Genomic DNA, 72,089 nt, shown 5'->3' on the forward strand with positions numbered 1-72,089 from the left:
AGGGGGAGGTTCGGTGTACATTTCTCCCAATGATCGTAATCCAATCTAGGCGCACTAAATTCTTCAGCGCATTCCAAGCATACGTATATTATGCCCGAGCATTTTTTCTGATGGCTAGAAATGTGTCTGACTCTAGCAAATGGCAAAAAACATTTATTGCAATACAGATGACCATCATCATGCTCTTCAAAAACGTGTGTGTTTATTTTGGAGGCTCTCATGTTTGTATTGCAAGTATTGCAGTGATACCTGCCCCTGCCGATGTTGACGATTATCTGTTCCCGCTAAATGGCAGAAAAATTGGCCCTATCGAAGACTTGATAGTACCCTCTTTTGACCTTAAAAGCGGGAACTAACAATCCTTGAATACCCAACGCGGTATTACTAGGATCTGCAAATTCTGCCTTCCAATCATGGTTCTTCAGATAACCTTCGACACCGGCAGCATCACCACCATCGTTACCATTGCCTTCATCAGACCCACTAGTGGTTCTACGATCATTGTCCCCAGCGTCGTGAACGTTACCCGCGCGTGCATCGTCGGCGTTGTCGTCTTCTTCTTCGTCACCCCCATCACTTCCAGGTACGTTTGTAGCCGCGGTACTATCACGACTAGCCCTGTCATGGTCACTGTCAATGTTGTCATCAGCGTCAGTTTGTTCGTTCGGGTCATTTTGTAGGTCAGGATTTTGTTCATCGCTAGCCCCATCACTACTGTGTGGTCCGTCGCTTTTTAAGTCGTCTTTTGAGTAACCGTCTACGTTTAGTGCCATGCTGTCTTCAGTCCCCGGCATGTCGATGATAGTAACACGGTTTTCGTAGTTTGATTCATCGAACTGAAAAAAAAACAAATAAGGAATATTGATTGAAAAAGTCTGACCAAAGATGAGCTCTTAATTTTCATTTCAAGTACTCACTCAATAAATTTGAAATTTTCCCATTTAATAAACACGTACATTTTAAAGGTTTTTTTTTTTTTCAATTATCTATAATTTCGCAGCATTTCATGATATTTAATTGGCAATAGGTAAAACTTACAGATAAATCTTCTCTCTTCAAAAGTGTATACAACTAATTTATGGTTTGTAACCGGTCTCACCAGTAAAAAATCTTAAAGCCAACTTTTTCTCGAATTTCATGGAATTTGTTATGTTATTCGTATATCTCAAACTTTACAACAAAATCGTACGGAAATTTTTTTATAAGGAATTTCATTTTCTAAAAAAAAAAGTTATGCGAGCAATTCGGTAAAGTACTTAAATTTCAGATAAAACAGCGATTTTTCAAATTTTGAGATATTTAATTGGATTTATCTTGAAAACTACTAGTCCTATAGTGGCCGTGGTCTGAATAACTTTTTTTTTTGTAGGAAATCAAATTCCCTATAAAAAAAAAATATCCGCGTGCGAGTACACAATTCAATCAATTTTCGTGCTATGAAAAGAGTGTAGAAAGGTTTTTGCACAAATGAAATTGTCAACGAGGAAAAACCGTCAGTAAAGCACCCTCAGCGCTCTCGGGCTTGAGGTGTGCAAAAAAACCCCGTACAATTTTGTTGTATAATTCGTGGTTTGCATGTAAAATAAAAAAAAAAACATAAAATTCGAGAAAAATTTAGCTTTAAAATTCTTTACCGCTGAGGCCGATTACAAAACGTAAATTAGCTACAAACACTTTTAAACAGGAAAAATTCCTCTGTAATTTCAACCTAATAAGGATTAATCATCATAAAATGATGCAAAGATATACACGGAGAAAAGCTCATTATACTATCTACGATACTAAATTTTAAATTTCAACTATTTGATATAGTAGCAAAATTGTTCAGTGGTAATAATAATTAGTGTTACCATTGGAAATTATAACAGTGACGATTAATGTCTAAGATGCTAATTGTAACTATTAAAGTAATTGTAATTAAAATTAGAGCAATCGATGATGCTAATTATTATCATTCTAGGTTGTAAAAATTCTGGCACAAAAAATAGGATAAATTTACATAAATGTAGATCCATATTATAGCTATGAACACTGGTCACAAAAATTAAGGGATATAAAAAAAATATAAACCTGAAATTCCCAACAATGCTATCCAACGAAAAAAAAATTTTTCTAAAATGACAAAATAAATTTCCCCTCCTAGAAATAAATATAATTCGATATAATTCTGAAATTTTTCACCAGGGTAGGACAGTCACTAAAACATCCCCATAACCACCATAAACTCATGGTTTCGCGTGATTATCGGGGAAAAAATTCTAACTTATCATTTCGAGCTCCGTGTACCCTCTGTAATTTTCACAGACTTCTAAAATTACTATAGAAAATGTGAAAATAAATCAGTTATTCACATTCTCGAAAAAATTAATTACCAGATAGCACGAGTTTATGGTGGTTATGGGGTCGTTTCGGCGAACGGATTGTCATGGTGATATTTTTCACACTTTCTATAGTAATTTCGAGAGCCTGTGAAAATTACAGAGGGCACACGAAGTCGAAGTGATCAGTTAAAATATTTTTCCACAATAATCACCAGATAGCACGAGTTTATGGTGATTATGGGGTCGTTTTGGCAGACGGATTCTTATGGTGATTTTTTTACATTTCTATAGTGCCCTTAAGATTCTGTGAAAATTACGGAGGGCAGACCGAACTCAAAATGATCAGTTAGAATTTTTATCTCTGAAAATCACGCGAAACCATGAGTTTATAGTGGTTATTGGGGTGTTTTAGTGACTGGGCTACCCTGTTGATGAATTTTAAACCAATTATATGAAAGTATTTTATTCTAGGAGAATATATTTTTGGAGTTTACCCTTTAAGAATCGATTTTCATATAAGGAGCCCGGTATGGAAAAAATATGAGGTGTAAAATCTACTTAACGAATGACCTCGTTACGACTTTCACTTTTCAGGGGTATTATAGAGTGTATATAGAGTGTATAGGGTATCCTACGGGGCACCGTACGAATGAATTGTATGTATACAATTTAACTATATATACATATATAATATATATAGGTATATAATACATACTTTACGGCGTGAGTGTAAAGGGTATCCGTATTCTACGGGGCAGCGTATGAATGCATTGTATATATATATATATATATATATATATATATATATATATATATATATTTGGATGAGCTAAAAAAACCAACCTATCGAATTTACGTCTTAAAAAGGATCTATATACCTCATATTTTTTCCATACCAGGCTCCTTATATGAAAATCGATTCTTAAGGTTTTAAATATTGTTTTCTATTAGTACATTACTTTGTCAGTAATCTATTTCTAGTAATTTCTTCTAGATTAACTTATTTTAAGTTTATGTAATACTAACTTTTTAATTTTTAAATAGATATGGAATGAATAAAGTAGATTTATCAACTAAAACCTCACTTAGTATATAGAACAGATTTTTAACTTCCCGCTAATACAATTACAGATTTTCGGGAAACACAAACTAATGGCTTTGGTTTGGTCTTCCAAAACCGAGTTTTCGAAAGATCTTGACGTTTTGATGTTCGAGAAAACTGTTTCGAACACGATGATATACGAGTGTATGTGTGTATGCGTACGTACGTAAGCCTGTATGTAAATATTCTATCACTTTTCAACAGATTAACCAATTCAGATCTTGAGTGCGGCATTCAAAGCAATTTATTGATGCCTAAAATCTGTGCAGAATTTAACTTAATTTGTACAGTATTGTAATGGGTGTACTTATTACATGAATTTATTCGTGGTCTCAATGCAATAAGTATCCCACTCATGTACAAAACTTCAGGTGTTTTGTAAACCTGTCTAACTATGCTCAGGATCTCCAGGTGAGGGTAAACCCCGACTGGACCACGCAGTGAATTAAAAATTAAGAGAGAGAAGATTTGCTGTAACTTATACTTATAAGGGAAATGTTTTAAATAATTAATAAGAAATTTACAGAAGAAAATGAGTCTGGTATATATTGAAGACGGGTCATCTTACAACAATTTATGATGACGGTGAACAATAATTAAAATGGATGGTGAATATGACTCGACAAATTTTGACCTTGAAAATATTTTATAGTGACTCTACTCTATGATATTTCTCGACGACTCTATTTTATAATATTACTCAATGACTCTATTAACAATACCAAATGGCTCTATTACAATACTAAATGACTCTATTACAATACTAAATGACTCTATTACAATTCTAAATGACTCTATTAACAATTTTTCACAAGAAAGACTCCACTCACTTCACACTATCCTCCAGCACAGTCCCAAAGCCGCCAGAACTCCAATAGTGGTGTTGATCCTCGCCTCTCAGAACCAAGTCCTCCGTCCTCGATATCCACTTCCAAGATAAATACTCCAAAAGTCCACAGTAATTTATAATTTTCCAGAATAAGCTTCCACTTACCAGTGGGCTTATATGCTCTTGGCAAATGGCGTGTGTACGAATAACTTGTAATGGGTGTTAAGTATAAAAATTTTATATGAATTGTATAGTTGCGGGTAATGCGTCCGTCTTCGGTGAATGCCAAAAACCAAGAGAACGTCTCTCGACAATCGCCGAGCCTCATACCCCTCACTCGCAGGTTGGCCAACATCGACTAAAACAAAACTGTCCCCAAAACTCGACAGCAGTGACCCCAGCGATAAGTAGACTGTTCATTTATCGGCTGTTGTTGTGGGAGGAGGTCGCTCTCGTTTCGGCGCGAGTCGAATTTGAATTTGAATTTGAATTGTTTTAAAAACATAAATTTCACCCCGTTACAGTATGTTTGGAGTAATTTAAAGAATAAAATTTCTAACTTATTTCATGGATTGATTCCAAAATCTATCCAGCTTTAAGGCTCTTTATGCCGCGTCAAATGCCACCTTAAGCATCAAAACTGGATGATTTGTTCAAAATATATCGTTGTCGAAAGAATTTTAAAAAGTGTTTTTTTTTTTTACATGTTTAAAATTGTTTAACTGATTATTCCTAAGATTTTTTTAAATGTTAAACGGCAAAATCGGTCTTGTAGTTCAAAAGATATTGGCGACCAAGTATTGAAAAAATAACCATTCACGTCATTTTTCCTACGTAACTTACGATATGATATACGAAATGTATCAAAAATTGATCCGTGTCTACTATTTTGCAGTCTTTTTTCATTGCCACATAATCTATAGCAATCGGTTCGTTAGTTTGGATAATATTATCGCCTAAAAATCGGAAACACCACTTTTTTTTGCACTTGTTTTTTTGATGTTCAAGATTTAAACGCTCTGATCTAATATGAAGCTCATTTAATGATTTAGTTTAATCGAATTTTTTTATTTTTGTCGAAAGTTATCGATTTTATTAAGTAAAATCGTAAAAAAAATTAAAAGTCCGCTTGTTCATTAATTATTTGTAATTTGTCGAATTTTTAAAGCTTAATTTTTTGCCTTTAAGATTTAATAGCTATTGAATAACATATGGATCATTCCATGTCAAATCAACCGATAGTTGAAATCGACGTCTTCCGATTTGAATGAAATTTCGTCAGAAGTATACCTTTATGCTATAATGAAGTTTTACTAACCGAAAAAAATTAAAAAAATTTTCATTTAAAGTAATGCAAAACTCAAAAGCTTATTATTTTTCGAATCTTTCAAGTTTACTTTTTGAATATCTCGAAAACTATTATAGTTACAATAACCGACTTTGGTTCATTATAAAGAGGATACTTGGGCTACCAAAAAAAATGTATTTAAAAAAAAATTTTGGAAAAAATTTCAAAAATTTCAATATTTAGAAACGTTCAAAATTTAATAATTCAAAATCTAATTTTTTCTTTGGCTCAAATTTTTTCGCAGACTACCTATACATGTCCTTAGAAGACCCTGAAATTTTCAGAGAGGTGTTTATTTTTGTTTCGAAAACATGCATCTTTGAAATTAGAAATTTTTTTTTTTCGCACACGGAGAAAGATTCCGCTCAAAATTAAATTGTAATCACAACCATAACTAAAAATTTGTTATCTTAAATAAATAAGCACAATGCATAAAAAACAAAAAGGCCATTCGGCAGCCGAAATGGAAGTAGATTTTTCATTAATTAATTTTTTTCACTGTTCAAATAAAAGTTGATAATGAAATAAAATTTTTTTTGACATTTTCTTGAAAATTCTCGAGATGATAAAACAAAAAAATCAAAAAATTATAAGTATAATGCCAAAAATTGAAGCTAACTAAATGAGCTTCAGAAGAATTTTTGATGATAATGGACTATATGTTTTGATTTGACGTTATTTAAAGATACCTATGCTTATATTCAAACTATCGGACCAATGGTATTCCGGACCCTATTCGAAAAATTATGATAGATTATGGTTTTAATGCTCGAAAATTCTAGCATAAGGACAAAGGCGATAATTTGCTTTCAATAAAATCTACTAATAAAATATTCTAAGATTAAAATTTGATTGTGATATATCACAGTGTCATGCTTGAAATTAGTACTAATATTTGAAATAAAAAGCCTATTACAATATCAAACGACGAGTAGATATAGAAAATATTATCATCATAACTAATGTTAATCTTGTTATTGATATATCATATCATTTATACACTGTCGGTAAAACAAAATTGTATATACCCATTGAATTGAGATGTTTGGATTTTATAAGTGTCACACTGCGATAATATGAATTTAAGTAGCTCCATGAATTTACTAAGAAGTTGGAGAACTAATGCAATAGCAAAATTTCATTAAATGAATGGTAAAATAAGTAATTTCAGTAATCCAGGCATATGTATAGGCATGAAAATTAAAGCTTATTTGAAGAGCTTTCAGATGAATTTAATATAAAGTCGATAAGTTATCACATTCAAAAGATATTGAAGGAAGAATAAGTAAAAATATGAATTTTTGACATTTTGAAAATTTTGAAATGCTATAACTTCTAAACAAATCGACCGATTGAGCTCATTTTCAAACTCGAACATGGTAGTCACGCACAAAATACGTAGACTAAGTTTTAAGGTGATCGGTTCGAAATTGTGGCTATAATCAAAGTGAAAACCTGCATAAAATTAGCTTTTATAATATTTTGTAAATGTTCAAAACCATTTATCTATTATGAAAAATGGTCCAATCAATGAGCTGTATAGTCAAAATTGTAGGCAATCGAACGAGCTTTTACATAGAACAAACGAAAATAAGCTATTTCTTTCCGTTTAGAAGTTACATCCAGTTAAAGCGGCAAACAAATTTTTTTTGAAAATTTTACAAAATTTCAATTGACCATAACTTCTAAACTTATTGGCCGAATCAGCTCATCTTCGAACTCATCCAAGGTAATCGTCCATAGAATAAGTTTACTCAGTTTCATTAAGATCGGTGTAGAATTGCGGACGCTATCGTTGGAGAACGGCGCGTTATATTGTATATATATATATATATATATATATGTATATATATATATATAAATACATATATAAACTTTTGAAGTGAATGTATTTCCTGACTCAGCTCGCCGAGCTGAGTTTAGGGTGTTATGTCCGCCGCTTAGATTTAAATTATTTATCCGGGATTTATCCCTTTGGTAGCGATAGAAGAATTTAACGAGCGATTTGGAGGATGCGGACAACAGTAAAGAATACGAGGAAGGTTTTCACTTCCTATATTTATTATTTATTGTGGGTTTTTCGAAGAGTACGAACCCAAACGCCTTCGAGCTTGATCACGTTGCATTTATAAATCGATCAATAGAGAGAAAATGTTTTAAATGTCTCTCACTTACCTTCAGATGATTCTTTCTTCTAACACGGCAGGTTTTTATCCCTCCAGAACTTTGCAGCTCACTCGGCCTCCTCCTGAGTGGATTTGGTTGAATAGGCGCGGCTAGGGTTGTAGGATAAAATCTTATGTGCTACTTTCGAATGAAACTCTGAAGATTGAAGTTATGATCTCTAGTCTTTTTATTAAACGTTTCAATTACAATATTTTTAATTGAACTTCACTTATACACTATACTTTTCACAATGGTTTGCACTTAAAAAGATATAAAACCATTTAATTTGATTATTATTAATTTTAGTTATTTTTAATATATTTCTTAATTTATGCGTCCTTATGTAGCCTTATGGCTTTTTATGCGCAGATTATCTCGACCCGAGATCGGACTTCAATACACTTGATTTTTGTGTCACTATTCGATCGAGTCGGAGTGATTTTGATAATAATTGTAAATAACAAAAAAATACCGCTACACAATATGAAAATATCGGCCTAGTACCTTAATCAACTTACAATTTAACTGAATCTAAATATAAGATAAACCGCTGTTAATAAAATAATACCGCTACACGATAGGAACTATCGGCCTAGTACCTTTTATTAAGGACGGTTACTTATTGCCTTGTCTAGGACAGATTTTTGCAATAAGATTACGGGCTATCGACGCCGTTTACGCGGACCGTAGGACTCGAAATTTAAAGATCTGATCAACAACCACGACACCGTTTACACGATACCGTAGGACTCGAGATCTGAAAATTTGATCAACAACTAAGGCCCTGAGCCATGGTGCTCAGGCTATTTAAAACTTTTTGATTGATGTTTGATGGGAGTAATTAAATTGTTGTCATTGGTGGAAAATGACGACAGGTTTTTATTTATTCGTCAATCGTTATTGCAAAAATCGTCGCGCTACTTTTATACGCATAAGTGATGGTAGAACTGACGCTGCGTTTTCGCGTGCTTTTGTAAAGAGAAGTTTCGTAAATTTATTTATGAAATAAAATAAATTAAATAAAAAAAAATTTATTGGACATAACATATCCCCCGGAAAGTAAGAGGGTTGCAAAACTCTCTTGCTTTCCTAAACAAAATGTCCTCTCTTTATCAAAAGGTCGCGATAACGCTTACAAATGTTATTAATTGATATATATATATATATAATTAGTTTAATTATATCCTTACTCAGATAAAAGATGATTGTTCACCCATGATTAGTTATTTAGTATTAAGAGTATGTAAAACATCTTAAGTATAAATCTACCCATACCTGTATATTAAGAGTAATATGGCTAATATAAGTAAATCTTTGGATATTTAAACACGATAGGCTGTTATGGTTACGTAATGATATAACTTGGGAAGTAAGGTAGGGTCCTGCCTTGTTTCCTGCGTGTTGCATTTATTTAAATCTGCATCACGCCGACACCTAGCGATGTATGGTTTATTAATTAATTTTGCTGATTCCGTACCGGGGAATATGATCCTAGATCAAATGACGCCGTCGGTGTCCATTCTTTCTTTCTAAAAAAAAGAAAAGAAAAAAAAACTCCAGTATGCGAATTACTGCAGTGCAAAACGGGAACACAGAGGAAGAACGTGAAAAAAAATTTTGTGAATCCGTGAACATGTATATGACTGGGCGTAATTTCCGGGGTTACAGCACGTGGTTCCAGATGGTTCTGAATCGTCGTACCCCAGAAGTAAGTGCAGGGTTATAAAGTTATAAAGTATGTTAACAAGAAAAAAAATTTATAATAATCTATTTCTCTTTTTCATTTCTAGGAACTCTTGATGTTAGCATCATTGATAACAGCTCTGACCCGGCCTCTAAATCCGGTGGTGGCCCTGGAGCTAATAACGTTCGTCTGGCGAGTCGCTCGCGCTCACCCGCCCGAATTGGAGGTCCTTCGGGCGTTTTACGAGCCGAGGGAGCCCACGGCGCCGGCTTTCGAATTGTACGTGCCTCCAAACCTTGATGAGGTCGAGGTTTTGGCCACCGCCTTAAGGGAGACGGCAGAAAATCAGTTCAGGTAGATTTCTCGTTATTGTTTTTCAAAAGAAGGAAAAAAAAAAAAATTTTATTTAAATCCTTTCCTTTCAAAAAAAAAAAAAAAAATTTTTTATGTATTTTTTTTCTAGAACGCGACCCATCGTTACCGCCTTAAGTGAGGAGGAGTGAGGGTAACGCTGTTCGAGGGAGAGGCGTCAAATTTAACACAAAAAAAACAAAAATTAACTAAATAAACATTAACTAAAATAAACTTAAAACAAAATTCTAAGCTCATGGAGAATTTATATAAAAATGAAATCTATGTGTATATATAATAAAAAAAAAAATTTTCTTATCCACCCGAGTAAATTTTATTAATTAAATCCTTTTCCCTTTATGATAAAATTATTTTTTTTCTAAGTATTAGCCATACGTGTGCATCTGAGGGAGAGAGTCGTGGTTAATATGTGAGAGAGTGGGATCGGTAGTGCCCAATCGGTCTCCTCTTTGTGCGACGTTCGTCGCTCTCGCGGACGCTCTATAACAACGAGATGCTAGGTATCGACCGCTGCATTGATTCTTTGGATAAATGAACATTTAACCGGCAAGTGGTGCTATCTTACAGATTTCTGGGGGAACTGATTCCCAACGACGGCTTACTTCCCACGGAATTATTTCCATCTTTGTTACTCTTATTGAAATTTTTCGTTTAACGCAATTAGCGGGTAATATCGTTCATCATGCTTGAAATATCCAAAGATTACATTTGGTTATACTATTTATCTTAATGATTAATATATATATATATATATATATATATATATATATATATATGTTGTATTTATTTTTATATATTAATATATGATAGAGTAATAAAATAATATTATAATATTGTTTTTGCTCAAACGAAACTTAAGCGTATTTGCGGGTGAAGGTGCGAAATGCTTAATCGTAGAATATTGGTCGATTTTTGCCGATATCAGCAAGGTCAAGGATCTTTTACTTTTATTTTCATTATTTTCAGAATTATTTTGTTCACATCGTTCATAATATTTTTCGTTTATTGTTGTTACTGCTTCTATTTAGTAACTGTGAACTGTTTAAACTGGGGTAAGTAGGTTTTAATAAAATTTTTTTTTTTTTCGCAATTTTTTTTTTTCGAGCAAAAGGAAAATTATAATAGCACTGCTCCCGTCCCCTCAGGAAGCAACAGAATTTATTCTTTGCTTTCTGATTTTAAATATTCTTTCAGGCTGGAAAGAAAAAAAAATGTGCAACGGATTAATTCGTAGTTCACGGGATTCATTAGAAGGATGCCCTTTTCCAACGGTTGAGGCATTAGGTGTTCCCGAAGTTCAACCCCTATGGTATGATTACTTCGATCCCGTATTTTTGTTTGTAACCCATCAATATGAGGTCGATTGGTTGCATTCTATTGCCCCTTTCGTCCCCCCTACTGATTCACAGGGTGTGGTTACAACGTTGTTGGATGTAATTATTATTATTATAAATATTTTCCTAATTTGTTCTTTTCATTGCAAGTAAAAAAAAAAATTTTCTTTTCAGTATGCTGTGACTAACTTGCATTTGCACTATACGGACGATCGTTTGCTCAATTGTGGAACTTTATTGGAAAGTTTAAGAGATATTAGAGACATCAGAGAATACCGAAAAAATCTTCGGTTTTTAAATTTTCGTTTAAAGGAATTTCCTTTAATTTGGTTATTTAGATGTTAATCTCAAAAAAAAACTTTATTAAACAGCTGAATTAAATAAAAAAAATTTATAATAAATTTTTGACTTACTCATTTCAAACCTTTTCTAATGCATTCCCCTTTTCGAGGAAAAAAAAAAAATTTTGTTTTTGTACTAACTCTTCAGATCTAAATAATTTATTTTAACGTTCGTTAAATATCGTTGTATTGAACGTTTATGTCGCTCAGCTTCTCATATTTCAGCTGATCGCAACATTCTTACCTCCAGACTGTCATTCCAGTGTTTAACTTTGCACAATTAACATGTCTCTATCATTCGGACAAAAATATCACCTTGACGATCCGATCTTCTATTTCGTTAGGTCGGATTTAGAGTTTGCCTATATTAGGCGAATTCTCTCAATTTGGAACCCGGAGGTCCAAATTTGTGATTGTTATTATTCTTGTGGTGTGAGAAATAATTTATTACATGTAAGTTGCACAAAGTTAATTAGAATTAGTGAGAAACACTAATTTATATGTGGTTGGTGTTCCTAATGGACTTTGTTTATTTAGTATTATTTGAATACTACGCATTCCCTGCCTTGCTGTCCTAGACGGTTGAAGCGGGAGTTATTTTTGGCTTGGAGTAAGCACGTTTGGAGGACTAAGGAAAAGGAAGATGACGATGACGAGGACGACGATTGGTTACTCGATATGGAACCAATCGATTGGTTGTTCGATGGGACCATTAGAATTGAGGAGGATATCGAACTCGAGGCATTGGAGGAACTTGGGGATTCCGAGGATGAAGGTTCAGTGGATCTTGATGGAGAGGTAGATCCCTTCGATCCAGCCGTTGCTGGATAAATGAACATTTTTCACAACCACTTATTTTTTGTGACGTCATCTTACTTAATAAAGATTGACGACTGGAAATTCTTTGTGTTTTTTTTTTGTTTATTTGGTTTCTTTTTTTTTTTTTTTATATCTTTCCCAAAAAAAAACGAATTTCTGTTTTTTTATTTTTTTTTTGTACTTTTATTTATTAGCGATATTTTTTTTTTTTTTTTTTTTTTTTCGTTGGTCGCCTGGTAAGTGAGATTGTTTACTTTATTTGAGGTAAGTTATTACTTTTTGTTAATTATTCATTTTATCCGGCTGGGTTCTAAAAGAGATTTCTTTTTTGATTTAGGTTGGTGAAATAAAGGAGTTGGCGGGTAATAGGAGAAATGGGGAATAGAAGGGATTGTTTGAAAGCGGGTGTATCCGGTTAGAATTTGGAGGAATTTTTAAGAAGTCCAGTGGGAACATAAATTGAAGTTGTTCTGACGAGTAATTATAAGGTAAGAATGTCCGATTCAATTTTTGTAGATAAAGACCTTAATTTTAATAATTCGTTCCAACTTAGGAAATTCCAGTCAACGCTCTCTGCTATATCTTATTGTTAGTTTCCATAATTGAGTCTCCCTTTCTTTTTTTTTTTTTTTTTTTTTTTTTTTTTTTTTTTTTTTTAGTTTACTGTTTCTAACCGGAGGTGTATGCCGGTCAAGTAGGATTCCTTTTCAAAAAATTTCTAGGAAGTAAAGATATGATTAATAAAATGAAATCTAAAGAGGGAATTTATTCCTGCAACTTATTCTACTCCTTTTTTTTTTTTTTTTTTGAAAAGGATTCTTACTTAGCGGTTTTAATATAACAAGTTTTATATCTGACTTTAAACTAACTAGGTTGGCTACTGTTTAAATTGGAGGCGCGTAATCGCTGATTCTGAAGAGTCTCTCTCTTCTTGGAGGTGCTGCCGATTTGGTGATGAAAGACGTGCTGGTTGAACGTGACTTGCTTGGAGGTGGATGCTGTAACGTATCTTGAAGTTCTATTACTTCAATTTTGTTTTGGCCAGGTAACGCTTCTGGTTGCTTCCCGCAGGTAAGTTTGGTTTCTTTATTAAGATTTGGGGAATTCTTTGCTGACTTTCTGTTTTTCTTGCAGGTGAACGAATATTTCCATCTACAGCAGTAGCAGCATTTGATGAATATTGGGATAAGGAGGATGATCCCCAACACACCTACGGCGGACATATTTCCTGCCGTCATTTTCCGGTGTATTTCGTCTTCTTGGTGGTGAAGAGAAATTTCACTCATTCGATTTTCTGTTTCTTCTAGCCCTGCTCCCCAGGGTTTGAATTTGTCGATGCTATAAAGGGGGTCAGTATTACCCTTAGAGAAAAATCCGGGTACGTTTGGTTGAGCTGATAAATTGGATGACAGAGATACCAGAGTCAGATTCAATGTTGGCAGAGTTATTTTAAGTTGAGTTGTTTCTTCGTCTACGCTCTTGAGTAGGTATTTTCCGTTTCTGATTTCGCATCCATTTTTAAGTTGGATCATTCCCGTCCCGTTGATGTAATAATCTTTCTCAATACGATTCGAACATTTAAGGCTTAACTTTTCTTCTGTACATGTCGAATATGCCCAAGCGTTTGGTTGGTAAAGTTTAGTCCAAGTGGTCTTGCACTTGGGAATAATTCGAACATTGCAAGTTCGCATAACTTCCTCGGTTGATTTCATCAATAATCTCATTTCGCAGTCGACTTCTTCAGGGTTCTCCGTGGATTGCAGCGGAATGTCCGGACGACAGGACAAATCATCTCCGATATTCTTGCAATTATTGATGTAGTCGGCATCTGCTAGATAATATTGTTGCAGATCCGGATCCGTGATTAAAAATTTTCCGGATGGTAATATCGCCAATGTTTGTACCTTACCATTCAGTTTTTCTGGCTTTGGCAGTGGTTTCAACCCATATGACAATAATGGCGTCTTATGGAATAAGGGGAGGGTTATTATGATAAGTAGGTATCCTTTCGCTCTTGCTACCCTAACGGTTGATACTGATGACAGGGTTGATATGTCCATTCTGTCAATTGGCTGTGGCGGGTTTAAATTTGGATGCTTTTCCATGATATCCCTGGTTGCTTGATAGAGTTGTCTCGGTGAAATGGCTTGTGGCGAGAGCCTTCCGGCTTTAGCTTCTTCGATGATAGTTTCGGCTTCTCTTAGCGCTCTGAGGTGGCTACTGGCAACCTCCAGGCGCTCATCTCCCAGCATTAGGACCTTCGTCACATACACGACTTTTTCCAAGGAGCTCAGCGTTGCGTTTATGAACGCGTGTGTAGCGTTTGAAAGTTTGTTTAGATTGGATTGTATTTGGGCCTCGCTCTGGAGGATGGTATTGATTTCACTCTTGACAATGTGAGTTGCATTCTGTACCAGGTGTACCATTTCTCTGTTATCTTGATACAATTTGTTGATTTCTTTGGTTATATGTTCTTTGTCATCGTAGTCCATGGTTCCGAATAATTCCCTGGAAATCGTACCCACAAATCCGAACCATGGGGCTCGTTGTTTACGGTCATGTGGAGGGGTTTTGAATTCTGTATCCTTGAGTAGTTGTTTCAGGCGAGTTTTAGTTTGGTCTATCCTGGTTTGTACCTCGGTTATCGTGTCAATTCTCAAGTAGTGCATGCACGACCCTGCGTCGACAATCTTAGCACAACCTTGCATGGTTGAGTGTAAGTGGTCCCACTCAAAGGAATACATATTCACTAAACCCTGGACATTTATAGAAGTGATGATGCGCCAGTTTTCTTCTATCAAATGAATCTTCTTGTAGGGGTCATACAGCAGACCTGGGTTGTGTATCAATGGTTGGATGGTGAGGTTATCTTCGGATTGACCGTACCCCATGGTGATGATCAGGAGCCACAGTATTCCTTTCATGGTTGTACACAGTTCGTGGATCTGAAACAGAAAACTTGATAAAGTTTAATTTTTTGGGTCCACGGCTAGTTTTGCTTTATTGGGGTTGATTAGTTTACGCTTTCCTTTTTCGTTTTCGTAAATCAGGCTATTAAACTCGTTAATTTCTACGATTTGGTAAGGGCCTATGTAATAAGCGTCTAATTTATTTTTACGAGGTTCTTTTAGGACGTAAATGAAATCATTTACTTGGAATTTCTTCGAATTGATACGTCTATCAAATCGAATTTTTGATTCTTCTTTAGATTTGATCAGACAATCAGACGCGATTTGTCTGACGTCAGCTAGTCTTTCCATAAGATCAGCTAGATATTCTGGATAGGTTTCGATTTTTGTGTAATCTGGGAATTGGGTGGGCAATCGTGCCTTCCGCCCAAACATTACCTCAAATGGGGTGAATTTGGTGGAAGTATGCACGCTGGTATTATAATTCATCATGGCCATGCTCAAATACCTGTCCCAATTCGGATATCTGTCTGTAATAACTCGTAAAAAGTCTATTAAAGGTTGATGGCTCCTTTCTAGGGATCCATTAGACTGTGGGTAGTAACCTGAAGTGGTTAACCTCTGTATTTTTAGTACTTTTGATAATTGTTGGATTATTTTACTGGTAAAGGAGGTTCCTTTATCCGAAAGGATTACTCTTGGGCAGCCATAATAGCAGATGTAACGGTCGATCAGTGCCTCTGCTACTGTGGTTGATCGTATGTCAGGTATAGGGACAACCGTTACAGCTTTCGAGAAATTGTCCTGAATGGTCAAAATATGGACATTACCGTTTCTAGTCATAGGGAGCGGACCGACTGTGTCGATGGAAATTTTCTCGAACGGCTCGAGTGGCGTATCTGTTATTATCATAGGTTGTTTTGTCTTAATTCGTGTTAGTTTATTTTTTTGGCAGATTTCACAGCTCTGTATGAATCGATAAATTTTCTCCTTCATTCCCGGCCAGTAAAATCTTTCACGAATACGCCAGTAAGTTTTCACTACTCCTTTGTGTCCCGCGATTGCACTACAATGGTTTTCCTCGATAATTTTAATTCTTAGTTCTTCAGGAGGTACTTCGACACGGCCTTCACAGAGGGTTACTTCAACTGGACAGTCACCCAGTTCTTGTGAAAGGTAGGACTTGATGTTCAAATCGTCGAGGTCGTCCCCCTGTTTCGCGATTCGGAACGTGTGAATTTCATGTTTAAACAAGGAAGTTCGGAGGTTTCGCAGTCCCTCTACCAAATTTTTCGAATCGATCTTTTCGAAATGGTTTTTCTTGACAAAGACTGTGAATATAAGGCAACGTCCTAATTTTGTGACTGACACGTCACCCATTTTTGGATTTGTAGCCTTTAAATCTTCTTTGTTGATAAAGGTGAGGTCTCTTAAGAGTCGTGAAACCGGTTTCATCATTTCGCAGTCGAGAGAAAGGAAATGTACCATGTGATCACGAGCGTACGTGATTCCATCTCGGCTGTCTAGAAATTTTATTTGTTTTAGTGGAAACTTTGGGGGTCGATCAGAGTCGGAGTTCGATGAAGATGAAACCTCAGCTGATGACCTACTTTGGCCTTGTATGTAATCTGCAAGTTCAAACGATGGAGGGTCGGTTGAATACCAAGGGGGTGGAATTTGGTTTTGTGGGTGAGGATTATTTTTAGCTGGTTCGTCCACCCGTTGCCCGGTTGGGACCGAGGCAGTTTGTTGTTCCTCGCGGTTATTTTCTACGATGTGTGCCGAGTTTTCCGCCTGTGGATTTTCAACCGTAATTATTGTAGTTTGTTCGATCTCATCAATTTCCGATGTAGTCGTTATTGAAGGGTGTTCTTCAGGAACTTCAACCGTGGTATCTTGGGGAAGATTTTGTGGTGTTAACGTGCATTCGTTATCGTTATTTTCCTTTGCAGAGTCGTTGCTCATGGCTCGTGCTGGTGATTCACCAATTTTTGCCATACTTGACGATGCTGCAGGAATATCTTCCATATTCAAAGTTTGGCATGTTGAAGGTCTTGGTATAATGGTGGAATGATGTCTGTCGCCTTCAACTCCTTTTTTCCAATAAAAGGTTCTCGATGGGTCATCATGTTCGAAGTCTTCGTAAACGTCTTGAACGGGTCTTAGTAGAGTCCTTTTCCAGATAGGAGTTGCTGGATCTACTCCTATCGTTAAATATTTATCTTTTAGGTTTGTAATTTGATTCTCATTTTCCGGGCTCGCCGGGGTAATCTCTACGTGTACCTCTGAATCAGGTATGCTGGCCTCACTAGTGTCGTCGTCGTCGACGTCTGTATCGGAGTTTTCTCGAAGAAATTCTTCTTCTTGTTCTTCATCCTCTTCTTCTGACTCAGTTGACTCTTCTTCTTCCTCATATTCGTGTGGAAGTTTGGTGGTGTGGAGAAATTTCTGGACTTCTTCTATTACCTTAGGACTAGGTGCAGGGAGTAGATTAATATAGTCTTCCGGTCGCACTGGAGGGGGTTTTTCAACCTTTTTAACTGTTTCGGGTTTGTTAGCTAGGAATTCTTCGAATTGTTCAGTTGCTCTCCGTAGTTCTTCGCGAAATCTTTGCCTATCGATGGCTTCTGGGGTATCTTCACTGTCATCAGCTGAACTCTTTTCAGCTTCTAATAGTAGATACTCAGCATTCATCAAGCGGACTGCTTCTTCCTCATCAGAATCGTCTACAACAGCTGTTTCTTTTCCTGGAAGTTCTTTTTCTTTTTCTTTTTCTTGGCTTGCAACAGGAGGATCTGGAGGGTCGTTGGAAAATACATCATCATCCCCCATAACTTCCTCCACTTGATTATTCTCTGTGACTTCGGGTTCAGTAGTGCTTAGTTCACAGTAATTTACGCGTTTACGTATAGTGACGTTGTCGGTAGCTTTTCTCTGTCGTAACCGGGAAGCTATTGTATCTCTTGGTTGGGGTGCGCTGTTAACCCTTGGCTTATTCTTGGTTCCAGGTTTCCTGCCTCTTTTTACCGCGTTGATAGCTTCTTCGTTCGGCAGAGATGATTTTCTTAGAGGCAACATTACTGCTTCGGTGGTTTTTGGATTTTCTATTTCCGTGGTTAACGGCTCTTCATGTCGTCCCTCGGGATTATAAGATAATCCTTCCGCGTACTGTTCGGAGATCTTGTGTCGAACAATGACTGAAAATTTGTATTCACTCAATTGGGATCTCCATTTGATCTGTCGTTCGGTTACAGTTTGACTATCCCTTAACCAAGCCATACAGGGGCTGCTGGTGTATAGGGTAAAAGGTTTACCATAGAGGTATGGTCTAAACTGTTGAACAGCATATAGAACAGCCAAACATTCTTTTTCATTGTTCGTATATCTTGTTTCTGTATCATGCAAGACGCGGGACGTACAGGAAACAATTTTCTCGATTTTATCATTATTTTCAGTACTTGGGTCGTTGTCCTCGGATTCAACTTCTTGACTTAAAATGCCCGATATTCCGACCTCTGAGGAACTTGTGGCCAAAATAAATGGTTTGTTAAAATCGGGGTAAGCAAGGAAAGAGTTTTCACATAATGCATTCTTGATGTCATTGAAAGCGTTCTGAGCTTCTTCTGACCAAATGAACGGTTTTGTCTTTCTGGTAAGGTCAGTGATGGGCTTAGCTCTTTCAGCGAAATTTTCAATAAAACGGCGGTAATAATTCGCCAAACCCATGAACTTTCGAGCTTCAGTGTGATTACGTGGTTTAGAAGCGTTCTGAAGCGAAGAGATCTTTTTAGGGTCGGGTTTTACCCCATCTTTTGTTATAATGTGACCCAAATATTCGACTTCTGGACACAGAAATTTACATTTCTCGGGCTGAAGAGTTAGCCCGGCTTCTCTAAGGCGATTGAAGAGTCTTTGAACTCTTACCTCGTGATCTTCAAGTGAAGACGCGTAACTCACAAAGTCATCGAGATATATGAATAGCTCTGTGCCTTTGAGACCACTTAAAGTGGAATCCATCATACGTTGGAAGATTGCAGGGGCACATTCTAATCCGAATGGCATGCAACAGTATTCCCAATGGCCATCGGGAGTTGAAAATGCAGTCTTTTCTGCGTCTTTTGGGTTCATTGGAACTTGATGAAATCCACTCGCTAGATCAAATACGCTGAAGTATTTGGCTCCACCAAGTTGATCTAAAATATCGATTATCAGAGGTAGAGGGTAAGCGTCCCCCACTGTAACTTTATTTAGATTTCGAAAATCAATAACCATGCGCCATTTTTTGTTACCGTGCGCATCAGGCTTCTTTGGAACTATCCATAGAGGCGAATTATAAGGTGAATTCGATTTACGAATTATTCCTTGTTTTAAAAGATTATCGACTTGTTTTTGGATTTCTTCTCGATGCTCTTGTGGGAATCGATATTGTCGCATCCGGATTGGCTGGTCGGTGGTAGTTTCAATTTTGCATGTGAATTTCTTAGATCGTCCGAGACGATCGCCAGGCAAATGAAAGACGTCGTGATTTCTTTTAATGAGGTCAAATACCTGTTTTCGCTCTCGTCTGTTTAAGTGATCTGTGGGAATTTTGTCGAAGATCAAATTTATTCTTTCTTTCTTGGATAGTTTACTGTTGGACTTCGATAGTGGCTCGATATTATCAGGAAAGTAATCCGTGGAATCAGTTTGGTCAAAATCGAACTCCTCTAACATTTGGGGTTCGATGTTGATATCAACTGGATCTGAGGTGGTATTGATGACCATACACATTGCTTGATCTTCTTCCACGGTGACTGCGGCTTCACCCATAAGAATCCCGTCTTTAAGGGTGACCTTCGGCAAGTAACCCTGCTTAATTTCAGGATTAATAATCGGTACCGCAACTGTCATTCTCATACGAGGTGGGATCGTATATGATCGCGATGGTTTGACCTCCAAACTGAAATATAGAGGTCGAGAAGGTCTGGAAAGCAAGTTTATCGACTGATGATGGTAAGAAATTTCGGCTTGTTCTTTCCGTAGAAAATTGTTGCCAAGGATCCCGACTCCATTAAATGGTAGATTTTCATCTACCACGTGAAAGAGAATTTTGGATCCTAAGACCTTTAATTCCACAGTACCGATTGTCTTAACTCGGCACCCATTGAGGCCTCTCAACGACATGACCTCATTTTGATTTATTATGATTTGAGGTTTGAGGGCAGAGACGTTGATCAAACATACGTCCCCCCCTGTATCGATGAGAAAGCATTGTAATTCGCCGAGCAATGAGTTACATGCGTCGAAAATTTTCGGTCCCGTACCGAGAGTTAAAATTGAATTCTCTTGAGAATCCTCATCCATTGTGAATGGAATGGGACGAGTGGGTCTTTCTCTGAGGACAAGAGTATTCCAATAGAAGGAAATAGCTGCTCTTTCCTTTGTGAAAAACTCATTACCCAGGATTCCTGAATAGCCTCCGGGAGCTTGGGGTAATATCTCAAAACGAACTTCAACTCCAAAAATTTTCAATGTAATATTTCCAATGATGGGCATGCTACTTGTCGCAATACCTCCCACCATACCTCCTTCTTCAGTTGTAAAGACGGCATCGTCTGCTAGAGCGTCGATGCAAAGGAGATTAAGATCTGAACCAGAGTCGAGAAGAACTTCACAACCTGAATTGGAAAGTTCCTTTGATTTCATCCAGATCTTAGGCCCTTTTCCGATCACTAATGTGATGGATTTGGTCGCTGGAGGAGTTTGTACTCTCTCGCTGTTGTTTGCGAGTTGCGTGCGAGTCGGGGCGGTGATCTTCGAGACTCTCGGGCTCCACTCGTCATCGTCTCGCCTTGACGAGCGCCCCGCGCATTTAAAGACGGTTCTGAAATTTTCCTAGCAGCTCGTCTTTTCGCTTGATGATGGGGACAAAATGGACAATTACAACATGCGGAATCGTCTTCTGCATGTTTTAATTTCTCAGAATCGAGCTCAGGGTCGAATACAACCTTTTTCTTTGGACTTACAGGGGATCTACCACTCTCAATTTCTTGTTGTTGGGACGTTGATCTGGGAGATGGTTTACGACTAGGCCGATAAGGTTCGCGTCCCCCTTTACTCGATGAGTAAGTGTAAGTTTCATATTTGGGTGGTATCGATTCTTCGTCTGAATATTCCGATTCTAGGTCTTCTTCTGAATCGTAGTTTTTCGTCTCCTTTGATGAATAAGAGAACGTTTGACCTCGAGTTTCCTGACGATTATCTTCATCCTCGTAATAGCGTCGAGGCCTAGAGTAATCGTCTCTGGTTTTACCATAGTTATCCCGATCGTGATAGCGATCTCGATCGTGATAACGCTCTCGATCGTGATAACGGTCGCGGTCGTGATAACGGTCGCGATCGTGATAGCGCTCTCGGTCATGATAACGATCTCGACGGGGGTATTGAGGATTTTCTGGTCGATCGGATTGACCAGGGCGCCATACTGTTATGCTGAAACCCTCTTCTGATACAGCCTCCCAGAGTTCTTCCAATGTTTTTGGTTTGCTAATTTTTGCTAGACACCTTGGAAGGTCTGGCAGGCTGGCGTAAAAACAGTCAAAAGCTACCTTGTTTTGTTGTTTCATTATAATATCAACTTCATCTGCGGGTAGAGCTGCTTTTAGACCGGTTACCATACGACTTATTCTGTAGTAAAAATCTTCGACTGATTCGCCGTTCTTGGGTTTAGCAGAAGCGAGTCGACGATGCCAAATAAGGGTGGGATCGCCCTGTCGGAATCTTTTTCCCAAGACGTCTAGGACGTCTTCAACGGTTCGAATTTGGGCTTTAGAAACAATGCTTTTAGCTCGGCCCGCTAATTTTTGGACGATTCTTGCAACCCAAACCGCATGATGACCAGGGGCGATTGAAGGTAAATAGCCACGGATTACGTCGTCAAATTCGACGAATTCTCTCTCGGCGTTAGGACCTTCGCCATCGAAACGCTTTAAGGTATGGAAAAGCTCCGTAGACAACTTGAGCTGACTCGGGGCGATGTTGGCGTCATCCAGAGTGGTATCCAAGCGAATGACTCGATTTTGGGGACCATATTCGGGATGTTCATCGTCGGTGCCAGACATAGCTGGAGGTGAACGTAATCGTTCTCTGCGTTTTCTGTGATGGCGCGTAATGTTGGAGATTGACCTCAAAGGTGCTCTAGTGACACAGTTTTGATTTATGCAAGAGTGTAATAACAATTGTGTCACTAGTCAGCAAAAAAAATTGGAGGATTGACCCAGAAAAAAGTCAATCGGGAAATAAAAATTTTTTTGAGGTGTTGTAACAATAAGTTTCGATAACGAGAAGTAGGTTACCGATTCAGCAAAATTTTAGATTTCGAAACGAATAGGGTGTGGTCCAGTTATATACTGGCACAAATAATTTGGATATTAAAATATTTAATTTTCAAAAAAAAACCACAAAAAAAAAGGAAATTTTAATGAAATAATATTAAAATTTAAGAGAAAAATTTTTCTTTTGAAGAAAACCCGATTTGGGAAAAGAAAACGAGAATTTATGATAGATTTTAAGGTAAATGCAATTTCTCAAAGAGAAGGATTAACACCTTCGAATCCCACCGCTGCCACCAGTTTTTTTTATGTTATGTCCGCCGCTTAGATTTAAATTATTTATCCGGGATTTATCCCTTTGGTAGCGATAGAAGAATTTAACGAGCGATTTGGAGGATGCGGACAACAGTAAAGAATACGAGGAAGGTTTTCACTTCCTATATTTATTATTTATTGTGGGTTTTTCGAAGAGTACGAACCCAAACGCCTTCGAGCTTGATCACGTTGCATTTATAAATCGATCAATAGAGAGAAAATGTTTTAAATGTCTCTCACTTACCTTCAGATGATTCTTTCTTCTAACACGGCAGGTTTTTATCCCTCCAGAACTTTGCAGCTCACTCGGCCTCCTCCTGAGTGGATTTGGTTGAATAGGCGCGGCTAGGGTTGTAGGATAAAATCTTATGTGCTACTTTCGAATGAAACTCTGAAGATTGAAGTTATGATCTCTAGTCTTTTTATTAAACGTTTCAATTACAATATTTTTAATTGAACTTCACTTATACACTATACTTTTCACAATGGTTTGCACTTAAAAAGATATAAAACCATTTAATTTGATTATTATTAATTTTAGTTATTTTTAATATATTTCTTAATTTATGCGTCCTTATGTAGCCTTATGGCTTTTTATGCGCAGATTATCTCGACCCGAGATCGGACTTCAATACACTTGATTTTTGTGTCACTATTCGATCGAGTCGGAGTGATTTTGATAATAATTGTAAATAACAAAAAAATACCGCTACACAATATGAAAATATCGGCCTAGTACCTTAATCAACTTACAATTTAACTGAATCTAAATATAAGATAAACCGCTGTTAATAAAATAATACCGCTACACGATAGGAACTATCGGCCTAGTACCTTTTATTAAGGACGGTTACTTATTGCCTTGTCTAGGACAGATTTTTGCAATAAGATTACGGGCTATCGACGCCGTTTACGCGGACCGTAGGACTCGAAATTTAAAGATCTGATCAACAACCACGACACCGTTTACACGATACCGTAGGACTCGAGATCTGAAAATTTGATCAACAACTAAGGCCCTGAGCCATGGTGCTCAGGCTATTTAAAACTTTTTGATTGATGTTTGATGGGAGTAATTAAATTGTTGTCATTGGTGGAAAATGACGACAGGTTTTTATTTATTCGTCAATCGTTATTGCAAAAATCGTCGCGCTACTTTTATACGCATAAGTGATGGTAGAACTGACGCTGCGTTTTCGCGTGCTTTTGTAAAGAGAAGTTTCGTAAATTTATTTATGAAATAAAATAAATTAAATAAAAAAAAATTTATTGGACATAACAAGGGGTAGCAAAATTTTTCGAAAATTCCATCATGAGGACAAATACAATAGTTAGATTTTTATGAAATCTACTAAAAATTACGATGATTAGCAGAAAATTAATTTTTTATTTCAATTATTACTACCTAAAGTGTAATTCTTATTTATCATAATAATTACAATTCTGTTAAGATAATTACTTAAAAACTTCAAAGATCACTCACGACTTTAATAATTTCTATTTAAAAATTGTAATGTTCATTTTCTTTAAAACTAAAACGGTTTTCTCACACAAAATGAAGGGTAAAATTATATCAACGAAAAATTCATTTTAAATTCTATAATAATTATCATTCGATATTAAAAAATTTTATCTAAAATTAAAATTACAATATATATTTAAAATTGCTATCATTTGTACAAAATTCAAGTAGACTGTAAAAATTACATTGAAGCTTCGTTAAATGTTCGCTTGGAAGAAATCAAAACTTATACTTATTCATATTGAAATAGTTTAATTTTACAAAAAGTAGAAATTGATATTAGAATAATCAAAAGTTAGTACATTAGTCGTAATTTTTGTTGTGTAGTTGATAAATATTACATCTTCAATATAATTCTACGTAGGTAGTGTACATTTATAATGTCGGTAAGACAAATTGCTACTCCGAGAGATAAAATTACTATATGAGATTATAATTTTTAGTTCAGGGAATACGATGCCATTTACGTTGTATCCTACCCATATACTTGCTATAAATTCAGAACTTCAAATCGTCATTGTGGCTGAACTATTAACGTACTTGGTCAGCGTTTGAAGAAACAGAGAGGACCGGATTCGATCCCAACATCAAGCAAATAATTTTATTTTCAAGCTTCCATAATAAATTATTCCGCACAAAACAAATTAAACAAAACTAAAAAAAATATTACAATTTTTTGATACTCTAAAATTTTTTTTTCAAATATTTTTTTTTGTAGCCCTAAATATTCTCTTTAAAATGAACCAAGGCAAATTTTTGTAACTATAATAGTTTTCAAGACATTCAAAAAATTAACTTGAAAGATTCGAAAAATGATAAGTTTTTGAGTTTTGCATAACTTTGTTACATCCTGGAGTCGTGTCGGCTTGTGAGTTGCCGGCGCGAATTATTTGAATTGGACTTAACTTGTATTATACTTTTAATTTTCCATCTAGAACCTAATGTAAATGTCTTTATGTTTTGTTTGTTTTTTTTTTTTTTTTTTGAACGACCGCTGGAGATTTACATCTCGTGGTCGAATAAAAAATGTTATCTATCTATCTATATTTTTCTTTTGAATGCTTACATAAAAAAAACTGAAATTAAGATGATTGTGTTCATGAACAATCTTACATTTGTGAGGTGTGTAAACATCGATTATAATAATTGAGTTATTGCTTTCATTACAGTTTTTTTTGTATTTCTACTATTTGATGTTTTGCATGAAATATTCGAATTAATTTTAGAAAAAAAAATTATTAAATATTTGAAATTAGTTTTAATTATTTATCTTTCTACATCGATTTTAACGTGTTTTTTATCTTCTCTTTTTTTTTTTTTAATGACCGTACATTAAAATCTCGTTTTCTTTAATCCGATTATTTTTTAATGTTAGTAAACACTTTTGTAATTATTTTTGTTTTATTTTAATCCCCTCATTATATCGGGTGACGAACTCATACGTCACAAGTTTCTCTTTTCTTTTATATAGAAAAATTATTATTATTTTTTTTTAATTTTATTTTTATGATTTCATTTTATATTGTTAGTTAAATTTATTGTTCTTATTTATTAGAATTTTATTTTCGATTCCATCTTTTCGTCTGTCTTTCTATTGTTTGCGGAAAGACAAATTTCATTTATTATTATTGGGAAAAAAATTTTTTTTTTATATATGTATATTATTATTAACTTCTTTTTTTTTTTTTTTTTATTATACGACAAAAAAAAAGAGGGGAGAAAGAAATTTTATATATAACTTTTTTTTCTCTATTTCGTGGGTAATTAAGGTCTGCATGTTAACATTTAATATTGATTTCGTTATATATCTATATTATTATTTTTTTATAATTTTAGTATTGAAAGAATGTTGCACATTCTTGCTAAGAAAAAAAAATGTTGAAATTTGTAGGCTAAAAATTTATTATTATTTTTTTTCTTTTAAAACAGGATTTCTCCTCTTTTTTTTTTCATATAATTTTCCATAATTTCTTTTCTCATATGTAATACTATAAGTGTTTCTCTTAATGAAAAAAAAGCATTAATTTTCCATCATTCTAAAAAAAAATGGTAATTCCGAATATTTATTCGTTAATATTTTCAATCGGTTTCTATTCTATAAGTTTATTTTTTATTATTATTTTTTTTGTCTCTATATATTGCTGATAAAATTCACTTCCTCTGCCTCGCTTTTCTTTTAATAAAAAAAAACAATATATATCTTTCTTAAAGAAACTTAAAAATATACGTAGATACATAAAATGTCAAATGTTTGTCCATGAGTGAACAAAAGTTAAGGAGAGAAAAAAAAATTTTACGATTTTTGCAGCATTATAACGTTCCAACAATTAATAGCATATTCTCTATTTTATTATTATTATTATTATTTTCATTATTATTATTATAATTATTATTATTATTATTATTTTATTAATAATAATAATTTTAATGATAAATGTAATTATTATAGTATGAAAATCAATCAAATTACATCATATCATGAAAGACCTTTTTCCCCACCGTCCATCTTACGGTTTATTAAATAAATTTAATTATTATTATTATTATTATATTTTCCCTATTAATAAAAAAATTTGGAAGAAATTGTATATATTAAAAAAAAATTTGATGTAAAATTCGTTCGTGTCAGCCGCCGGAGGGGTGCGCGTGGGCGTTAGTTAAGTTTGGAGCGGGGGTTTCTTGGGTTTGAGGCCCTTTTGCCGATATTTCATTTGTCTATTTCGAAATGGGTGTGATCTATTGTCTCTGAGTGGGGTTTAGTAAGTAGTTCGGGGAGATCTGTTATAAAAGTTAGTGTTTTATTTGTGTGATCGTCTATTTCCAAGAAAGTTATTATAACTAGTAACTAACAACTGGTTCTACGATGCCGCAGCTCGAAATCAACTACTATTTTCAGGAGTCTTTGGTGAGTGTTTTTTTTTTTTTTTATTTTTTTTTTTTTGCTACTGTTTATTATTATTATTTTTTTCATTAAATTTTAGGAAAGGAAAAAAAAATTATGATTGAATATATTTTTTTTCTTTTCCTTACTCTACTCGTATATTTAAATTCACATATATTTATACATTTGTTTCTTTTTTTTCTCTAGTTGACATTAACCGGGATGTGGTTTTGTCTCCTGCGGGTCCTTTTGTGGGTCGGGCAGGCGTCCCGGTGCGGACGGCGCGTTTCCGTCAGTCGGCGGACTTCTAAAAGGGTGGTGTCCGCCTTCCAGAAATTGTTCGACTTGTTCAATTTTATTTGTTTAGTGAAAAATGTAAGTTTTACCTTTTTTTTTTATATTGTTTAATTTATACTTTTATTGTCGAAAATTTATTTGTTATTTTATTTTTTTTTATTTACGTTTGTGTTTTTTTTTTTCTAGCCTGAGTGTCGTGTTGATATCAAGGGCATGGTCTCCGTCGATTTAATGGCGCGAAGGCGAATGCAGCGGAAAGCTGATCGGAACGAGTGGTTCCAGCAGCGGATGCACGAGGGCCGCTGGGGATGCGATCATCCAGCTGCTGATTGGGCTCATCCTGCGTGGAGTGAGCTCCCGTCATTGGAATATATCTACGCCTCTGATTAAATTTATATGCGAGAAAAAGAAATTGTTTTTTTTTTATAAACAACCAAAAAAAAATTTGTAATGCAAACTAAATAAATGGCGGCTCGTGAAGCCGTCGGATGACAAAAAAAATGTTTTTTTTATTTATAATTAAGTTAGTTAAGATTTTTTTTTCTTTATTTTCCTTTATTTATTATCATTATTTTTTTTCTATTTTTTTTCTCAGTTCTAGTATATTTTCTTTTATTACTCTTTCTTATATTAATATTTTTTTGTTATATTTTACTAACAAAAATTTTTTTTATTATCCATTTATTTATTTATTTATTATTATTTTTTTTTATCTTCATTCTTATTAAAAGTTTTAGTTTTGTAAATTAAAAACTTTCTTAGTATTAAATGCAATTAATTTCTTTTATTCATAAAAAAAAAAAAATATTTGTAATCGTTAATTTTAATATAATATTCATTGATTGTTTAGTTTGTAAGTAAGGTAATTATTATATGTATCTACTTAATAAAAAAAAAAAAATAAAAAGAAATCTCTTTTTTTTTTTAAAAAAAACTTTCACTATATATATTTTTTTCCTTTTATTATTTAACTCTTTTCCTATTATTAGTTATTTTATTTCATGGGAATATTTTTATTCCCGATATAGATCGTGGTCCGTTAGGTTCAATTTTCTTCTTTTTATTTTCATCGATAGTAGGTAAGTCAACCTTCTGCGTTATTTTTTCTAGTTTTTCTTCTTGTTTTCCATTGTCGATAAGTACTTGTAGTTCTGTGTGGTCTGTTTTCTCGTCCGTAGTTTTGGCGCTGTGTGCGTAGTTTCTATGTAGTAGGAAGTTTGTCAATGAGTCCCGAATGGCACCGAGAAACCATAGGCTCCAACCGAAAGCTGAGTGCAGCGCCAAAGCGTGCATTACCGTGTCAATTATGAATTTGAATGCTCTGCCTGTTATACAGATTCCTAATAATGTAATGCTGAATGATCCTATTATGTTGAAAACATTATATACTTTTCCCCATGCATTTTGTAATTTCTCCATTATTTCACCTGTGTCTATAAGTTTACTTAATGATATTCCTTGGGAATTTATTTCTTGGCCTATAGCTCCTCTTGCTATTGTATTTAAAATTGCTGGTTTTTCTATAGGAAACATCATATTTTCTCTCAATCTGTCCAAGTCGTCGTCAGAGTATATTCCTCCTGTTGCTAGGTTTGCTGGGCTGGTGTACTTCCAGAACATCTTTGTTCTCGTTGCTATTTCCTCTGGCGCCGTTGCTGGTGATATTTGGGGAAGTAGTTGGTACCAGGCGTTGTTTATATTGTAAAGCGGGGGTATCAGTGAGTTGCAGTCAATCTGGTTTCCGGTTTTAACTAAAACATGTGTTTTAGGTAGCATGAAATATTCCTGTTCTCCTCTAATTACTGGTAATTCTTGAAAACATTCCGTTGTTTTCCTATTCTTTACTTCTATTGGTACACACTTAGCTAGTCGTATTACTTCACCCGCCAAGTGTGCGATGTATCCTGGTTGTTTCATGAAATGGAACGCGAATTCTGCTGGATTCACAGAGGCTAGTGCTAAAGTATTATGTAATATCAGTTTTTCTAGTTCGCATTGTTGCTGCATTACGTCGTTATATAAAGCTGTTATTTCTTTTCTGAGGTGATGTTCCAGATAAACTATTTTCGTGTTAACGTATGCAAATATATCCATGTTTTCTGTTGACAGAGTCGTTCTACGAAGAAAGAAGTGTTTGTCCTCGCTGTCTACTATAAATAATTTGGGGTGTTCTGTTTTTATTATCTTGTAACCGCAAACTGGAATGAAACCTTTCACTGATAGTGCAAAAGTGATTTGATTTGCTGTTACTGAGTGTATTTCTTGACCAAATTTAGGTATTGAGATAACTTTTATTTTCTCTGCAGGTCCTTCGTAGAGTACTTTGAACCTATTAAATTTGCACTGGTCAGTTTCTAGTAGGTTCCAGTAAGTGTTTCCGCCCTCTGTGTCCATGCAGCTACCCGTTGAGTATGCGCATTTTACTCCTGACCTCAACAATACTTCGTTCTTTTGTAAGTTTACTGGTGCGAGGTAGTCTTGGATTGTAATTGAAATTCGTCCGTGGACTACTATATTTGTCCATGAACCGTAATGATCGGCAAATTTACCAGCCTCACAGTTTCCTTTAAGGTCCACGTTCCCAGCCAAAGTTATTGGTTGAGTTGTTGTGCTATTTAAGAAGATGTCTTTTATGGTTGTCTCGTAAGTTCGGTATGTCTTAGTTTCTAGGATTCCTTTACAGGCTTCTCGAGATATTTCCTGTACGTATTCCATGTGTCCGTTGGCTACTGTTGATACGTGGCTCTAGTGCCCGCAGTTATATATGGCTCGGTTCAATATTATTTTGCATTGAATTACCTGTATATGTGACATTTCTACTAGTTGGAGTAATTGTATTTTCGTGTCGGTTTTTGCTGGTTGTAATATTGGGATGTCGCAATCTTGAATGTTCAATAATGACAGCGTGGTGATGTTCATAGCTGGAGCTCCGCAGTCATATGCAATAAAACCATTCGCTGGTAACGCAGAGATGATTAGTTGTCCCATAATTAAGAAATATATTGCGCTGTCCATTTTTCCGTTATTTATCTGTAATAGTGTGATACGTTTTTCTTGGAAAATCTTTCTTTATATATTACGTTTGTAGGTTAATAATAAAAAAAAAAATATAGTTATTATAGTGAATCTTCGTAAAAAAATAACATTTTAATGCGCAATTTTTGCTCTATCGCAATGGATAATTTTTCTTTTTCCTGGCTTATATTCTATTTCTATGTCGTTTTTGTCTGGCACTACGTATGTCACTTTGTAAGGACCTAAATAATTGTCATCAAATTTACCGTCTTTCTGATTTTTAATTAAATAAATATTTTGACCTATTCTAAACTTTACGGGATTTATTTTCTTATCGTATCGTACTTTGGATTTTAGTTTTGAAATTTCTAAATTTTCATTTGCTTCTTTTCTTGATTCTAACAATCGAATTGCAAGTTCCTTAACATAATCCGCGTATGTAGGGATATCATCTAAATATGAAAATTCTGATGGTAATCGCGCTTCTTTACCAAAAACTAATCTATACGGTGTAAATTTCGTACCTTCGTGAACACTTGTATTATAGGCAAAAGTTGCATGAGGCAACCAATTATCCCAATCATTATGACTTGTAAAATGTTTAATATAGTCGGTTAGAACTTGATGGCTTCTTTCCAGAGAACCATTCGATTGAGGATGAAAAGCTGTTGTTTTTATTTGTTTCATTTTAAGAGTTTTAGCTACCCAACCCATTACTTTACCTATAAAAGCTTGACCTTGGTCTGTCAAAATTACTTTTGGGCAACCGTGTTTTAATATGAAATTTTCGACTAGTGCTATTGCGATATCTTTGCTGTCATAGTTACTAAAGGTATTGCGAAACAATATTTGGAAAGGTCATCTTGCATCGTTAAATGTATGAGTAACCGTTAGCTGATGTTTTATTCGGTACTACAATATCTAATGCTACTTTATCCCAAATTTCTGCGGATGTATCAGTAATTACCATCGGTTGTTTTGTTTTAATTCTTACTAATTTCTTTTTTTGACAACTGATACATTTTCTAACAAAATCTTCAACATTTTTTTTAATATTATCCCAAAAGTATCTTTGTCTAATTCTATTGTACGTTTTAGTGACACCTTTATGACCTGCCATTGGGGTCTCGTGATTCTCAGCCATAATCTTCTGTCTCTCTTCTACTGGAGGTATTATTATTTGGTCTCTACAAATGATTATTTTAATATCTGTCCCTTTAAATGTTTTAGGTATAATACTTTTTATTTTTGACCATACAGTTTTGGATAAATTACTTCGCCCTTGAGAAACACTAATTGATTTTAATTTCGATTTTTCCATATATAATTTTAAATTTTTAAAAGCTTTGCAATAATCTTTTTCGGTAGCTACATCTGTGCTGTTATTTTGAATAACTAACGCAAGTACTTTTTTTTTTTATTTTACCATTTTGATTACTTGACCTACTTTATAATCAGCAAATGGACTTAAATTTAAATATCCTGACAATAATAATTGTTTTCCTATTTCGCTTGTAACAGGACCGTCTGTATTAAAAAAACATAAATAACTATTTTTTTGCATTTCTAAATTGTCTCTAGTCTCTATTATATTATCGTTACTAAAGTCGTTCGACATTACTGAAACTACGGATGAATCATCATCAGAATCTATTTCTTCGTTAGATAAATTGTCGTTTGCTATTATGATCGCATCGTTGTTTGAATTGTTTTGGTTTCCGTCTGAATTTAATTGTGTCAAATTTTGTCGTGTGTCTACTTCATCATCAGATGAATTTATTTGTTCGAGTTCGTCATAATTTTGGTCGTTAAATGAATGTGTTTGTTCTATTTGTTCAAAATTTTGGTCGTCAACTGAATTTATCTGTTGATCGGAATTTAGTTCGTTGAATGAACTTATTCGTTCAGGTGATTTTGAATTTGGGTCGATAGGTGAATTTAGTGTAAGATTTTGTGATTCTTTACGTGAGATAGTTTGTTGTGAATTTACTGGGCTTAGATTTTCGTTTATTATTGACAATCTATCATTATTCCGTTTATTATTTAAATTTTGTTGACGTTTAATTGCTTTCAAAGTAACCATTATGTCTGGCAATTTGGGTTGTGAATTTTTACTAATTGACTTTCTCGTTTTATTTTTAAAGTTATTCGCAAGATGTTGTATTTTATTCGGAATCTGTTTTTGTGAATGTGTGTGTTCGTCGAAATCTGTACAACATGAACATGTTTTGATTTTACGTTTTCTAGTTGATCTACGTAGTTCTGGTGTAATTTTATTAGTATGTATTTGTTCCGTATCAGTACCGTGAGGTCTGTTTTTGTCAGTATTATTTAAATTTGGGTTTGTTTTAGTAGTATTTGTTTGTGTCTTTACTGTATTTTTATTGACTATTTTTTTCTGTGTTAATGTGTTGTTTTTGGTAGTTGTTGTTTCGTCGGGTGATTCTATTATCATGGGTTCTGTTGTGAAAACATTTCCTATTATGTCGTTAGTTGACATATTTATTTTATTTTCTTGTTCATTATGAATTAACGTAGAGACGTCCATAATTCTTGGGTGGTCGCCTCCTTCGTCAGAAGACCATGGGATTGCACCTCCCATGTCTTTATTATTTACGGATTTGGGTTTAATAGGAGTTCTAGGAGTGATAGGGATTGTCTCAATTGGTGATTCAGTGCTAATGTCATTTGAATGTTCGGAATATATTTTTGAGTCAGTCATTTCTGTTTCGTCAGTGTTTGATTCGTCGTCTGAAGTTTCTGGAATTATTATTTTTTCAATTTTTTTGCTTTGTCTATTTACTTTCCTACGTGTACGTATTGCTGGAGAAGGTGTAAATTCTGCCATCTTGGTCGTTCTTTTAATTTGAGAAGGAATAGGTTTATTTTTATCAATTTTTGTGTTTCTCTTATTTGTTTGTATATTTAGGTCTGAATGTGTGGATGTATTTTGTGTTCGTACGTTTGGTGATAATGGTAATGGAGTATTTGTGTTTGTGTGACTTTTAGGTGTCTGTGGATTTAGAGATTGAGGTGATGGAGTTAAATTACGTGAATTTTTACGTTTTGGAGAATTTATATAAGACAACCCGAAATCAGTTAAATAAGAATCGTCACTTAAACACGAAGGGTTATATTTCATGAGTTTTTTTCTCAGAGCTACCGCATCATAAATGTCTCCTGATGACGATGATACGTCAGAGTAATCAGGGAGATTTATTGATTTATCTGATTCTGGATTTGATAAAACTTTTGAATTTAATTTAAAATCTTTATTTATTTTCGTTTTTTCGTTAGATTTATTTATAGAATTTGAATTTTCATTAGAGTTTAACTTGCTTTTATTTTGATTATTTTTATTTATTAAATTGGATTTTAGTTCTTGAGGATTATTTGTATTTACTTTATTATTTTTATTTTTACTGTAATCGACTTCGCTTAGTGATTCAGTACTCGAAAATTTTTCATATGGATTATATCGTCTGAGCTCAGATCTTTTCTTTTTTAAATTTTTATTTTTACCGATATATCCGTTTTTATTATTTTTACCTAACCGCCGGTCGATAGGGTAGCTAATCCTATTGCCGTCGCTAGTGAGTTTGACGACTGGGTCTCTAGGCCCAACCGCTTGAGTTTTTGGCTCAAGAATTTTTCGTTTTTAGACCGAATCTTTTAGATCGACCGCTTGAGTATTTTGCTCAAGAATTTTTCGTTTTTCGACCGAATCTTTTAGATCGACCGCTTGAGTATTTTGCTCAAGAATTTGAATTTTCGAATTAATTTTTCTAACTCTGTCGACTGAGTTAGTTGCAATTTTATTTTTATCGCAAATAATTTTATCATTTATAGTATTTTCCTCTGAACTTAATTTATTTTTATTATAATTTTTATTATTATTTTTCAATTTTAATTTTTCATTTGAGCTGCTTGACTCTGAATTTTTATGATATTTAGATTTCTTTTTTATAACTTTACCATCATCTGAAGGATCTGAAGTCCTTAATCTAGCGATCCCTGGTTTACCGGGTCGCCATTTAATTTTAATAGGATACGTTTCACGGTTTTCGATTATCGGATTACGCGATAAAGCGTCCGCGTTTGTATTTATTTTTCCCGCCTTATATAACACAGTGTACTCGAATTATTTTAGCCGTTCTCTCCATCTCATTACACGCGATGTTGGGTCATTTATATTATTTACCCAAACTAGCGGTCTGTGATCGGTGACAAGAGTGAACTCTCTGCCATAGAGATACGGTCTAAAGGTTTTCATACCGAATAAAGCTGCAACCATTTCTTTTTCTGTGATTGAGTAATTTTTTTCATGTTTGTTAAGCACACGAGAAGCTGTTGCGACAATTGTGTCTTTGCCAATTTTACCCTGTGAGAGGATTGCTCCAACTGCGTAGTTAGATGCATCGGTCGTTAATATAAATGGTTTCGAAAAATCTGGATATTGCAATATCGGAGCTGTACATAGTTTATCGCGCAAGGTTTCAAAAGCTACCTGATTTTCAGGCGTCCATGTAAATCTTGCGTTTTTACTTGTAAGATCAGATAGGCACTTAGAGATTTTTGCGAAATCCTTAATAAATCGCCGATAATAACCAGCAAGTCCGAGGAATTCTCTCACTTGAGTCGTACTTCCGGGTGTTTTAAAACATTTAATTGTGTTGAATTAGAGGATAAACTAATTGGATCTGGTGCAGGTGTTGGTAATTTTTAACAATTAAAAATTATACACTTTTTAGGTAAATTAAATTAACTATTTATTTACACTTTGTACAGAATTATTGTGAGAAATAATTATAATTATTAGCGAATTCAACTTAATTAATACGCGAGAGCGAATGCAACGCAATATGCACGTATAAAAGCAACACGTGGTAGTTTGCGGTTAAACTCACGGAAATTACTTTAAGTAATTTATTAATAGCGGATGACAATTTATTTCATATCCAATAAATAGCAGCCTTGATATACTGACTAAGTATTGAATATAATTCAGCACAAGATTTAGTTTAATAACTCAAGAAAGCGTTTAGGAAACAAAGCGGTTTTTGAACACGAGGTGAACTTTTGAAGAGCACGTTGTGAATTAATGAGGAAACGTCGTAAAGTGAAAGCTCACAACGGTTTCTTTATGACGTCAGAGCGGTAGACCAATAAGAAAATTAATAGCCGACGCTGACGAAATTTCAGCCAATAGCGAAAAACCACGTAGCTTGTTGAGATCTTGAGCCAATGAGTGCGTTTCATGTCGCAACTCTTTTATTCAAAGTTGGAACTAATTATTCAAATGATGGAATTCTCTCATTGGCCAAGATCTCGCGCGTTTATTCAAATGGCGATAGTGCTGCCGACCTATTGGTGAGGCTCGGCGTTCTCAAGTGGTAGCGAATTGGGTCTTGACTGAACATTCTCCCCAGCGCTGGCGACGGTGTCGACAGGATTGTCATCTGGAGAGTGAACTGGCAGCACGCACAGTTTAGCGATTGGTCGAACAAGTTCAGTTGTAGCGGTCTTCAGGGTGACTACTCGAGTCAACCCATCTCGTCCTGGATGTAATGCGAGTACTCTAGCGAGTGGCCATTTTGATGGTGGGAACCTCTCATCAGTCAGCAGGACTAATGAGCCCACTTTGATGATATTAGATAGATGATGCCACTTTGATATTGATTGATGTCGTTGTAAGTACTCAGACGACCATCTTGTCCAAAATGTCTGGAACATTTGTTGTAATTGTTGCCAGCGTGACAACGTAGCGGTATTGTTTTCCAGTAGCGAAGGTCCTGGCACAGCGAGTAGAGGTTCACCGACGAGAAAGTGTCCAGGAGTCAAAGCGGTTAAGTCTGCAGGATCTTCGGATAGAGGAGCGATCGGTCTTGAATTGAGCACAGCTTCAATCTGTGTTAGCACTGTAGCGAGTTGGTCGTAAGTCAATAGCGATTCACCAATAGTTCGAATGAGATGGAACTTGATTGACTTGACGGCTGCTTCCCACTTGCCACCAAAGTGGGGAGCACTTGGCGGGTTGAACTTCCAGTCTGTGCCATCTGTAGCGAGTAAATACTGAAGTTCCCGTAGCTGTCTCGATCCTGCTGCGAATTCTTTCTTTAGCGTAGCGTCTGCTCCTACAAAATTTGTACCACAGTCCGAGTATAGGGTACTGCAGGCGCCTCTCCTACTAGTAAATCTTCTGAATGCTGCGACGAAAGCGTCAGTAGAATAGTCGGTGACAATTTCAATGTGTATAGCGGATGTAGCGAGACATTCAAAAACAGCGATCCAACCTTTATAGGTTTTCGCACCTCGACCTTGAAATGTCTTCAGTGTTACTGGCCCAGCGTAGTCTATTCCCGTGTGTAAGAATGCTTTCGATGGTCTTACACGAGCGGATGGCAATTGTCCCATTAGTTGTTGTGCACGAACACCTCTATGTCTCGTGCACACGACGCAGCGAAGAATGTGAGACCTGACTGGAACACGCCCACCTTCTATCCAGACAGATCTCCGTAGATCAGCGAGAGTCAATTGAGTTCCCCCATGGAATGTTTTTTGGTGCGAATGTTCTATGAGTAGCGTACTTAAGCGTGATGATCGTTGTAAAATAGCTGGATTTTTTTGATCATCATCCAGTAGCGAATTCTTCAAGCGACCGCCGACTCTGAGTACTCCATTGTAGTCGACGTAGGGAATCAATTTAGCGAGACGATGATTTCGATGTAGCGAATCACCATCCTTCAGTAGTTTCAGCTCTTGCGAATAATACTGATTTTGCGTATACTTGATCAGCAAACTCTTAGCGAGTTCCAGGTCAACTGTAGAGAGTGGTGTGGCCAGTGTGGACTGTGGCACTTTTTTAAATTTAGCGATGGCACGTAGGCAGATTCCAAGCGTGCGAAGAAGTGGTGACAACTTAGAGAATTTATCCAATAGCGTATGTAGCGGGTGTGAATCTGCCTTGTAGATGGTAAAAACCAGACCTGGACGTTCTTCAAGATGTGATACCGTCTGAGTAGAGATGTCAAAAGATGGCCAGTTTTCTTTTGATTGACTGAGCCACTTAGGTCCCGTCCACCATAGCGAATGTTGTTCCAGTTTAGCTGCTGTTAAGCCTCTTGAAGCGCAGTCAGCTGGGTTAAGTTTCCCAGGAACAAAATCCCAGTTGACACTTGGTAGCGATTCCTGAATCTTGGTAACTCTGTTGCGAATGTAGACCTTCCATCTAGCGGAGTTGTTTCGTATCCACGTTAAGGATACAGCGGAGTCTGTCCACATGAAAATTGGTACATTTTCAAGCTTCAAGACATTCTTGATGTAGAGTACCAGTTGAGCGAGTAAGACAGCGGCGTTGAGCTCCATTCTTGGTATTGAAATTGGTTTCAGTGGTGCAACTTCTGTTTTGGCACACACTAGCGAAATATTGGAGCTTCCAGTAGCGTCAGTAACCTTTAAGTAGACGACAGCAGCCATAGCGAGTTGAGAAGCGTCAGAGAATCCATGTAATTCAATCGATACACCAGTTCTTACATGATTCCAGCGAGGTATCTGAATCTTCGAGATCTGATGTAGTTCATCTCGAAACAAATTCCACTCTTGAAGAAGCAACGGTGATAGCGTAGCATCCCAATCGAAGTTCTGCAGCCATAGCTTCTGCATGAACATCTTGGCTCTTACGATGATAGGTGCCAAAAACTCAAGCGGGTCGAACAAGCGAGTAATTTCAGATAAAATTGTGCGTTTAGTAGTTGGAGATGCTTCTGGTAGCGAATAACCGAATTGGAATTTATCTTGAGTAGAATTCCAGGTTAACCCGAGCACTTTTACTGTAGTATCCCCAAGTTCTCGTGGTGTATCTTCTTGGGTTTCGACTGGAGCGACTTGAGACAGTAATTCTGTTGAATTACTTGCCCATTTTGCAAGCGGGAAGCATCCTGCGGCACACATATTTTTTGTATCGAGAGCAACTTCAATTGCCTCAGCGAGTTCATCTGCGCCTCCATAGATGTCATCAACGTAGCGAGTGTTTGTCAGCGGTTCAACAGCTTTCGGAAATTTATTTCCTTCATCTTCAGCGAGTTGTAAAAGTGCTCTTCCAGTGAGATATGGAGCTGATGTGGTTCCATAAGTAACCGTAGCGAGTGCAAATACTATTGAGATGCCATCCTCGTCAAACCAGAGTATGCACTGTAGATGATGATCTTCCTTGTCAACTGCAATCTGACGAAACATCTTAGTTACGTCAGTAGCGAATAGATAGCGGTGACAGCGAATGCGAATCAGTACATCACTGATGTCAACTTGAATCTTGGGGCCCACATGGAGTATCTTGTTGATTGATACGCCTGATGTCGTTTTCTATGATCCATTGAATACCACCCTGAGCTTGGTGGTGGTGCTCTGTTCTTTAAGAACCCCATGATGAGGCAACATGTAGCTGTTTGGTGGTAAATCCTTTAATTTTACGCGTCTCATGTTCCCCAAGTCTTCATATTCTTTCAAGAAGTCGTAGTATAACTTCTTGTAGATCGGATCATTATCCAGACGTTTGCGAAGACGTAGTAAAGCGTATTGCGCAGCTCGTAGCGAGTCACCCAGTTGACTTGAAGAGGATTTAAGCGGCAAGCGAACGACATATCGACCATCAGTCTGTCTGTAGTGTGTATTGACAAAGTGTTGTTCACACTTTTCTTCATCTTCATTGTAGTGTATAGCGAATTCTGTCTGTGGTTCTTCTTGGTACCAAAACTTGCTCAGCAAGTCTTGTAATTGATCATCAACAGTGACATGATGACCATAAGCTGTCAATTTAGATGTAGCGGTGTCCACAGATCCATAGATGATCCAGCCAAGCGTCGTTGACTGAGCGATTGGGGCATTGTTATTACCCTTCCTTATTTTAGCGTTGATTATGTGTGCAGCTGGTGCTGCACTCAGAATGATGTCAATAGGTCGAGATGTTAAGAAGTCTGGATCAGCGAGTTGTAGACCGTTTATGTGCGGCCATTTCTTGTTGGTTAGCGTGAATGACGGCAAGTTCACCGTCAATAGAGCAAGCACATGAGCTTGGATAGTAATAGAAGCGGAACTATGTAGCGAATGCAGCGACACCTGGCATGATCCAAGTGAGTGTCCAGCTGACACATTACCAATCCCTCGTAATGGTATAGCTGCCCTGTTTAGCGGTATATCCAACTTCTTAATTAGCGAATGCGTCACAAAGGATAACTCCGATCCTTGATCAATAAGTACACGGGCAGTACATGTACTTCCTGATAGCGAATTCAACTTAACGAGCGCGGTAGCGAGTAATACATTGAGTGAATGAGCTGAAAGCAGACTAGGTTAGCGAATGCAAAACAAAAGTTACCAAAATTGGAACTATTTGTTACCTTGAGTCGGTACGGCAGGTTCCTGTACCGATTTAGCGGAAGTCTCATCAATGTGCGTGGACGTGCGATGCGGCTTCTGACAGTGTTGACATCTGTCCTTAGTCTTGCAGTCAGCAAAGCGGTGGCGTCCCAAGCAGTTGTAGCAAAGCCGGTAGTGATAGACCATCATCTTCCGGTTTTGTGGCGACGCCTCTTGGTAGCGTGGGCAAAACAACACAAAGTGTTTTTGCTTGCATATCGGACACAGTCCTGGTTCACTCGTCTTCTCTTTCGGAGTGAAAGCGTTGTAACTAGCGCCTCCTCGTGAAGTAGATGCATTGGAGGGAGGAGCGGATCTACTGGTGGCGCCTCCTGTCTTGCTAGTAGCGGCAGACCTAGAGTAAGTTTTTGGTGCTGGTGGTCTTTCAGTACCTGCCTTTGATTGAGCTGAGGGAGCTCTTAGGCCAACGCCAGAATTTTCCCAAGCACGTACCTTTGCCTTCAGCATGTCGTGCAGCTGCTTGTAGGTCAGGAACTCGTTAGAGAGTCCTAGCGAGGCCATCCACTCCACACGAAGGTCTTCTGGCAAACAGTGTACCGTCAAGCGAATCAAAAATGGATCAGAATCGCTGATTGGTACTCCCAGAGCAGCGATGGCGTCCAGCGACTTCTTATTAGCGAGTAACAAGGCGTCAAGTTCGGCAGCGGAGTGGCCAGTTAGCAGTTGTCGGTACAGTATTTCATCGACATGCATGTCGAGTAATCTGCGTGGGTTTGTGTAGCAAGTGTTCAATAATTCCCAAGCCGATTGGAACGCATCATCCGTGACTTGTATGTTGGCGATTAACGAAGCGGCTTCCCCTTTAACCTGAGTTTCCAGGTAGTGCATTTTTTGCGCGCCAGTAAGCGAGTCTTCATGGATGACCAGAGAGGTGAACGGGTCCTTGAATGAGTCCCATTCGTCGTATGTTCCCTGGAAAGTTGGTAACTTGATTTGGGGTAAGTTGGTTTTGTGCGCGCCTCCAAAATATGCGGTTTGATCATGATTGACCGCATGGGCATCATGAACAGGTTCTGGAGCGGGTTTCGCAGCGGTGAGTCTCACCAGAAGCTCCGTGTAGACTTGACTAGCGGTACCAAATGCGTTGCCAGTATGGTATTCGTTTTCAACGATCTCTGGTATATCCTCGAAAAGTCTCTCATGAGTTGTGTTGAAGCGAGACCACAAATCATTGAGGAAAGCGAGTTCAGCGTCGATAGCGGGTGCACCTTGGGTAGCGAGAATGGCGTCGGTCAAGCGAGTAGAAATGTTGCGCATTGTGTCGATGTGGTTCATTTGAAGAGCGACTTGGGCTTCGGCGGCCATCTTGATTGCACGACACTCACAAAATGGACGCGACAAGTGAAAACCGACGCTAAGTTTTCGATCTTAAAATTCTAATTGTCTTTATTACACCGGTGTGTAATTTCGATCACCACGGGCAGCACTCTAGCAGTGCTCAGCAATGCCCACGGCACTTAGCGATTTCACTGCACAAAAAACTGGTCACTCACTTTTTTCTCACAATTTTTTAGATGTTTTAATTTTAATAATTTTTAATTGTTAAAAACCACACCAAATCCGGCTCGAAGGACCAAATGTTGAATTAGAGGATAAACTAATTGGATCTGGTGCAGGTGTTGGTAATTTTTAACAATTAAAAATTATACACTTTTTAGGTAAATTAAATTAACTATTTATTTACACTTTGTACAGAATTATTGTGAGAAATAATTATAATTATTAGCGAATTCAACTTAATTAATACGCGAGAGCGAATGCAACGCAATATGCACGTATAAAAGCAACACGTGGTAGTTTGCGGTTAAACTCACGGAAATTACTTTAAGTAATTTATTAATAGCGGATGACAATTTATTTCATATCCAATAAATAGCAGCCTTGATATACTGACTAAGTATTGAATATAATTCAGCACAAGATTTAGTTTAATAACTCAAGAAAGCGTTTAGGAAACAAAGCGGTTTTTGAACACGAGGTGAACTTTTGAAGAGCACGTTGTGAATTAATGAGGAAACGTCGTAAAGTGAAAGCTCACAACGGTTTCTTTATGACGTCAGAGCGGTAGACCAATAAGAAAATTAATAGCCAACGCTGACGAAATTTCAGCCAATAGCGAAAAACCACGTAGCTTGTTGAGATCTTGAGCCAATGAGTGCGTTTCATGTCGCAACTCTTTTATTCAAAGTTGGAACTAATTATTCAAATGATGGAATTCTCTCATTGGCCAAGATCTCGCGCGTTTATTCAAATGGCGATAGTGCTGCCGACCTATTGGTGAGGCTCGGCGTTCTCAAGTGGTAGCGAATTGGGTCTTGACTGAACAAATTGCTTTCATTTTATCCGGATCAAGCTTGACACCGTTGGCAGATATAAGATGGCCTAAATAGATTACTTCTTTTTTTAAGAATTCGCATTTATCGGCTTGTAAAGTTAAATTCGCACTTCGCAAACGTTCGGCTAATTTATTGAATTTAGTGTTGCGTTCTTCTAGAGAACGTGCGTAAATAACGATATCGTCTAAGTTAACAAAGAGATCAGCTCCTTCTAACCCGCGCAAGACTAAATCCATTAACCTTTGGAATGTTGCTGGAGCATTTTTAAGTCCAAATGGCATTTTATTAAATTGATAATGACCATATGGAGTTGTAAATGCTGTTTTGTATTTATCTTTAGAATCTACTTTCAATTGATGAAAACCGGATTTTAAATCAAATACTGAAAAATAAATCGCACCACCTAATTGATCAAGAATATCATTTATCAACGGTAGTGGATATGCATCTTTAACAGTTTTATCATTTAATTTGCGATAATCAATTACTAGACGCCATCTTTCACTGCCTTTAGAGTCAGCCTTTTTGGGTACTATCCATAAAGGAGAATTATACGGTGAGGTCGAAGGTTCAATTATATCCATTAACATTAATTCCGTTATCTGTTTTTCTATTTCGTCTTTCTGTGCAGGAGGGTGTCTGTATTGTCGAGTATTTACAGGAACGTCATCGGTAGTAGGTATAGTATGTAGGTTCTCCCGGAATGTGGAACAGGTCAGCGTATTTCTCTATAAGAGAAACTATTGCTTTACGCTCTTCCTCATTCAAATGTTCTAAACGCAAAAGTTTTAACACCTTATCAACACGATTTCCCCGGGCCCTGGTACTGTTATCGTGTTTGTCTGTGTCGTCTTGCGTCAAGCTAGTATCCTCGTCTTCGCTTGTCCCGAAAGGGTACAGAGGAATCACGGGTACTTTTACATTAACATCTTTATTGAGAGTATCAATCGCGTACAAATAAGCGATACCGTTATTATTACTTACTAAAGCTTCGCCTGCGTAAATACCGTTTTCAAATTCAATACGGGGTGTATAACCCTCTTTTAGTTTACTCTTTACTCGAACAAACATTGCTGTTTTTGTACGAGCTTTTAAAACGAAATATTCTCCTTCTGTGAATGATATTTGTAAATTATTTAAGCGTTGAAATGTTACCGTATTATCTACTAAATTTATTATTCCGCCATGTTCTTGTAAAAATTCCATGCCGAGTATGCCCGTATAATCTAAAGGAAATTCATCTGGTATTACGTGGAAATAAGTATTTTTATTGAAAATTTCTATTTTTATTCTACCTAAAGTGATAGCTTCAGAGACATCATTTAATTTATAACAATAAGATTCGTCAATTAATTTTTTATATTTTACTTCTCCATATTTAATCAAATTTAAATTACACCCGGTGTCTATTAAAATTTTTCCATAACTAGAGATTATACCTTGAGATCTAAGCATAATCGACGTCGGTTTATAGTCAGTTGCTATAGCACCTACGGAATAAGTTTTTGATGGTAATCTTAGTTTGGGTGTGGTATCTGGCGCTGCGCTGCTACGTTTCCCATCGGTGCGCCTGTACGAGGAAACGTTTGGTCGTTTCCCGTATTCGTATTCTGATTTGAATTTGACCCGTCGCATTTTCCTTCGTTGTAAATTTTTCTACGGCAATTATTAACTGAATGACCATTCATATTACAATAGCTACACTTTAAAATATTTTTATTCGGATCTGGTCTTAGTTCAGTTTTATTTTTATACATAAAGGCTCTACATTCGTCAATATTGTGGTTATTTTTTTTACAAAATTTACAGAATTTAATGATTTGTTCTATTGAATGATTTTTATTTTGATATTTATTTTGCTTTTCTGCATAATTTTGAGTGTTATTATAAGAATTCTGACGATAATTATTTCTATTACTATTGTCCCGAGTATTTCGAGGGTCAAGTTTGTTATCTGAAGGAATATGATAATAATCTTTACTTTCTTTTTTAGCTTGGGAATCATATACTTTGAAAAAGTTGTTAACATTTTTCATTTGTTGTAGTTGTCTTTCTACTTTTTCGGCAGATTTTGTCGCAGATTCGAGGTCTGGGTATTTATCCTCTTGTAAGAAAATAGCAAATTTCGGGTGTAAACCTGACATAAACGATCGAATTGCGGTTTCTTTAGCTAGCGTAGCTTTTTCTATCATATTTTCCCCGTCGGTATATTCGATTTCCGATAATGTACTTTGTAAGTGTTGGCTTACTCTGTAATTAAAGTCTATGACACGTTCGTTTGGGTTTTGTCGGAAATTGTCAAATTCTTTCATCCACAATGAAACTTCTTTACTATGTCGAAAATGTAAGTTTAAGAATGAAATGAAATCGTCAATGTTTGTCGGGTCTAAATTGCTAACCCTTTTTAAAGGTTCGCCTTTACATTTGGTCTGTAATAATTTAACTAGAAATTCTTCGTCAATTTCGTCTTTAAAAAGTTTCTTAGCGTTTTTGCATGCTTTAGTGAATGATTCTATCGGGTAACCGTCTTTTGTACCGTCAAAGTCTGGAATAGTTTTCAAAAAGTCTTTATAATCTATTTTATTTCCTGTGATCAAATTTTTTGTGAAGTTAAGGTTTTGAGGCGTTTGATGTGAAGCACCTACGGGTTGATTTTTTTCGAAATGTGATTTTATTTGATGTGCAATGGCTGCTTGACAATTATCTTCGAATTTGTTTTTCATTTCTTGTTTTTCTGCTATTAATTGTTCGATTAGCGATTTTAATGCTGTTACTTCGTTCTCGGTCTCCATAAGGGAGGTTTCCGTTTTTTCGATACTCATTTTTATTTATATATATATATATATTTAGAAGACAGAGGAAAAAAAAATTCAACAATATAATTGACTTACTACTTAATTGAATATACAGGTATAAGCTGCTGGTGATCGTAATCGCTGCTGTCGTTGTTATCGCTGCCGTTGATCTCTCTGCTAGTGCTGTCGTAGTTTTCGTTGATGTTGATAATGACGATATGCCCAATCGCCGTAGGAAAATTTTCAATTTCTTGATGATTGAATGGTGCTCGTAGAAAATATTTTCAATGTATATATTCGTTGTTATTATTATATATTTATGATCTCTTGATGTTTCTTGATTTTTATTTTGTTTTTAAAACTCTCACTTTTATTTCATTTAAATTTACTTTAGCTTTATTATTTATTTTCTTTATTAAATTCTTGATATTAGTTTTTAATTTTTATTTAATTTTTGTTAATTACTTTTGTTTAAACTCCGCGATTTAATTTTAAATTTTAATTTAAATTTTCACAATTCAATTCTCGTATTAAAGAAAAATTTTCGAAATTTTTACTTCAAAAATATGTGTGTTTAAAAAATTTTCTGTTTTTAAATTTACTCACTGTGGTGAAAAATTTTCTGAGTTACGGAATAAAAAAAATTTCCGGATTTTTGAATTCTTCGTTTGAAAATCACCAGGCTACTTCGAGGCTGTTCGAGTCCGTCGCTGCCACCAATTTTAATTATGTATAATTGTTACATCCTGGAGTCGTGTCGGCTTGTGAGTTGCCGGCGCGAATTATTTGAATTGGACGTGACTGTAGATCTTCGGATACGGGGTAGTTCTCGAAAGCTCGAAATAACTTGGTCGTAATTTACAGAATAAATATGTTTGATTTATTCATATAAAATAGAATAGTCGAAGAATTTGGATAAATATACACGTGAGTTTACAATTATTATGTGACAAATAACTTCGTGTCAAAAGAATAATATAATCGATTTAAACCGGGAGTTTACTTGCGTGTTATAAGCCACACTACTATAATTTCTGGTTGATGTGAGAGAGTACGAGTGTGAGCTGAGCTGCGTGATGCATTGGGCATCGGCTTTTTATATCTTTACATGAGCCAACACCCTAGAGAAAAGTGGGATAAGGTTTTAGGGCCTTATTCCCAAAAAGAGGGAGTTCGTTATCATCGTTCGACGCGGATGCTGTTGCGTCAGCAGTCGGACGATGTTTTTCAATGTTTTCACTTTTTCGTGGAAAAACTAATTTCACTTTTTATATCCTTTTAACAGTCATTATTTGTCGTACAATTATTCTTATCTATTTTTATTCATTAACATTTTTTTAGAGAAATTGTCGATGATGAATAAATATTATAATGTATTAAAAATATCTTATCTATTTGACTATTTTTAAGTGCATACTTATAAATATTTATTATAAAGAAAATATATTATTATTCTATTATTTAAATATATCGATTTGGTGGGTCTCAGGTCGGTCTATTATTATTTAAGATTTAACAATTGGCAGAGCCATCTGATGAGCAGGCTGGGACGTAACAACTTGATAAAAATTTTATAAATTTTTTTCCGTTGGTCAAATTTCATTTAAGTATGAAAGAAAACTTCTGACCGAATTTTATCCACATCCGAATGGGTCGATTCCACCTATCGGTCAATTTGACGTGGACTGACCCATATTTTGATAAAAAATATAATGATTTGTAAAGAGGTCTCATAACATTTTGCAATGAGTCTGATAAATTTTCCGAAACAGTAAAAAAAAATCGGTCTATCGGTTGACCCTGCGGGCCAGCCCCAAAACTTTCCGCTGTTTTCGAGCTCGAGGAGCACGTTGTTGTCGATATATTTTCGAGCTCTTCGAGCACGAAAATACTTTTGTATGCCATTCTTTTCGAAAAAAACCGTTTTTTACCATTTTTTCTTCTAAGATATCTCGCGAACGAATTAACCAATTGAGACGGTTGGGGTGGCAATCGACGCGTTTTATCAAGTTCTAAAGCTGATCAAATTTTGAAATGGATTTATCGAGTCGATTTTGAGAAATATTAAAAAAACCAAAAAAAAAAAATTTTTTCTTAATTCTTTCGTTTTCGGTTTCTCTTTAACGAATGAACCGATTTTGATGGTTGAGGTGGCATTCGACTCGGCTTATAAAGTTTTAGAGCTGATTAGATTTTGGAATCAATCCATTGAGCAAATGAAAAGTTTTCAAAAAAAAACATTTATGAAAAAATTTTATTTTTGAAATATCTCCGAACGCACCCTACCGATTAAGCTCAAATTTTCACAGCTTTTATATATCAACAAACCGCATCGAATGACACCTTAACGATCAAAATCAGTTCATCCGTTCAAATGATACAAGTATTTACATACGTACGTACGTACGTACGTACATACGTACATACATACACTCGGACATCATCGTGGAATTAGTCAGAATAGCTTCCTAGAACCTCAAAACGTCGAGATCTGATAGAAATTCGGTTTTCGCAAATTGGACAGAAACCAATAACTTCCCGAATTTTTGAAAATTTTCAGTTTTCTTAGCGGGAAGTTGAAAATTTAGAAAATTTTTGTCTCGAGCTATTTTTATGATTATGCAGTAACCGTAATTAAAAAAAATTGTTTTGCTTGACGATCTCAAAACTAGAGATTTCAAGCTGTAAAGTGCTTTTTTCGATTTTTTGAGACGACCATTTTTCACGAAAATACAGCCTTCCATATATCACTAAAAAGTTAATAAAATTTTTTGGTTCCTTTAATTTGTTGGATAAGTGTAAATGAAATTCGGCACGTATGTCAAATAAGTATACTTATCTTTTGTGGAAATAGCTTGACCAAATTCGGAGACGAGCCAAACTTGTTGATTACTTTGAGAATTGTGTTTCTTTGAAATTTTCCGGATTTGAACAAAAATTAGACACACGGAAAAAAATTAGCTTTAAAAATTAATGCTTGGAATTATAATCCGGAATCTGAATGTTAAAATAGATAATTTTAACATTTCAAGCAATAAACTTTATGATACAGATCATAAATTTTTAATGTTTAAGTTACGATTTTTAAAGTTCAAATTTAAAGTTTAAAATAAAATATAATAAACTTAAAATTTTAACCTATTGACAATATGACAATATGACGCTCATTTATCAAAACAGTACTCACTATATAAACATTATCTTTATCCGAAGATGCATTTGAGTTAAGAAAACACGCATAACAAGAGATACGGAATTCATTTAGTGTAGATTTAGACGTACAATAATTGGGCAATTGATTTCAAGTTTTTATCGCTGATACTAAGAACGATTTCTCGTACATGACATTTATGATAGGTTGGTAATACTAGATAATCTTGGCGAACCTCACTTCTACGATAGCGAGTCTCAAGTATACGCAAATTTTGACTAATTAATTGCTTTTGATTCAAATATCGTGCCTTATAAACGAGACATGATAGGAAAAACTCACGTCTGACTTTCAGAGTAAGCCAATTTAGTTCTTTATAATATGGTGTAACATGCGCATATCTATACATCACAAATAAAACGCATGCAAGCATTTAGTTTTCGCTGAAGTCTTATCTGCTGCTGACCTGTAATGTCAGTGTATACCGCTGCACAATGATCGAAAATAGGAAAAATTAGCGTAGTAATTAACTTTTGTTTTATTGGGAAACTAAATACTTTGCTATTTGTGAATAATAACATTTTCTGATCACTTTATAATTATATTATTTGCTGTTTTTCAATTTATATAGTTCATTTTTTTTTCGCGCACACGTTCAACGGTTTTCGTAGTTTCATTTGCAACTCATTTTTTAGGTAGATTTTTTTAAAAATCTAATTATTGTATTTGTCCTCATGGTCGATTTTTCAAGGAATGCCGTCATAAATTATCATAATTAGTTGAGTAGAGTTCAAAAATACCGTTCGTTAAAAAATTTATATATGTATGTATATATATTTATGTAATTGAACGGACTTTTGAGGACACGATTGCGTTTACAATTCTCATCCGATCTTAAAGAAATTTTCTACACTTATTTTATGTGTGATTACCACGGTTAAGTTCGAAGATGGGCTGAATCGGTCGATTTTTCGAAAAAATCCGTTTTTAATCACTTTTAAAGTCCATATAACTTTAAAACTAAAACTCATAGATGATTTCTGTAAAAACTATTTTAAAGCTTGACTAATAAGCTTCAATTTATGACCTTAAACTTTATATTTCGACCATTTCTTCCAATAATTTGATAGCCTTGAAAATTTTAATGGAATCAAAAAATGTTGAAAATATGGTTTTCATTCCACATAACTTATGCTTGGCCCATTATAATCCAGTTTCGTCAGTTGTATTTTATTGTACACAAAATAACCTGTAAATTTCACTGCTATTTCATATTTTAAAAGTATTTGTTTTATTATTTATGATGTTTCAATCGTACCTGTACGTCCTATAATTCTAACTGGTCTTGTCATCGTAATAGCGATTTCAATTATGATCTCATACTAATTAAATTTTCTATACTTTGTTTTCATGAAGGTTAGTTTGGTACATTACCTATATAATGTTTTGTCAAATCAACTATCTGAACTTCTCTATCGAAAATAGTCGTTGTCTTATTTTGCCCTCACTCTTAGAAAACAAGCCTAATTTCATATCATGGCTATTATACACTAACATGTATCACAAAATATGTATGTATGGAACTTTTTATATAAATTAATTGGAAAATCCACCTTCCATTTCGGCTGCCAAATGACCCTTTTTTAAATTGAATTTTTAAAATTATGCACCGACAGAATTATGAAATTTCTTCAACTGCATTTATAATAATTTTTTTCTGTCAATTTTTGATTGTATAATTTAAAAGAAAATTAATTTCTTGATGTCTGCTATTGTCAGCATCATGTGAAACTTTATTTATTTCCGTCGACAAAGTTAATTTTCACTATTGACTAACGATAAAATTTAACGATTACTTCTGTCAAAGCTTTATATTTAAATGATTTTGAAAAATCCATCTCTTATTATCATGATCATTCTAGATATTTAATATTTTTACTAAAACTTAATTTTTTTATTCTTCGAACGATGAATATTCAAGCTTTGGCTGCTAATTTTTTGAGCTTAACTCTCTTGACATATACTTTGTCATTTTTATGATTCGAAATAATAATTTCACTAGCCTAAATCGTAACTTTTAAAATTTAACTATTAGACACTACATTTTACCAATTAACATTTTTTTTTATCCTGAAAGCATTAGTTAACAGTATAATTGAGATTCTACAAAAAAAGTTCTTACATTAGCTTTTGACTCTACTAATAGTTGAACTGCGATTGGGCTTAATGAAAATAAATTTTCGGAGTACAAAGTATATTAAGAATATAAAAAAATTAATTATTCGATTAAATTTTTAATTTCTTCAGAAACTGATTTCAAAATTTAATCAAAATGTAGATTTTTTTTTTTTTTGGTAATATAATATAATCCTTCGCAGATTTGAATCACGGTGGAAACACCATGAAAGTGTAAACACCGTGGATCCACCGTTGTTACACGGAGGGTTTGTTCCATTTCACCACCGGGTAATCACAGTGATAGAATGGAACACACCCACCGTGTTTCCACCGTGATTCAAATCTGCGAGGGATAAAATAAATTATATATTTTTTTTTCATACTTCTGCTTAACTTTTAACGGAATAAATACAGAAGATATTAAATATTTTATGTTTTTGATTTCATTTTCAGAATTTTTCTTGACATTAACCCATCAGCTGGCTCAAAGTCCCAGCGTAAAGACGATGGGAAAAAAAGGAGAATTGTAGGCTACAGCCCAAAAGTGCTTACATTTGCCAAGGAAATTGCGAGTTTAGAGGAAGAAAAAGGAAATTAAAAATTAAAAAAAAAGTTATTATTTAATTAATATTTTCTATTATTTTATATGCTAAACTTGTTTTAATATTCAAAAAATATTAAAGATGAAAGAAGATTTTAATAAAAGATTAATGTTTAAATAGTTTTTTATAATAAAATTATTTTAATCAAAAGTAATAATTTTTATTTGTATATAAGACTTATACTTGTCACGATTGGCGATCGTGATGGGCGTAGGTACGAATTTCGTATAAAGGTATGAAATAAAAGGGTACTTACAATGGTCAAGGACCGATCTTATGACCTGGGCTCACGTGACCAAATGCTCGATTTATTCTACCTTATATTCAACTCGCGCCTACACAATATTGTTGAAGACAATATTGATAAAACTCAAAACGATTTCCAATCTATGAGTGTGACTTATTTAATTTCACGATCAAACGTCGAGCGGTAAACGTAAGATTGTGTACCCCCTACTGTTAACTATCTGTCTGAGCGGCTAAACAGGTAGAAAATAAGGGATAAAGGAAGGTGGGCTGCCGAAAAGCCTCATGAAGCTAGTATCTTATTGCTAAAGTAAAATTGTCTGAGAAATAATGTTTTTAAGTGTTTATGTTCAAGGGTAATTATTTATTTAAGATCCAATATACTCAAAATACAAAAAGGGTTACAAATATTTAAAATAGTCAATGTAAAATAAAGTGTGTCATGCATATGTTTTATAATCGGGTTCAAAATATATAAAATAATAAAAATATCAAATAATGATTACAATGGTTAAAACTTACCCTAAACAGGTTTAGGTGAGGTGTCAAGACTATCAGCAGTAACACAGGACACTTTTACACAGCGCGTTCTCGCGGTTAAATAATGTGATTCTAATTTATTGATTTATTTAGTTTATTATAATTTGTTCTAATTATTTATGCGTTTCAAAGGCTTCATAGTAATTGTAAATTAATTGACAGTCTTCGCTTTTTCGCGGTAAAATAAAATGTAAATTTGTTTTAAAATCTTCGCGTATTTTCGCGGTAAAATAATTCTTTAAAATCTTCGCTTTTCTCGCGGTAAAATATTATTCAATGTATTTAAATTCTTCGCATTTCTCGCGATAAAATATTCTTTGATTCTTCACGTTTTTCGTGGTACAATTCAATATTAAAATAAAAATGAAATTAAATGGATTAAAATAAGATGAAGATAATCAATGCTGTACCGGTGCTAAACGGTTGATATTAGTTCACGACTTACAACGATCAAGGACCAATCGTACGATCTGGGCTCACGTGATCGGATGCTATACACTAATATCGCGTTGATTATGCTTCTGAAGCTAGTAGAAAATAATATGCCGATTATACGAGTGCTTACGACGATCAAGGACCGATCCAATGATCTGGGCTCACGTGACCGAATGCTCAATCGGGATATCATTCCTCTAGCCACGAACACCGTCAAGTGTCCGGAGTTTAGTATGGTTCAGAGTTTGATTCCCAAAAGAACTGATGAGCTAAAGTCCATGGTCTTTTTATATGGTCTTCACCTATGAAAAGTGGTGGTAACTTGTTTCTCATACGAAAAGACTCGGACCCACTCGAAAGTTCTAGGCTCATGCACACGTGTGATCCCTGGGAAATAGATTTTGACTATTGAGTAGGCCGATGACTTGGCGCCACTCTGCCGCCGAGGAAACCATAAATTTTGGTAGTTTCCATCAGCTTTCTCTAATTTCCAAAAATCACATGCAGGTGCACATGAGTTGGGTGGTCTATAGTTTTTAAGAAGAAAATCAAAGAAAGATTACCGCTCCTATGCTTAGATTCTTAAATGGGAACGGATACATAAATTTTAAAAGTACGTTAAGTAAAAATGATGAAATTTAAAGGAAAAAGAAATCGATAATAAACGTGGTCCATTAGTACAACACGACCTAATTGTAAAGCGTTGACAACGCTCAGGTAGGTATATTTGTCCGGTACGACTGCTGGCGTCAGTAAGTCGGACGTCATAAAAAAGGTCTAAGTGCAAGAGATCTTAGTGTGTACTTATTTGGGATGAAAAATAATAAAATTTTTGAATGTAGCAGCCGTGACATACTCCTTATTTTAATAATAATTTTGTCGCCTAAAAGACTGAAAAATCAGTTTTTGATTTATGATACGCGAATTCAAACAATCCCGTAATGATTTCAAATCCATGTTGTTAAACTTTTGTTTCGTAGGGATAAAGTTATCAAAATTGTGTGCAAGTTTTAAATCTTAAGATTTGAAACTCTTAAGTTTATAAATTATTATTGTAGAAACTGCCAATACATAAACAATATACTATAATTATAACATTTATCAAAATTTTTCTATATGCACACGCTCTTCTAGGCAATAGGAAGATGCTGCTTTGAACTCTGGATTTTTTTAATATCTCAATTTGAAAAAAGTTATTATAAAAATACATTTTTTTAAATTTCTTACTCTCTGGAAAAATAATATCGTAAAAAATTGACAATGATTAATTATTCGCTAAAAGGAAATATTACAAAAGTTAATAACATTCAAGTTTCACCATTTCAGAGTATTTCCATATATTTATTTATTTATTTATTTCTTTATTTGTATTTTGTTTTTTTTTGATGGAATTTTTTCCAGAGGGTAAAAAATTTGTAGAAATAAAAGTTTTCTTGATGTAATAACTTTCTTCAAATTGAGCTATCAAGATCAATCAGAGCTCTAAAACTGCGTCTTCGTATCCCCTAGAAGAGAATGTGCACATGTAAAAATATAAATGACTGTTTAAATATGGCTGATTGTTTAAAATTTGCGGTTTTTACTTTAATAATTTATAACTTTGAGAGTTTCAGATATTTAGATTTAAAATAATTGTACAATAATTTTTATAGAAGAGATACGATTTTTCGTATTAAACCGAAGAAAGTACATTGCCAATCAAAGTTTATAAATTTATTAGCCATGGTTTCACAAATTCAACACCTTGTATAAGAAATACACGAATTTTTCGTTGTAATTTTCAGATGCACGTGTATTATTATTTTATTATACAAGTTTAGGTTTTTTCATACTAATAGTTGTTTTCGCAACATCTTCTGGAGCTGCTCGAAGTTGGAGGAAAGCTTTGGTAAAATCAACGACAGAAAAGATTCGTTTCCCATGTAAATACGCAGCAAAATCATCTATATATCGAAGCGCATATTTATCAATAAGAGTACGGTCATTGAATGGGCGATAATCGCCACATGGTCTCCATCCACCGTCCTTCTGCTGGACCATGTGTAATGGCGATGACCAAGCACTCTGCGGTGGCCGACAAATGCCTTGCTCAATCATTTTACGGAACTCGTCTTGAGCAATTTTTAATTTGTCCGGTGATAAGCGACGAGCTTGGCTAGAAACAGGTGGACCAAGTTGTCACGTAACCATTCAAATTAATTTATAAGTAATTAGTATTGAGAATTAAAAATAGTATTAAGTTCAAATTTGAATGGTTACGCGGGCATTTCGTTGCCACGCCGGTGCTGAGACAGCGTTTGCTCGCGCATGCGCGCGGCGTGAATGAGAGCACGTGTGTGCCAAAATTTTAATTTACAATTTAAAAATAATTACATTTAATATTTATTGTTTAAATGGGAATATTTATTATTTTGCGTTATTCGAGGGACATAATGTGTGGGCACGTTATGCCCCAATCATTGTTTTTATTTTAGTTAGTTCAAATTTCATATCCAGGTATTGAGGAGATGACAAATATTGACCGCAGAGGAGGGGAAAAATCAATATTTTCTCCTGCGATATCGATGGATAACATGCGATTTTAAATAATTATGATTTGATTAAATATATTGTTACGATGTTGACATCGTACGCCTCCGTTTGTCATTGGGACAGAACTGTCACATGACTAGTGCGACAGTTCTGTCTATAAAAGAGCGCGTTAACGTGCGATCGGAGCTTTTTCGTCGTTAGCTTTGAATAGACAGTTGAGTTCATATTCACTGCTAATTGTCACGTAGTAATTGACCTGTTCACTGATCGTCATTACTGCTTATTAATTTGTTCTTAACTCATATTTGTTGGTAACTCGTCTAGTGTCCGCGGTAATTAGTTAAATAAATTATCCAGTATTTATTAGATCATATTTGTTTGCAATAAATAATAACTCATATCTGTTGTTATACCGAAGACGGTTATTTGAATAAATTGGTAGAAAGACCTGTACCGTTAAGTACAGTAACGATATTGGTAAACTAGTGTGTGGGTGCGACGTGGCATAATAGATAATTATTAGTTAAATAAATAATTATTCTATTAACTGAAACCAGTGTTTGAGTGAATTCACCTGTGCTTTCCTAAGTCCACATTAGACAATTAAGGGTCTTCTTAGCCAATACATTGGGTACCAGTATCACGATCCAAGGAGGCGATTTCCAAGGATCAACCAGTTGCCAGTCCAAGGACATCCAGGACTACATCCATCTCCGAACTCAATCTTAGGCTGAGTACTAGTATTAGTTTAGAATTGTAAGGCCAGTTCGGGTAAATTAATTTAGTGCTAAGGCATTATTAAATTAAATTCAAGAAGTCAGAGTTTCATAAGAGCTAGCGGGGCAAACTTTGACCCACTAACTGCACCCTTCCACCACTAAGTGCAGGATAACGTACCCCAGCGTTACAATGGCGCCCAACGGGTTTTTATTAATTAATTAATTAATTAAGCCAAAAATTAACATCATTTAATTATATAAATTCAATTAATCACTGTATAGTTAGATCTTTTGGACATAAAATCAATAATTTTCGAGTAGAGTCCACGAAAAAAGAATAAGAACACCGGACAAAGAATTGTCGAGTATCAAGAAGGTTCAATTCGAGAAATTGTTCCCGAAAATTCCTAAGGCCTTGACTTTTTTGGCGTTTTATCAGTAAGAAAACGCACACTACCAGTTTTTCTAGATTTTTCGCTCTAAAAATATAATTTTTTTTTTCATTTTTAATTTATCTTTTTTGTTTATTTTTTGTTCAAAAAAAAAAAAAACAGATTTTTCAGTTAATTTTTCAGTAAAAATTACATTTTTTGTTTAAAATTATCTCTAAAAATTAGAGAAACAAAAGAAAAATTACCCGGGATTAAATTTTTCTAGAAATTTCTTTTCGCCCGGGAACAACAAAGAAAAGGTGATAAAAACACGCTTCCGGTAGTATAAATCAAGTTTAATTTTTCAAATAGGAAAAATATAAATTCCGTTGGAATTGAAAATCAACATAAACCGGAAATAGATTTAAGTCTAAAATTGTTAAGTGAAGTGAATAGTGCAGTGCTTAACATTGTAAATTAATTATAAGCAATTTTGTAAACTATCTAATAATAAGATTACATTTAAGTATAAGATAGAAAATTATTTGTTAAAATTAAACAAATAATATACCGGATATAGAAAAAATTAAGTCTTTATACAAATAAAATCAAAAGAACCAGTAAATTTTAAAGTAAAATAAGTTACAAAAGAATTAAATAAAGATTAAAATCTGAATACAAAAACACAGAACACTAGCAGCTGTGTAAATAAAAATTCTCTTAGTAACAGGAAATAAAGACTTAAGATTTTACTAAATAAAGTAAAAATAAAACTCGACTTAAGAACAAGAAAATAAATACGAGACAAATACCCGAACAGCCAGGTTGACTCATTGTTATGATTAAGTTATTATTGTAACACAAGAATATCGACACAAAACAGATTAGGCGATAATCCGCAAACGCGTGAAAATTTTAAATTCAAATTATATGTTTCAGAAGATCGCCTAGGAATTCATCAACCTTACTGCCGGAATAGTAGAAACCCAACAATCAAATCATTGATTTACCGCCACCTATCAGAGTAATAAATAACCGTATTTATTAGACAAAGAAACATATAAAAAAGTTGATGACAGATATTTTATTACGCATCACAAGTCACAGGCATTTCAAAGAAAAAATCTTTTTTGCTCTTCAGTAAATAAATAAAATAGAAGCAGTTTATTAAAAAAGTTATCAATAAAAGCCGAATATCACAAAGTAGTAAAATACATTTAATACGAGTAATAAACGTATAGAGAAACGTAAAATAAAATATATTACGAGATATAAAATTCAGGTTATCCACGTGCTCGCATATTAAAAGTTATTGATTTTAATTATTTTTATTTAAAATTTAACAGTAAAATAAATAGAAAAATATAAATTAAAATTTATATTGTACCAGTAGTTATTATTTTCATTTTTTTTGCAAATAAAATTTTTGTTTAATCCACCTACGTGACCGCGAATAATAATACAGAATTATTGTAAGTCAACAGGTTTATTACGACGGAGATTCTGGTCAGCGTGCAACAAGGAAACGTTGTTAAAACTTTATCTCTCAATTAATTGATTTTTGTGTTTATTTTTTTCTCATTTTATTTTTTTTTTCATTTTATTTCGCGTCGGAATTTAAATTTCTGTTTATTCAAAATGGTTAAGACAAGAAAATACACGAAAGAACTTCAAGCAGAAATGAGATCGATGGTGAACCAGTCGATGGCGGAAATAAAGAAAGAAGTGAAGGAAACAATTCACCAGCATCTAAACACAACAATAAATCATGGAAACCAGAATCAAAAGCCAGACAGGACGGACAAGTTCGACCAAATAGACGAACAGACGTCAGAACCACAAGAAAAAAATCGACCAAGAAAAATACCAGTAATTACTGAAGACAGAAGATTGTCGAAACCACTGACACTCATAAGACATGGGGAGTGGATGTCAGCGGACCAATATAACTTCAATAAATCTCCCGCAGACGAGGATATAACCAGTGATGAAATAATAATTCATGCGGTCCCTAAAACTGTACAACAGCCCCTAAACGTGACAACACTAACAAAGGAAGAAAGAGTATGGGGGTTAGACAAATACAAAAGGGATGTATTCATGACAAATATAAAACAGACAGAAGAATTACAAATAGACAACGCAATATGGTGCAAGATGATGGCTGATATCATCAATTGGACAAAGAAAAGAGTAAAGGCAGAAAAAAACTTGACAGCTCGTATCGAAATAATCGAGTCGATGCCAAAAATTACCAGCCGCAAACACGTAGAACAACTAGAAAGAGAACTGGGAATGAAAAAAGGAAATGTTGGATATTGGGACAACTCTATAATAAACTATATAGTAAAGGATGTACAACTATGGGACAACACCGAAGATCTGGAGGGAATTCAAAATTCAACCCAAATATACCAGAAGACGCAACAAGAAATGGGATCACGTGAGAAGGGAAACGTGCCCATGAATAATCACAACAAATATTCATTGCAGTATACGCAACCTCACATGTATGCGCACAACGGACCAAATGCACAAAACACGTACAGGCCAGACCAGAGAACCCAATTTCAAGGTCACCAGGGATTTAACACAGTAAATACTACGTATAATACGCGAGAAGATAACATGAAGAAACGAGCGGATAAAATAAAATCAATGGAAATATTGATAAGAAGTAATAATCTCAAATATACAGCAGACTCACAACCTAAACAGTGGCTGCAAGCGTTCACCGAAACCTGCATTGAACAAGAGATGGAATTTAAAGAAAGAATCGATCTGTTGAAGATAGCGATAGCCAGTCAAAAAGAATGGTTTAAACAAAACGTTAACACATGGACGAACTGGGAGGATGTAAAAAAATCATTTAATGTGGCATTCTGTAAAACAACACTAGACACGGAAGAACTTCAGGAAATATTCAGCATATACCAGAAGAAAAATGAAAACACACAGGAATTTGTAAGACAGATGAGAAGCAAATTCGCTGAGCTAGAAGATCCAATGTCAACAGCAAAACAATTGGAAGTGATAAAACCGAAGCTGAACATAGAAATTCAGAGAGAATTAAATTCGATGCAAAAGGCAACGACATATAAACAATTCGCTGAATTAATATCGATCGCAGAAAGCAGGGTAGCGGATATCCGTAGAGTAAAGGAGGCCAGAAAAACACCAGTGCGTAGGCTACAAACAGCAAAAGATTCAGTAAATGAATCCACCGATTCAAGTTCTGAAGAAGAGGACACAACAATATGCAGGGTCCAAAGAAAAAGCAGGAGAGCTGCTGTAAATAAAATTAGATCAATTAATTATAAAAAAGATGATGATAAAAAAATCAACGTCGTCTTCGAGAAGAAAAACCAGCACAACTACAGAGAAAGATCAAGATCAGGTGATCGCAACAATAGATCTGGGTCCAATACTTCCAGAGGCACGAGAAAAATTTGTAGGAGGCACCTACACGTGCTTGAATTGTGGAATGAAAGGTGAATATAAAACCAGGGATTGCGAAGAGGACAGAGTTGATGTTTGTGTGCGATGTTTCATCGTGGGAGCAACAGCGAAACAGTGTAGCTGTAGAAAGAACTAACTGAGCGAGTGCGATATACGCAGTTTCCCGTACTCGCGACAACGTTAGCAGACTGCGCTTCGGAGCAGGAGAGGGGAGGCCACCCATCCCGCCAACCCATGGAAACAGAAAGTGATGGAATATCAGACGACCACCAGTCAACGGCCGAGTCAGAGCAAAGTGACAACGGTGAATTAAATAAAACCGGGTCTGATATGAATTATAATTATAAAATTATTAACCGAATCCAAAGTAGTGTCGTGATGGGTAATTGTATAGCTAAGTGCTGCGGCGCAGACTACTACGTGCCGACTCCTACAAGGGAAAAACCACCTGCAGTACCTAAGCCAGCGATCCGACAACTGATTACTGTATCTGAAGGAGCTAATGTGAATCAAAGATTACAATTAAGTGTAAGTAAACATTTCACATGTCTGGTAAAAATAAATAAAATAGCATGTGTAGCATTGTTCGACTCAGGTGCAGGCAGAAATTTCATGACACAGGATATTGCCAATAAAATACCAGATAACATAATAAAAGTAAAATTCAATACTGCTAAAAATTCATTTATTTTAGCAGATAATTCAGCTATAAAAAGTCTTAAGAGAATATTTGTTACGTTTGAGATTGAAGGAACCGAGGTACACGCATGGTTTGAAGTATTCGACCAGATGCCTGATGATATCATCCTGGGGATGAGATTCATGATGGATAACGGCATACATCTATGTGCTGATAACATGACGTGGACGTAAAAACATGACAATCATCAAAAGGTTTGTGAACCAGTACAACCAGGTAATCAAATCAGATCAATTCACTAGAACGTAGACGAACAAGATAAACTAACTAAATTCTTAGACCAGGAATTTATATTGATGGACAAAGCTGAGCTCGGTACTCTTAAAGGAGTCGAGTATGAAATTGAATTACATACGTATACACCGATACGCGTCAAGCCATACAGAAGGTCACCGAAGGTAACAGAAGCATTGCATAAAATCATCGAGCAGTTACTTGACCAGAAGATCATACAAGCAAGTACCAGTGAATGGAGCTTCCAACCGGTGATGGTGAAAAAGAAATTACTATCAGGGCAAGATGCGAACGACATTAAGACATGGAGAATGTGCATCGACTATCGACCGTTAAATAAAATAATGAAGATGGTTAACTATCCAATGAGACGCATCGATACGTCATTGGAGGTCATCAGAGAAGGTGCATATCGAAGTGTCATTGACTGCACAAACGCGTATTACCAGATCCAGATAAAACCAGAGCACTGTAAATATACAGCGTTTGCTGTCGAAGGAATGGGGTCATTCGAATTTGTAATAATGCCTTTCGGTCTATCAACTGCACCAGGAACATTCCAGCGCAATATGGATCTGATAATCCAAACAATGAAATATACATTACGCCAGCTTGAGTAACCAGCCCATTGGATCAATTTTATCCATCCATATATGGACGATTGGGTAGTAGCAACACCAACATTTGATATTCATCTACAAGTCCTGGAGATCTTATTCAAAGTCTTCAGAGAGGTAGGATTATTAATCAAAAGAGAAAAATGTTGTTTTTGTGTTGCAGAAATGAAGTATCTGGGATTCATTATCAAGGGTAATGAATTACATCCAGATCCTAGTAAGCTGAGCGCCATAAGAGACTACCCAGAACCAGTAAACAAGAAACAGCTGAGACGGTTCTTGGGGATGGTAAATTGGTATCGTCGACATATGAAAATGGTCTCAAAAATCCAAGATCCACTCACATCTATTACCAGTGAGAAGGCGACATGGGAATGGAGTCCTGAACAACAGCAGGCCTTCATGAACATGAAAAATTTACTCTTGGACGCACCAGCATTAACGGTACCTGATTATAATTTACCTTTTATACTCTATACAGATGCCTGTGACACCGGTATTGGTGCTGTATTGACCCAGAAGGGCCAAGACCGGGAATATCACATTACTGCTATCAGTCGATCCTTGAACACGCATGAAAGAAATTACACCACGACGGAAAAGGAGTGCCTGGCAGTCATTTGGTCTTATCAGAAACTGAGGGGCTTCTACGAAGAGTGCTGAGTGACAGTTGTCACCGACCATGCGAGTCTAAAATGGCTTCAAAATATCAAGAACCCGAGAGGAAGACTAGCAAGATGGGTAGCAGAATATTCTCTATGGGCAATAACAATAGTTCATAGACCAGGCATACGCAATGAAGCGGCTGACGCTCTCTCCCGAGCTTACGAGGGTATTGAACCTGAGGCTGAGAGGGTCAATCGAGTAAAAGACATAGTACAGCAGTGGTACGACAGAAAAGTTAACGAGGTCAAGGCTACTCCAACACGCTTTCCTCAATGGAAATTCCTCGATGATGACCTATATTATTATCGACCACGGCATCTAACTCAGTTATTCGACGATACGCCGGAGCATTGGAAACTAGTTGTCAAACCAGAACAGCGCAAGTCAGTTATCAGCAAGGCGCATGACGAAACAGTATCCGGACATGGTGGAATAACCAAAACTTATCACCACATGGCCAGCCATTATTGTTGGCCTAACATGTACGTTGACGTAACCAAGTATGTGAGCCAGTGTATTGTTTGTAAATTACAAAAACCAGATACTAATCCACCACAAGTAATACCAGGGCACAGACCAATTACTTAACTGTGGGAAAGTGTATCAGTCGATACAGTGGGACCACTGCCCAAGTCGCAGAATCAAAAGACACATCTGATTGTCTTATGTGATATGTACTCAAGGTATTTGGAAGTACAGCCAATATCAGAACCAACTGGTAGTAAAATAATATTTTTTTTACGCTCAGTATTCAATCGTTGGGGCTACCCGCGAGTTGTTGTGACTGACAATGGAACTGAGTTTGTCAACAAAGTTGTTTCTGAGTATTCACAGACGAATAATATAGTACACGAACTGACACCAGCATATCATCCACAGTCTAATCCTGTGGAACGAATAAACAGAAATTTAAAATCTTTAATTCGAACTTTTCTTGCAGATAAACATTCCAGATGGGACCAGAATCTCCCAGAACTTGTTTATGCTTATAATACTTTTGTTCACAGCTCGCTGACGGTAAGCCCAGCTTACTTAAACTTCGGCCGTGATCCTCGGTATTTAGACCTTCACCGTGGGGGAAAAGTTTTGACAGAATTAAATAAACCGGACTATAGAACCACGGTATTATCTTTAATCGATGAGCTAAGACACTACATCGAGTCATTTATGATCAAAGCTCAAAACAGACAGGACGAGCAGGTACCAGATCCTAACATTAATATTGTTATCGGTGCCGAGGTATTTATTAAAAATAAACAATTGAGTAAAAAGGTTGATGGATTCGCAGGTAAGCTTGCGCCTCCTCGTAAAGGCCCATTATATGTACACAGTTTTTATTCAAATAGTTTAGTAAATGTCTGTGATAAAGATAATAATATTATTGGTAAATTTAGTATTAATGATCTGAAAATACCACGCAGATCAAACCGTAAGTTAACCAAAGTCGAACAATGAGTCGGTTAGGTTCTTATTAAAATGAAAATTGTAATCTATAAATAAGCTAATACTAGTACATTGCAGTCTAATAATAGTTCTTTCACAGGATGGCAGAACTTGGGAAATTTCTGTACAGCAAAGAGACGTCAAAAGAAAAGAAAGCAGATCAACAACTACTGAGGACCTGTAGATTTCATGGGAGAGTTGGTGATCGGAATTCCTACTGGGCCAATCCCGTGTTCGCCACACCAGCATCATATCTAAATTTTGATATCCCAGTAACGACCGAAATTACATTAGCGGCGGGCTTTCATCGACGGTTATCTAATGTACTAGTATATCACGAGAAGAAATCAGTGCTAGTTATGCCTGAGAAACCAGTAATAACAGCAGTACAGATACCAGACATCCTAATTCCATCGATAAAGGTGAAGTGCCAGATGATGATTGGGAAAGATCTCAAATTTGTTGATTCCAACCTATGCAACATGCTCTCGCAAGCTGAATGGCGAGAGATGGTGAAGAAAATTGCTGAGTCGATGGCATCAAAGTCCACTAGGACTATTGCAACTGAGACCATCGAAACCAGATTGGCTCCGGTACCAGAACCAAGATGCCTAAAATGTAAGGAGAAGGGGAACATCCACGATAAATGCCAAAATGAACTTCGAGGCGACTGTTACTGTACCAACTGTCGGAGATTTGGACACACTAATAACACGTGTCCATATCAGCATTGGAACACTGATGGCTACCGGACAATGAGAGGGTATTGTCGCCATTGCTCGACCCAACATCCGTTCATTAATGATTCGTACCAACAATGCAGAACCCGAGTCGAGATGACCCAAGCTGCACGAGGGGCATACCAGATTTTGCCGCCTTAAAACAATGAGAAAAACATTTCCCGGACGTGACAAGATGTACATGTGATAATTGACAGTGTGATCAAGATTGCTCAAGAAACCAGTATTACATAAAGACAATAGTACTCATTATTATAAATCGGTTTTCAGTTTCTATTATTATTATTTTTATTTTTTTTGTTTTGTCAAACGCATGGTACATCCAAAATATTTATTTGTGACCAGAGTAATTAATCAAAAGAAACATTGCTCAGATTTACCAGCGCATGTAAATCATGCCAGTTCGTTTATTATTTATTTAGTTTTTGTTCCAAAAGAGAACACCGGTATTAACACAGTAATGTTGTATTCAGTATTTTTTGTTTGTATTCTTTATTATTTATTTTTTTTGATTTAATTTTTATTTCCATGTACCTGAAGGGTAGTGAATAGAAAAAGGACAATAATGAGTCCAGAACTGATTCAACGTGATAATACTCGTAATAATTATAGAATTTATGATAGTGCTTATATTTTGCTTAAAAGTTTATAACTATTTATTACTTAAAGATAATTATATTTTAATATATTAAAGTGGTACTCACTAGAGTTATTGTAAAGCCAGTATCTCTTGCCACAGTGTGAATGAACAATATTGTAATGAATGGGTGAAACGTTACTGTCGGCGTAAAACACTGCTATTAACTTTAACCAGAAATTGTCGCTTCATCATTGACACTACCCAGGTTAAAGTTAAGGGGGGTGGTGTTACGATGTTGGCATCGTACGCCTCCGGTTGTCATCGGGACAGAACTGTCACATGACTAGTGCGACAGTTCTGTCTATAAAAGAGCGCGTTAACGTGCTACCGGTGCTTTTTCACAGTCGGCTTTGGCTTTTCCACTGTTAGCTTTCGCTCATTGCTAGTTATTGTGAGTAGTAATTGACCTGTTCGCTGATCGTCATTACTACTTATTAATTTATTCTTAACTCATATTTGTTGGTAACTTGTCTAGTGTCAGTGATAATTAGTTAAGTAAATTATCCAGTATTTATTACATCATATCTGTTTGTGATAAATAATAGCTCATATCTGTTGCTATACCAGGGACAGTTATTTGAATAAATTGGTAGAAAGCCCTGTACCGTTAAGTACAGTAACGATATTGATAAACCAGTGTGTGCGCGACGTGGCATAATAGCTTATTATTAGTTGAATAAATAATTAAACTACTTACTGATCCATGCATTCCCCTTTGTTGCCAAGCAATCCCTACCAGCAAAATATCCAGTTACCTCTTTCGCTTCAATACGCTGTGTACCTGATCCATGCATTCCTCTTTGCTGCTAAGCATTCCCTACTCGAAAAATATGTCCGTTGTATGATCCAGTTACCTCCTTTATTCCAATAAGCTGCGCACCTAATCCATGCATTTCTCCTAGTTACCAAGCGCCCCTACTAGAGAAGAGTTCTAGTCCCTCCTCCCCACTTCCTTTCTAATCACGGCAGTAGCCCACCTTCCGAAGCAGAAGACCTTGTACCCACTTCTCCCTGACGATTCTCCCACTCCAAGGAATCTGAGCATTGTTATCTATTTTAAGAGGGGGACCGTCCTACACTCGCTGGTAGCCATTATAACGCTCGGAGATTTCCCCGAAAAGATAAGACCTTCCATTTTGGTTTTTATCATTATCATTATGACTAGAGAAACCTTAGAAAATCTAAACCATGTACCCCCCTTTTCTGGCCGGTAAACGCCTAATCTCTTGCGTATATAAAGAGGCCTACGCGGGACCACATCGCCCAATTGTAATACTTTTTTTGTCGTAACAAGTACATCCGTAGTAACTTTCTTTTAAGAATTGAAGAATTATTTAACTTTATAAATCGTACGGTTGATTTCATGTTGTTATACAGATTATCCGGAATCTATCCACCGATTATTTTTCACTTTTACTTTTCACCTCTTTTCTTTCCCCGTATATTTTTCTTGGTTATTTTAAATTAAATCTTGGCTTTCGCAACGTCGTCAATTGTTTACAGTAATCGTATTTTTCCCCCTAGAGAATTAAATTCATTCTGTTTTCGGATCCACTCGGAAGTCTATTTTCATACAATCTCACCTTAAGGCTCGAATATCGCGAAAATATTAAATTCAGTGACAACAGAATCAACAAGGAAGATCGTCAACCCCGTATCCACCTTCGCACAAATCGCCGCCAAGCAGCCACACCTACAATTCGAGAAGAGTCCAAGTGCACTGTCCAGCCATCAGATCGTTCATTGTAGAATACATATTGAGTCAGTAATTTCAATAAAATCAGCAGCAATAGTAAGTCTTGTTATTTTATTAAAATCACACAGATGAGCACGGAGGAAAGAGCAAGAGTCATAGCTACAGCATCTCTACCACCGAAGGGAACTAAGACCCTAACACCTAATAGGGAGAAACACGTAAACGAGGTCATCGATGCGGTGGTTGCAGGCTAAGGAGAAATAGTTCGGGAAGTACAAGAACCCCCTAAAGAAAGTATTTTTGAGCCTAAACAAACCGAGAGCAGCGAGATAAACGTACTAACAGATCCACAAGAGCTGGCGAACGCCGGCGAAAGATGGACCTTGATGGTAATCGACAAGCCAGACACCCGTAAAATGGTCGACCAGTCCACCCAGACCGAGCCATACACGTGCTCAAAGGGAACACAGACGAAACGCCATCAAAAGACGGAAATATCCACGATAGTAGTATCAGGAACGAAACTACAGCCACCACCTACACCAGAACAAGATAACAAAGATCTGCAAGACTACACGTTTAATAAAGAGACGACCAGGTTCGAGTTAAAGAGACCAGAGCCAAGCTATACGCCGCTATTACCACCAGGCGGAGTAAAGGAGATCAAAAGAATACAACGCAGAAATAGAAGAAAAAGACCATAATAAAAAGAAGGAGGATAAATCCTTCATTTATTTATTTATTTATTTATACTATTTAGTTATGCATATTCCTTTTATGCACGATTTAGTTATGAGATGTAAATATTGTTTTTTAAAAGAACTTTTTTAATAAACTTAACTGTATTCAAAACTAAAAAAAAAGAGGAAAAAAAAAACTTTAAAAAAAAGAAACAAAAAATGCGTACATATATAAAAAAAAAAAACAAATGCAAAGCATTCATTTTTTTTTTTTAGAAAGTAAGAGGGGAATGTAACGGAAGCAGAAATTTGTCAAAAAAAAAAAATGAGGAAAAAAAGGAGTAAAAAAAAAAGAGAAAAAAAAATTATTATTTTTTCCTTGGAGAAATTTAATTCGGGAAATAAAAAGGGGAGACTGAGTAAGAGACTCTCACCGATCAATAATTCGGCGGAAGGGAATAAAATAGTTCCACGCGCACCGCTAGAGAACGCATTCTGTTCCTATACGGACACTTAGAGTAGAGGTGTCAAAAGCGAAAACAATAGACGTTTTCGTCAGACCGCACTCCACTGCTACTGGAACATCTCAGAGCAGAGTGGCAAGCACTTACTGGTAGTGATACAGTGTATACTGCATCACATTTATAAAATATTTATCTCGCTAGAGAAAATATCATTTTTGGCATACCAGTAACCGTCCCCATCGATCGTGCGTTAATTATGAGTGTGCTGGCATAGGGTACACCTGTTATATATAGGTCATCAAGCAAGCCGCTCAGGACCACCCACAGTACTACGCCATTGAAAGACAAGGAGTACTACTGCAGCCGAGTAGTAGGAGGACAACAACACATACAAGCCAGTGGGTACTGGCACTCCAACGATAAGCTAGTAGGTACTAGCTCTCCGCCTACAAGCCAGTGAGCACTGGCGTTCTAACGACCAGCTCCCCATCTACAAACCAGTAGAATACTGGCCGTTCCTCTACAAGCCAGAGAATACTTGCAGTTCACTAACAAGCCAGTAGGAGACTGGCATTTCGTCTACAAGTCAGTAGGATACTGACAGCAATCTACAAGCCAGGAAGCACTGGCGCTCCAACAACAGGAAACAGTCGACCATCGGCAACTAGAATTAAGAACTTAGGATTAAGGATCTGATTGTATAATATTGATATTTTTTTTCATAAGTATTTGACGGAAGGCAGTAACTTCTAAGATTCTTTATTTGAAACCCCTAATAAAATTTTATCAAGTGATCCCTCTTATTTGCCTACCCTACAACGGAGTACCCGATAATGAGACGTTCGCTATTCGCGATTAGATGCTTACTGCACTGAGGGTGAAAAAGGTTCGGATAGCAATTTTTTTATTTAATTAAAGAAAGTTTTTTTGTTTTAATCTAAAAAAGGCCATTCGGCAGCCGAAATGGAAGTAGATTTCTCGTTGTTGAATTTTTTTCACTGTTCACATAAAAGTTAATAATAAAATAAAATTTTTTTTTACATTTTCGTAAAAATTCTCGAGATGATAAAACAAAGAAAATAAAATAATTCTAAGTATAATGTCAAAATTGATGCTAACTAAATGAACTTCAGAAGAATTTTTGATGATAATGCACTATATGTTTTGATTTGACGTTATTTTAAGATACGTATGCATATATTTGAACTATCGGACCAATGGTATTCCGGACCCTATTCGAAAAATTATGATGGATTATGGTTTTAATGCTCGAGAATTCTACCATAAAGACAAAGGCGATAATTTGCTTTCAATAAAATCTACTAATAAAATATTCTAAGATTAAAAATTGATTGTGATACATCAAAGTGTCATACTTGAAATTAGTACTGATATTTGAAATAAAAAGCCTATTAGAATATCAAACGACGAGTTGATATAGAAAATATTATCATCATAACTAATGTTAATCTTGTTATTGATATATCATATCATTTATACACTGTCAATTAAACGAAATTGTATATACCCACTGAATTGAGATGTTTGGATTTTATAATTGTCACACTGCGATAATATGAATTTAAGTAGCTCCATGAATGTACTAAGAAGTAGGAGAACTAATGCAATAGCAAAATTTCATTAAATGAATGGTAAAATAAGTAATTTCAGTGGTCTAGGCATATATATAGGCATGAAAATTAAAGCTTATTCGAAGAGCTTTCAGATGAATTTTATATAAAGTCGATAAGTTATCACATTCAAAAGATATTGAAGGAAGAATAAGTAAAAATATGAATTTTGGACATTTTGAAAATTTTGAAATGCTATAACTTCTAAACTAATCGACCGATTGAGCTCATTTTCAAACTCGAACAAGGTAGTCACCCACAAAATACGTATACTAAGTTTCAAGGTGATCGGTTTGAAATTGTGGCTATAATCAAAGTGAAAACCTGCATAAAATTAGTTTTTATAATATTTTGTAAATGTTCAAAATCATTTATCTACTAGAAAAAATGGTCCAATCAATGAGCTGTATAGTCAAAATTGTAGGCAACCGGACGAGCTTTCACATAGAACAAACGAAAATAAGCTATCTCTTTCCGTTTAGAAGTTACATCCAGTTAAAGCGGCAAACAAATTTTTTTTTGAAAATTTTACAAAATTTCAATTAACCATAACTTCTAAACTTATTGGCCGAATTGGCTCATCTTCGAACTTATCCAAGGTAATCGTCCATAGAATAAGTATACTAAGTTTCATTAAGATCGGTGTAGAATTACGGACGCTATCGTTGGAGAACGGCGCGTTATATTATATATATATATATATATATATATATATATAAATACATATATAAACTTTTGAACTGAATGTATTTCCTGACTCAGCTCATCGAGCTGAGTTCAGAGGTAGCAAAATTTTTCGAAAATTCCATCATGAGGACAAATACAATAGTTAGATTTTTATGAAATCTACTAAAAAATTTCATTAAATGAATGGTAAAATAAGTAATTTCAGTGGTCTAGGCATAAATATAGGCATGAAAATTAAAGCTTATTCGAAGAGCTTTCAGATGAATTTTATATAAAGTCGATAAGTTATCACATTCAAAAGATATTGAAGGAAGAATAAGTAAAAATATGAATTTTGGACATTTTGAAAATTTTGAAATGCTATAACTTCTAAACTAATCGACCGATTGAGCTCATTTTCAAACTCGAACAAGGTAGTCACCCACAAAATACGTATACTAAGTTTCAAGGTGATCGGTTTGAAATTGTGGCTATAATCAAAGTGAAAACCTGCATAAAATTAGTTTTTATAATATTTTGTAAATGTTCAAAATCATTTATCTACTAGAAAAAATGGTCCAATCAATGAGCTGTATAGTCAAAATTGTAGGCAACCGGACGAGCTTTCACATAGAACAAACGAAAATAAGCTATCTCTTTCCGTTTAGAAGTTACATCCAGTTAAAGCGGCAAACAAATTTTTTTTTGAAAATTTTACAAAATTTCAATTAACCATAACTTCTAAACTTATTGGCCGAATTGGCTCATCTTCGAACTTATCCAAGGTAATCGTCCATAGAATAAGTATACTAAGTTTCATTAAGATCGGTGTAGAATTACGGACGCTATCGTTGGAGAACGGCGCGTTATATTATATATATATATATATATATATATATATATAAATACATATATAAACTTTTGAACTGAATGTATTTCCTGACTCAGCTCATCGAGCTGAGTTCAGAGGTAGCAAAATTTTTCGAAAATTCCATCATGAGGACAAATACAATAGTTAGATTTTTATGAAATCTACTAAAAAATTTCATTAAATGAATGGTAAAATAAGTAATTTCAGTGGTCTAGGCATAAATATAGGCATGAAAATTAAACCTTATTCGAAGAGCTTTCAGATGAATTTTATATAAAGTCGATAAGTTATCACATTCAAAAGATATTGAAGGAAGAATAAGTAAAAATATGAATTTTGGACATTTTGAAAATTTTGAAATGCTATAACTTCTAAACTAATCGACCGATTGAGCTCATTTTCAAACTCGAACAAGGTAGTCACCCACAAAATACGTATACTAAGTTTCAAGGTGATCGGTTTGAAATTGTGGCTATAATCAAAGTGAAAACCTGCATAAAATTAGTTTTTATAATATTTTGTAAATGTTCAAAATCATTTATCTACTAGAAAAAATGGTCCAATCAATGAGCTGTATAGTCAAAATTGTAGGCAACCGGACGAGCTTTCACATAGAACAAACGAAAATAAGCTATCTCTTTCCGTTTAGAAGTTACATCCAGTTAAAGCGGCAAACAAATTTTTTTTTGAAAATTTCACAAAATTTCAATTAACCATAACTTCTAAACTTATTGGCCGAATTGGCTCATCTTCGCGTTATATTATATATATATATATATATATATATATATATATATATATATATATATAAATACATATATAAACTTTTGAACTGAATGTATTTCCTGACTCAGCTCATCGAGCTGAGTTCAGAGGTAGCAAAATTTTTCGAAAATTCCATCATGAGGACAAATACAATAGTTAGATTTTTATGAAATCTACTAAAAAAGAGAAAGTCAAAGTTTCATTTTTATTATTATTTTAAAAGAAAGAAGTTTTTTTGGTTTATTATTATTATTTTTTTTTACTCTGCCATCCCTACCCAAGGTTATTATTATTATTATTTTTTTTATATCTATCTCAAGCACGCCACTAAAAATCATCATTATTCTCAGAGATCTACCAACTAATATTGACTCTATCATTTTCTCACCTCAGGCTACGTTAAGTACTTACCATTATTATTATTATTCATATTGAGACATGTAATTAAGTTAAGTTTATTCGCACACTGATACTGTACTAGATCTTATTATTATAATTATCGTCATATCTAATGCACACTGTATGAATTATTTTTTCTTTCTTTCTTGTAAGTTTGTTTAATAAAATATGTTTGTGTTCTATTCTATCTCAGAGTTCTGGTTTCCTGTTAGAAATAATTAATACTTAAGAAGTCCCAAACCCTAACCCTGGAAGCGACGAGCTATTCCATCACTTTAACATTATTGGGACAAGTACGCGTAACAACAATATTTCTAAATACAAACATTACAATATGTGTATATATATTTCTGATATTGCATGCCTTAAGCGCGAGCGTAGGTATGCTCTACTCTCGCCTAAAAATTAAAAAACTGCGTTCCGTCAGAGTTTTATTTAAATAAATAATAATATAGTGGTTAAAGTGGGTCAGCCTTCATACCACAATAAAAGATAACATCAATGGTCATTTTT

At 35.2% G+C, this 72,089-nt stretch overlaps 4 protein-coding genes across 4 annotated transcripts in view; all 4 read right to left on the reverse strand.

Moving 5' to 3' along the window:
- LOC130670444 (prostatic spermine-binding protein-like) overlaps positions 1-904 on the reverse strand; it is a 935-nt gene extending 31 nt beyond the window's left edge. Inside the window, exons 1-3 of the mRNA XM_057473850.1 lie at positions 881-904; positions 358-836; positions 1-132 (exon numbers count right to left, since the gene is read on the reverse strand). The exon at positions 1-132 is cut by the window's left edge and continues 31 nt beyond it. Coding sequence (XP_057329833.1) covers positions 1-132; positions 358-836; positions 881-904 — 635 coding nt within the window. The remainder of the gene's footprint in view (positions 133-357; positions 837-880) is intronic.
- Positions 905-32,068: 31,164 nt separating this feature from the next.
- On the reverse strand, positions 32,069-34,859 carry LOC130670446 (GATA zinc finger domain-containing protein 14-like). Its single transcript, XM_057473851.1, has 4 exons — positions 34,767-34,859; positions 34,541-34,682; positions 32,196-33,799; positions 32,069-32,092 (listed from the first exon to the last, which is right to left on the reverse strand). The coding sequence occupies exons 1-4, from the start codon at positions 34,857-34,859 to the stop codon at positions 32,069-32,071; spliced, it is 1,863 nt and encodes a 620-aa protein (XP_057329834.1).
- A 1,070-nt stretch (positions 34,860-35,929) lies between these two features.
- Positions 35,930-38,800, reverse strand: LOC130670447 (uncharacterized). Its single transcript, XM_057473852.1, has one exon. It carries the CDS (start codon positions 38,798-38,800, stop codon positions 35,930-35,932), a length of 2,871 nt encoding a protein of 956 aa, XP_057329835.1.
- A 126-nt stretch (positions 38,801-38,926) lies between these two features.
- Positions 38,927-41,305, reverse strand: LOC130670448 (uncharacterized). Its single transcript, XM_057473853.1, has 2 exons — positions 39,961-41,305; positions 38,927-39,840 (listed from the first exon to the last, which is right to left on the reverse strand). Exons 1-2 carry the CDS (start codon positions 41,303-41,305, stop codon positions 38,927-38,929), a joined length of 2,259 nt encoding a protein of 752 aa, XP_057329836.1.
- Between the last annotated feature and the right edge of the window lie 30,784 nt (positions 41,306-72,089).

The sequence above is a fragment of the Microplitis mediator genome, chromosome 6, assembly GCF_029852145.1.
Source record: "Microplitis mediator isolate UGA2020A chromosome 6, iyMicMedi2.1, whole genome shotgun sequence".
NCBI lineage: Eukaryota > Metazoa > Arthropoda > Insecta > Hymenoptera > Braconidae > Microplitis > Microplitis mediator.

Excerpts from the sequence above, each read along its gene's own strand:
- LOC130670446 (XM_057473851.1), bottom strand. The coding sequence starts at position 34,859 with ATGGTTGCAGCTTTATTCGGTATGAAAACCTTTAGACCGTATCTCTAT. Across the intron at positions 33,800-34,540 it reads TTCAGATCCTTCAGATGATG|AATCAGATAAATCAATAAAT; the intron begins GTAAAGTTATAA and ends TATCAAATCCAG. Across the intron at positions 32,093-32,195 it reads ATTCTGATGATGATTCATCC|ACGGTCCTGTTACAAGCGAA; the intron begins GTAGTTTCAGTA and ends TTTTTAATACAG.
- LOC130670447 (XM_057473852.1), bottom strand. The coding sequence starts at position 38,800 with ATGTTTCGTCAGATTGCAGTTGACAAGGAAGATCATCATCTACAGTGC.
- LOC130670448 (XM_057473853.1), bottom strand. The coding sequence starts at position 41,305 with ATGGCCGCCGAAGCCCAAGTCGCTCTTCAAATGAACCACATCGACACA. Across the intron at positions 39,841-39,960 it reads ACCTGCCGTACCGACTCAAG|GAAGTACATGTACTGCCCGT; the intron begins GTAACAAATAGT and ends ATTCGCTATCAG.